The sequence below is a fragment of the Salmo trutta genome, chromosome 36 (assembly GCF_901001165.1).
Source record: "Salmo trutta chromosome 36, fSalTru1.1, whole genome shotgun sequence".
NCBI lineage: Eukaryota > Metazoa > Chordata > Actinopteri > Salmoniformes > Salmonidae > Salmo > Salmo trutta.
The window spans coordinates 39,190,741-39,254,075 of NC_042992.1; the positions used below are offsets into that span (position 1 = coordinate 39,190,741).

General features: G+C 42.6%; 1 protein-coding gene across 1 annotated transcript; it reads right to left on the reverse strand.

Annotated features, from left to right (window-relative positions):
- Positions 1–2,977: 2,977 nt before the first annotated feature.
- On the reverse strand, positions 2,978–47,255 carry snx27a (sorting nexin 27a). Its single transcript, XM_029735834.1, has 13 exons — positions 46,841–47,255; positions 37,221–37,452; positions 31,435–31,627; positions 30,793–30,857; positions 30,603–30,707; positions 21,180–21,258; positions 20,728–20,891; positions 18,264–18,353; positions 11,270–11,419; positions 10,977–11,105; positions 8,626–8,685; positions 7,423–7,471; positions 2,978–6,801 (listed from the first exon to the last, which is right to left on the reverse strand). Exons 1-13 carry the CDS (start codon positions 47,149–47,151, stop codon positions 6,734–6,736), a joined length of 1,695 nt encoding a protein of 564 aa, XP_029591694.1. The 5' UTR covers positions 47,152–47,255; the 3' UTR covers positions 2,978–6,733.
- Positions 47,256–63,335: the final 16,080 nt, after the last annotated feature.

Sequence of the window (63,335 nt, forward strand, 5' to 3'; positions counted from 1 at the left end):
ATTGTCCAGTTGGAATATTACTGAAGATTTATGTTAAAAACGTCCTAAAGATTGATGCTATACATCGTTTGACATATTTCTCCGAACGTAAATAGAACTTTTTTTGACTTTTCGTCGTGACATTTTGCGCGCGCTAACTGCATTTGGAGTAGTGGACTGAACGCGCGAACAAAAAGGAGGTATTTGGACATAGATTATGGACTTTATCGAACAAAACAAACATTTATTCTGGAACTGGGATTCCTGGGAGTGCATTCTGATGAAGATCATGAAAGGTAAGTGAATATTTATAATGTAATTTTTGTCATTTCTGTATGGCTTGTTAGTGCTGTACTCAGATTATTGCAAAATTTGCTTTCGCCGTAAAGCTTTTTTGAAATCTGACACAGCAGTTGCATTAAGGAGAAGTGTATCTATAATTCTTTAAATAACGGCTGAATATTTTATCAACGTTTATGTGTATTTCTGTAAATTGATGTGCTCATTCACCGGATGTTTTGGGAGGCAAAACATTTCTGAACATTACACGCAAATGTAAAAATGTTTTTTTTGTTGATATAAATATGAACTTTATCGAGCAAAACATACATGTATTGTGTAACATGAAGACCTATGAGTGCCATCTGATGAAGATCAAAGGTTAGTGATTACTTTTAGCTGTATTTCTGGTTTTTGTGACGCCTCTCCTTGCTTGAAAATGGCTGTGTGGTTTTTCTTGTTTAGATGCTGTCCTAACATAATCTAATGTTATGCTTCACCGTAAAGCCTTTCTGAAATCAGACAATGTGGTTGGATTAACGAGAAGTGTATCTTTAAAATGGGATATAATAGTTGTATGTTTGAGAAATTTGAATGATGATATTTTTGTTGTTTTGAATTTGCCGCCCTGCTATTTCACTGGCTGTTGAATAGTGTGTCCCGCAGGTGGGACGCTAGCATCCCACATACCCCAGAGAGGTAAGTCCGGAACATTATTCTTTAGGTAGAAATGGACATGAAGATGGAGAGAGAGGCACCTGGAACAGCTAGGATGGTCAGGGTTCAAAGTGCACGTGGTTGAATTAAATTGTAGCTCAGACTTCCATGATCAATGGGGGAAAAAAAGAGAATCAATTAATATTAGTTCATGAACAATGTTGAACTCAGACTGAAGACAAAAGTACCTTTATCACTAGTGCGATTAACTGACACTCATTATTAAATAAGTAATTGATGTCTGTTCAATTATTTGAATTCCATTTATTTTTCTGTGCACATTGCGTAGTTTCTCTAGAGATTAATCAGATCAAGCCCGAACGGTGTGATGTAGTAGGGAGTTGTAGTTTGCAACAGGCCGATATTCTACATAGTTTAGCGTAGAAACCGTGGTTATTAACTACAATGACCATAATCCATTGCGAGCCTACGTGTTGTCTGTTTCTTTGCTACTACTACATAAGAGACAGAAGTGATAGTGAGCAGTTGCTTTGTGAGGTATCTCTAGGTGAAAATTCATGATCTAAGTGATAGTTGGTATTCAGCAGTCATAAAAGTATGCCTTATTTACTTTGAAGAACTACTAAAGTTGTAATTTTGCCAGACATAGGCAGGTCTAGAGAGATTAGATGATAATATACACAACTTAAATATTTAATCAAAGTAACGTGAATAAATGGTCATAAGTAAATGAGAAGACACTACCATCATGGGACTTGTATTAATTGTTTTATTCTGTGTTACAGCATTCAACCCACGATGCATAATGATTTTTTAAATAATTGTTTATACCGACATCAAAAAGCACTAATCGCTCAGCACTATTATACACTGCTAACCTAAAAATGTACTAATCAGGTAAATGGTAGCTATGTAATTCTCGTCAAAAGTAGTGCAAAATGACTGTTTAGACACGCAACCCAATTGAGCTTTTGCCCAATTCTGGCCAGTCTGTGTAAACACAGCCCATGTAGGGAATAGGGTGCCATTTGGGACTCAGCCGGGGACTTTATTGGGGCCCATTACCACTGGGGTGCCAGGTTTGACATACAGCTGCAGCCTCTCGAAGATTAGAGCAGTCAGCAGTGCAGCTCTAATCGATTGGCCCCTGAGCCCTATATAAATTTACCTGAACAAACCAAATTCCTCTACCATAATGAGAAATCTAAATAAGCCATTTGCTAAGGCTAAGGGGGAGCGAGCGATTAAGGATCACATGAGCAATTCTGGATAATTTGTGTAACTGTTTTTTTTTTAGTAAGACTCCATTTCATCTGTGCTTGTGCTAGGCCTAACAAGCTGCCTTATGTCATAGTGCCATCACAGAAACATGGTAATGTATGACTGACTGACAGCACAATGACAGTATAATAAAGACCTTTGCAGGGAGTGCCCATCGAAACTTTTACTTTTGTCAGTGTTCCCTACTACAGGTTTTTTAGGGCACTATTCTGACAGGCTTTACAAATCTGACTTTTTGAAAGAGCGATCAACAGTCAGAAAAGTTTCTCTTCACCCCAGCAGCAGGGATAGACTGGGACCAGAAATCAGCCCAGGCATTTCCAACACACCAGCCCATTTTTTCCCTTTGAGGCCCCCACACCAGCCCCCAAAACAAGCAAAATAATTACAATTTTGCCCAAAATAAACTAATAAAATAAATATATAAGGCCTACTGGGCTAAAGATGGACCAGCCCATCTGGCATTTTCCAGAATTGCCCTTTGGCCAGTCCATCCCTGCCCAGGAGGGTAATGAAGACTTCACAGGAGCAGAACCCAGACATCAGTGATATCCCTGTGGAGAATAACAATCCATGCATTGATAAGCACCACCTGAGTTCTTTATCAAAATGACAGTAGGAGGTAATGAGTTGTTCCAACAACAAATTGAGCTAATTACTAACTTCACATTCAGCATGCAAGTGTGTGTGACCACAAACAATTATAGTCTGTGCCCTAGGGATGAACAGGAAAAAAGTACAGTAAAAATATTGAACACAATTTTTCTTCAATATATCATTTTATTTAAAATAATGTTACAATGTTTCTCTACATGACATTTCCAAACCTGTAATATTTTTTTCCTTTTTATATTGGTTATTAAACCTTCATATATTTTAAGATATAAAAAAACTTTCCATTTTGTGTTACAGTATCAGTTGTTTATTCATGTTTTTAGTTTTGATGAGTAAATCCAACACTGCTTAACTTCCAAAACTTGACTCAATGTATATTTTAGTTAGGTCTTGCTTCCCCAAATACCCTACAGTAGTACTAGGACACTACACTATGATTTCCCACAGCTTTAATAATTTGCTGAAATAAATTAAAGTTTTCAATTGAGAGAGAGTGCATTTTTATCCAAAGGACATTTTTAGGAATCATTTACAAGTTATGCTGAAGACAAAATATAAACATGTCTAGGTTTTAATGTTGCCTACTGTACTTGACATGGAACAAAAGCCCTGTTCATGTGAAACGTAAAGAACAGAAATCCATGTTTTACCTACACAAAGAAGGCTAACAGTCGGAAAACAGCATTTACACCTCCATGTTAGTTAGTCGTTTAGAATGCCTAGCTCAAGTGTTAAGAAGCGTGTGCTATCCTTTAATGCCAGGGTGGTTTCAACAGGGCAAAACATTTTGGAACGTTCAGATATAAAAACACAGTATGTAGAACAAACACCCCTTCCGACATTTTTTTCAGTCTTATGTTAATGTAGTGGTGGCTGAATCTACAACCACAGTGTCAAGCTGCTATCAGAGGACACTGACCTTTTAATAATACTGCAAACAAAAAGGTAGGGGTGAAAGATCTTTTGAAATACATTCGATCGGGGAGACATGATCACTCTCTTACAACTGACATTATAGAGATGCAGCAAAGTAAGCACAGGTGACTAGCGTTATTATAGCTCGGAACAAATGAGTCACAAAGACAACATCTTAGCATCCCCGGCATCTCACTGGCTCCTACCCCCTGTAACCATGACGATGGACCACTGACAACCCACTCCACATACAAGTGTGTGCACCTGTGTATGTGAATTTGTATGCATGCGCCCCTGTACTTCCAGGGTATGAGAGCCAACAGACAGCACCTGCTACAGCCTAGGGACGTAGACCAAAGTCTGTCAAAGGCTTTTTTCCCCCACAAGAACAGATACCATTGCGACGACATCAAACATTAAAGAACATTAACATGAATACGTTATAAGGGTGAGTGAGTCAGTTTTGTTATGCGGTCTGGGGCGAGACTGGGCATGCTCACACAGCGTAGTGCTGCTAAGGCAACCACATCTAGTCTGATGGCAGACCAACCTGGAGTGGAAGAACGGAACACTGGCACGCAGAACGGACACACACACACCTGCTCGTTGTCCCTCTCCCCCCTCTCAAAAATCACACACACACGTTCTGGTACAGCATCTGCTATCTTTATGTCATCCATCTCTAAACTGGCTGTCAAAACGAACAGGCAGCACCTCAATTGCACATCTTTAGCATTTCTTTCAGAATGCAGCTGTGGTGTTTATAGCGGAAATGCTAGTGTAGCGTTTGTCATTGGTTATTCTCCTTTTGGAAGGCAAGCAGTGCAGAACCATTCAATTAAGAATGGTAAAATGTTACACCTGTCAAACTTCAGTAATATCCTTTATTTAAACAGTTTCTGCTACAGAGAGGGACAGGAGAGAGAGGGGCTGAGGCATGGAAGAGGTGTGAGCTAACCTTACACAGCTTGAAAAGGCTGCGCTCACTAGGGGAAATGCCTCCCATCCATCTATCTGCACAGCTGTCACCCTGCACAACCCTCTCTGTGTTCTGTCCCAAGTGGCACCGTACTGCCTATGTAGTGCACTACTTTTTGACCAGAGCCATCAAGAGGTGCACTATATCAGGAATATGGTGCGATTTGGGACTCCGCCCTGGTCTTTATCTGCTGCCTCAAAACCTAAACCCCCATATATCCCATCCTAATCATGCCTACTGCCTTAACAATACTGAGGGTAACACTGGGGTCTAATCATTACGGAGACCATTTCCAAACCAAAACAGAGAAAGTATATAGATCTCTATCCACCAAATTCAGGTAGGTCCCTCCCAGTTTCATTCCGTTTAAGACAGGTTTTGCAACAGAATCGGCGTAATGAATATGCCCCTGGAGACGCATGCTCACGCCACCTTAATACTGTGACCGTTTGGTTAGACAAGGTGCAATGAGGGGCAGAGAGACAACGTGCATCATAACTGTGGCCATGGTCCCACTTATACACAGACACACACGGGTAATGGTCAAACTGTAGAGCAGTACTTAGTGGTTGATTTACAGAGCCCAACGGAGCAATCTCTGTCATGTCTGCTGAATACTGACTCAGTAGTACATAGTACTTTAGTAGTACTCTACCGCTCTCTGCTGGCTGCGATAGGCACTGCACCCAACACACTACTTCCATCCCTGTCTGTTTGCTGACCAATACTCAGAGTGGGGGAAATAATAGCTGGTTTCTAGTTTCTCTGAACGTTTAGTTCACAAGGTCAAACCCCGACTTCCTTCAATAGACGGCAACACCACTTTGATGAAAAACACAACTTTACCTCCGAACTTGGAGTTTCTGCTGAATCACCACAAACATTTTAAGGTGATAAAATGTTCACTCTTTTGGTGGTGAACTGCCAACAGACATCAGTCTAGACTAGAGTGTGTTAGAAAGGTTAGAAAATGTGAAAAATAGAGCAAGAATGAGAAGCCAAGAAGGAAGTTTTTCACACGGTTAGAATAAGGAATTAGTTGAGCTCTTATATTAATATATCACTTTAGCAGGTTTTTCTAAAGCATAGCTGTATTGTTTTTATGAACAAAACACAATAACCCCTTGCATCTCCAGTCAGTTACTTTTTTGTTTCCTATGCTTTTGAAAAGCATAAGCTGGTGCCCAAAAAGTTAGAAGATGTGCTGACTAACGGCGAGTAAACTATAGGCTATAAAAATAGAGTTGCACACACACATATAGATAAGCTGCCATTAATTTGTTAAGTTAACCACACAACTAATTACTGGGAGCTTATATTGTGCAACAACTGTTTTTATAGCCTGCAGCTTTTGACAGATAACCTTTTGTTTCTTATCCCCCCTTATCCAGAAAACCTAATCCATCTGATAATGTCCAGCACCAGGGAAAACCATTGCCAGTGACAATGGTGTCCCGCCCGCCCACCCTCCATTTTGTTTCCCAGCATGTCAGCTTGTAGTTCAGTAGACCAGAGGCACATTGAAAGCATTGGCCCGGACCAAACGTGCAGCAGAGCTGGCCGTCACAATCACGTCGCAGATGTCGGCTGGCTTCCTCGCTGGCGTTTCATCGGTTGATCGCATTAAGGAGTTCCCTTCGTCCAATGGTGCCGCAGACTGTTGTGAACATTGACCAATCGAACTGTACTGTTCTGTTTCCTCAACCAGTGGGGTGGCAGAACTCAGCTAGTGTCCCGCCCCATGTCGGAGGGGTGATGCATGGAGGAAAAAGTATATGCTATTCTATGAACATCTAGTAATGACATTAATGTTTTTTTTCCTTCATTGCTCGTCATCTATCTGAGAATTCCTGGGTTTGTGTGATTTTAAAATCAGTTTCCAGTTGTCATTTGGGGAGTGGATCGCCTAAGTACTCTTAGTTTTTTTTGTTACTTTTGCAGATGTCAATCTCGGTTGTGGCTGTGATGGCGTGAGTGGACCGATTCTGGTTCTGGTGGTGGGAGTATTTAGGATGTAGCGATCTCGCCCCCTAGATGGCGCCATCCCTTCTGTGTCTCCAGAGCAGGGAGATATTCTAGAATAGAGAGAAGGTTCAACTCAACCAGGTTCAACTCAACCACCTTCCCTTCCTAACAATGAAGCTGCAGATGTTATAAACAGAGCAGACATAGTGTCCAGTGTCCACTCTACAATTCTGCTTTTGCTGGTTACTTGCTGCCCTTTACCTTTCCTGTTCATTTGCTGCTCACTTTCTTTTGCTATTCACATACCTTTGCTGTTCACTTTGTCTTTACTGGTCACTTTGCATTTGCCATTCATATTACTTTGCTGTTCATTTGCCTTTGCTATATGACAGTCGCCACAGGGTAAATACCTGTCAGTCTGGGTTTATTCAACTTTGTGCCTGGGAAGGAAGTGACCTTGATATGGACCACATGTCTGATGTTCTTTTATGCTCATAAGCATACACCTGTATATGTGCTCCTGTACACCTCGCCTAAGGAGACGACCAACTTTGCTCTGTTCTCACTCATTCTTACCTACTGGGAATATTGGACGGGGGTGCTTTAAGCTTTCATGTCACTGAGTATAGTGGACTGTTAAAACTCGGGAAATAAGTATCCTCTTATCAGCAGCATTGTGAACGGTTGATGTGGTTTATGTTGGACAACAAGGCTTTCCAGAGCACACTTACCGTTGTTACTGCAGTTCTGGTTGTCTTTGTCAGAGGCCTCCTCTTCAACCTAACATGTGGAGAGGGAAAGGAGAATGAGTTTTGGAAAATAACTATTGGCGGAGAGAGAGGGAAATGGACATTTAGAGTGCCTAATGTTGTAAAATCCATTGTCTAAAACTCTTACAACGGTGAGGGCGGTAGGTAGCCTAGCAGTTAGAGCGTTGGGCCAGTAACTATGGTTGCTGGTTCGAATACCTGAGCTGACAAGGTTAAAAATCTGTCAATGTCGCCTTGTGCAAGGCACTTAACCCTAATTTGCTCCAGGGGCGCCATACTACTATGACTGACCCTGTAAAACAACGCATTTCAATTCACCTATCTGGTGTGACAATAAAACATGTATTTTTTTGTTTAAACAACATTGTAAGACAATGGAATTGTTCTGCCATTGTAATCTTTGGGTGGGTCGCTTAAGTCGAAACAGTAAAAAAATAACAATAAAAAAGATAATGTAGAAAAGATAATGGACCAATATATTTTTTTTATACTACAATCTTTAAGAACTAATAATCACCAACAAAAAAGCTAGACAGTCAGGGAGAAGACTTGAGCAGTATTAACTTTGTTGTTATGTTTGATCAAAAGAACACTGCATTAGCCATGGCAAAATGCATAGAATTGCAGGAAACTAGCTTTAAAACTAGGGATGTTAATGGTTGACCGGTCATGCTCATCAGTCTATAGGTACATTTGCATAATTTAGTGGAATTAAATTGCTTATCACCTGTTAGCCAGCGTGAGAGCACCTCAAAAAGATGGTAGTGAAACACGCTTTTATAATTTCCTTTTTTTAGTTAACCTTTATTTAACTAGGCAAGTCAGTTAAAAACAAATTCTTATTTACAATGACGGCCTAGGAACAGTGGGTTAACTGCCTTGTTCAGGGGCAGAATGACAGATTTGTACCTTGTCAGCTCGGAGATTCGATCCAGCAACCTTTCGTTTACTGGCCCAACGCTCTAACCACTAGGCTACCTGCCGCCCGATTCGATAAATTTTCAGTTGGTCACATTATTTTACTGTTTGGATAAAATGTAACCGTTTGTTGACCGGTTAATGGGGCCCTTGTCCAATGTAGTGCACTATAAAGAGAATAAGGTGCCATTTGGGATACAGACAATTAGTTGTGTATTGGAGGAGAAGGAAGGGTGTGACTCGTACCCGTTTCCTCCACTTGAGCTCACAGAAGACCCTCTCGAAGCACTCATGCATGTAGTTGAACTGGGGAGACGACAAACACACTTTGTTAGAATGAACTGTTCTACATACACTTAACAAAAATATAAAAACATTTACATTTTAGTAATTTAGCAGACGCTCTTATCCAGAGCGACTTACAGTAGTGAATGCATACATTTCATACAATTAATTAATAAAACATTTTTTTTTAATTGTACTGGCACTCCGTGGGAATCGAACCCACAACCCTGACGTTGCACACACCATGCTGGCGTTGCAAACACCATGCTCTACCAACTGAGCCACAGGGAAGACAAAAAAATTCAAGTTACACCATGCCCAAACCGTGCATCCACGTGCGCCAATTGATTTTTGTTCCCCCACACCAAACACGATCTCGACACGCATGTTGAAATATCAAAACAAACTCTGAACCAATTATATTCATTTGGGGACATCTCGAAAAGCATTAAACATTTATGGCAATTTAGCTAGCTAGCTTGTAGTTGCTAGCTAATTTGTCCTATTTAGCTAGCTTGCCGTTGCTAACTAATTTATCATGGGATAAATACATTGTGTTGTTATTTTACCTGAAATACACAAGGTCCTCTACTCCGATAATTAATCCACACATAAAATGGTCAACCGAATCGTTTCTAGTCATCTCTCCTCCTTCCAGGCTTTTTCTTCTTTGGACTTTATATGACGATTGGCATCTAACTTTCATAATAAGGTGTATTACCACAACGAACCGACCTCAGTTCATCTTTCAATCACCTATGTGGGTATAACCAAAGAGGAGATGGCACGCGGGTAATATGCTTCTATAAACCAACGAGAAGATGGGAGAGGCAGGACTTGCACTGCGTTCAGCGTCACAAATAGAACTGACTTCTATTTTAGTGCTTGGAAACGCAGACGCTCATTGGCGCGCATGAGCAGTGTGGGTGCAATGATTGAATAATATGTATGTGTACATTTATTTTTCAATGCTTGCGCACCTTGACGCAAGCAGTGTGGTCAGCATGTTACAGTTCATAGAAGGAAATCAGTCAATTTAAATAAATAAATAAATTAGACCCTTATCTATTAATTTCACATTACTGGGAATACAGATATGTATCTGTTGGTCACAGATAACTTAAAAACAATGTTGGGGTGTGTATCAGAAAACCAGTCAGTGTCTGGTGTGACCACTATTTGCCTCATGCAGCGCGACACATCTCCTTCGCATAGAGGGGATCAGGCTGTTGATTGGAATGTTGTCCCACTCCTCTTCAATGGCTGTGCGAAGTTTCTGGATATTGGCAGGAACTGGAACACGCTGTTGTACAGGTCGATCCAGAGCATCCCAAACATGCTCAATGGGTGACATGTCTGGCGTGTATTAAGGCCATGAAAGAACTGGGACATTGAGCTTCCAGGAATTTCATACAGATCCTTGCGACATGGGGAGGTGCTTTATGCTGAAACGAGGTGATGGCGGCGGAAGAATGGCACGACAATGGGCCTCAGGATCTCGTCACGTATCTCTGTGCATTAAAATTGCCATCGATAAAATGCAATCGTGTTTGTTGTCCATAGCTTATGCCTGCTCAAACCATAACCCCACCATCGAGCACTCTGTTCACAACGTTGACATCACACTTCTCCAGCGTGCCAGTGGCCATCGAAGGTGAGCATTTGCCCGCTAAAGTCGGTTACGACGTCGAACTGCAGCCAGGTCAAGACCCTGGTGAGGACGACGAGCATGCAGATGAGCTTCCCTGAGATGGTTTCTGACAGTTTGTGCAGAAATACTTTGTTTGTTCAAACCCACAGTTTCATCAGCTGTCTGGGTGGCTAGATTGTCTAGCCGTCTGGCTGGCTGGTCTCAGACGATCCAGCAGGTGAAGAAGCCGGATATGGAAATCCTGGGCTGGTGTGGTTACACATGGTCTGCGGTTCTGATGTCGGTTGGACATACTGACAAATTCTCTAAAACATCGGAGGCGACTTATGGTAGATAAGTGAACATTTCATTATCTCGCAACAGCTCTGGTGAACATTCCTTCAGTAAGCATGCTAACTGCATTCTCGCTCAAAACTTGAGACAAATGTAGCATTATGTTGTGTGACAAAACTGCACATTTTAGAGTGGCCTTTTATTGTCCCCAGCACAAGGTGCACCTGTGTAACGATCATGCCGTTTAATCAGCTTCTTGATATGCCACTCCTGTCAGGTGGATGGATTATCTTGGCAAAGGAGAATTGCTCATTGATGGCTGAACATATTAAAGCAGTGATTTATGGGAGATGTCCTTGTGTATTTTGTCTGTTTATTGTAAACTCACGTATGGTGTGAAGATCTTGACCCAGCGAGGTTTCTTCTCCCCCCTGGCGTACTCAAAGCAGAATGCCATGCCCTCCTCGTCAGTGTCCCAGCGCTGCATCTCCACCCACTCAAACGCTATCACCTGGTTCTGATGGGGCGGGAGAGAGAATGGTAAGTACATACACAGAGTATGAGCCAGAGTATACACAGACATACACTCAAATGTTTTTCCCTTTTGTTCTGTATGTGAGAGAAGCACGGCACACACAATAGAAGTCAATGTATACACACACGCACTCCAATCTCACTCACCTCAAGCGTGCCATCCTCTGTGCAGGCGTGCAGTTTGAAGTGGTGCATGCTGATGGCCGTGATGACATGGCCCTTCCTCCGGGAGTCACAGGCGCAGTGGGGGAACATGACCTCGTTGTAGCCCTCACAGGAGCGCAGCAGACTCAGGTACTGACAGACAAGATAAACCGCCATCAACCACACAGGTAGGCACCAAACAGACATGTACGCATTCAATATACACATTCATTTATTTATTCCTTATTTTACCAGGTAAATTGACTGAGAATAGCCCTCTGTGCCAGACATCACCTTCTACTATGAAGGAGATGTGAAGTCAATGATCAGAGAGCCTGAGCCCTTCAGCTTAAGAGCATCTCGGCAGGGGCGGTTCTGGGGGAGGGGCCAAGGGGGGCCGGTGCCCCTGTGACAACAATTTTGGACCCCCTTGTGGCCCCCCTAAATGTGGAGTATGACATTTTTTTTTACATAACTAATTTTTGCTATCGTTCTTTTTTTACATCCGTTATTAGACAGTAGCAACGCGGAACACTAATGATTATGAACATGGTCTTTTGCCTGCAATGCAGTGAAGAAAACAATATGATAACAATAACGTCTAATGTAACTGGACCCTCTAACAGTAGCAGTTTTATAATGGCGCCGGAGGAGATGGCCGCCGTTTTACGGTCTCCTAACCAATACGGCAGAAAATTGCTTCTAGATATCAGGACAGCGATTACTCACCTCGGATTAGACGAAGAGTTTTTCCAACAACAACAGCAGCAAGCAGGACTCACACGATATTCTCCAAACACCCCACAGGGCAGACATCCCAACTATTCGCAAAAGGAAGCGACGCAGAGGAAGAAGAGCCGGATGCCTCGTCCGGACCCGCAGAAGGCAACTTGGAATGCTGCCATTACCGTCAACATTACTCGCCAACGTGCAATCATTGGACAATAAACTAGATAAGGTACAATCACAAATATCCTACCAACGGAACATCAAAAACTGTAATATCCTATGTTTCACAGAATCGTGGCTGAAAGATGACATGGATATTCAGCTAGCGGGATACACGCTGCACCGGCAAGATAGAACAGCACACTCCGGTAAGACGAGGGGGGCAGTCTGAATATTTGTAAACAACAGCTGGTGCACGGAATCTAAGGAAGTCTCTAGATTTTGCTTGCCTGAAGTAGAGTACATTGTGATAAATTGCAGGCCACACTACTTGCCTAGAGAGTTCTCAGCTATACTTTTCGTGGCTGTTTATTTACCACCACAGACAGATGCTGGCACTAAGACCGCACTCAGTCAGCTGTATAAGGAAATATGCAAACCGGAAACCACTCACCCAGAGGCGGCGCTCCTAGTGGCCGGAGACTTTAATGCAGGGAAACATAAATCAGTTGTACCAAATCTCTATCAACATGTTAAATGTGCAACCAGAGGGAAAAAAATTCTAGATCCCCTGTACTCCACACACAGAGACGCGTACAAAGCTCTCCCTCACCCTCCATTTGGTAAATCCGACCACAACTCTATCCTCCCGATTCCTGCTTACAAGCAAAAATTAGAGCAGGAAGCACCAGTGACTCGGTCTATAAAGAAATGGTCAGATGAAGCAGATTCTAAACTACAGGACTGTTTTGCTATCACAGACCGGAACATGTCATCGGAAGAATCCCGGAACATTGAGGAATACACCACATCAGTCACTGGCTTTATCAATAAGTGCATTGAGAACGTCGTCCCCACAGTGACTGTACGTACACACCCCAACCATCAGCCATGGATTACAGGCAACATTCGCACTGAACTAAAGGGTAGAGCTGCCGCTTTCAAGGTGCGGGACTCTAACCCAGAAGCTTACAAGAAATCCCGCTATGCCCTGCGGCGAACCATCAAACAGGGCTAAGATTGAATCATACTACACCGGCTCCGACGCTTGTCGGATGTGGCAGGGCTTGCAAACTATTACAGACTACAAAAGGGAAGCACAGCCGCGAGCTGCCCAGTGACACGAGCCTACCAGATGAGCTAAATCACTTCTATGCTCGCTTCGAGGCAAGCAACACTGAGGCATGCATGAGAGCATCAGCTGTTCCGGACGACTGTGTGATCACGCTCTCCGTAGCCGATGTGAGTAAGACCTTTAAACAGGTCAACATTCACAAGGCTGCGGGGCCAGATAAATTACCAGGACGTGTGCGCCGGGCATGTGCTGACCAACTGGCAGGTGTCTTCACTGACATTTTCAACATGTCCCTGATTGAGTCTCTAATACCAACATGCTTCAAGCAGACCACCATAGTCCCTGTGCCCAAGAACACAAAGGTAACCTGCCTAAATGACTACAGACCCATAGCACTCACGTCCGTAGCCATGAAGTGCTTTGAAAGGCTGGTAATGGCTCACATCAACACCATTATCCCAGAAACCCTAGACCCACTCCAACTTGCATACCGCCCAAACAGATCCACAGATGATGCAATCTCTATTGCACTCCACATTGCCCTTTCCCACCTGGACGAAAGGAACACCTATGTGAGAATGTTATTAATTGACTACAGCTCAGCGTTCAACACCATAGTACCCTCAAAGCTCATCACCAAGCTAAGGAACCTGGGACTAAACACCTCCTTCTGCAACTGGATCCTGGAATTCCTACGGGCCGCCCCCAGGTGGTGAGGGTAGGTAGCAACACATCTGCCACGCTGATCCTCAACACTGGAGCTCCCCAGGCGTGCATGCTCAGTCCCCTCCTGTACTCCCTGTTCACCCACGACTGCAAGGCCAGGCACGACTCCAACACCATCATTAAGTTTGCTGACGACACAACAGTGGTAGGCCTGATCACCGACAACGACAAGACAGCCTATAGGGAGGAGGTCAGAGACCTGGCCGGGTGGTGCCAGAATAACAACCTATCCCTCAACGTAACCAAGACTAAGGAGATGATTGTGGACTACAGGAAAAGGAGCACCGAGCACGTCCCCATTCTCATCGATGGGGCTGTAGTGGAGCAGGTTGAGAGCTTCAAATTCCTTGGTGTCCACATGAACTAGAATGTTCCAAACACACCAAGACAGTCATGAAGAGGGCACGACAAAGCCTATTCCCCCTCAGGAAACTAAAACTATTTGGCATGGGTCCTGAGATCCTCAAAAGGTTCTACAGCTGCAACATCGAGAGCATCCTGACTGGTTGCATCACTGCCTGGTACGGCAATTACTCGGCCTCCGACCGCATGGCACTTCAGAGGGTAGTGTGTACGACCCAGTACATCACTGGGGCAAAGCTGCCTGCCATCCAGGACCTCTACACCAGGCGGTGTCAGAGGAAGGCCCTGAAAATTGTCAAAGACCCCAGCCACCCCAGTCAGACTGTTCTATCTACTACCGCATGGCAAGCAGTACCAGAGTGCCAAGTCTAGGACAAAAAGGCTTCTCAACAGTTTTTACCCCCAAGCCATAAGACTCCTGAACAGGTAACCAAATGGTTACCCGGACTATTTGCATTGTGTGCCACCCCCCCAACCCCTCTTTTACGCTGCTGCTACTACTCTCTGTTTATCTTATATGCATAGTCACTTTAACTATACCCACATGTACATAGTACCTCATTAAGCCTGCCTAACCGGTGTCTGTCTTTTTACTGTTGTTTTATTTCTTTACTTACCCACACACACACACACACACACACACACACTTTTTTTCCTTCGCACTATTGGTTAGAGCCTGTAAGTAAGCATTTCACTGTTGTATTCGGTGCACGTGACAAATAAACTTTGATTTGAACTGGCCCCAGCTTGACCCCCCCCAGTTGAAATGGTCTACCGCAAGGCAAGCGGTACCTGAGCTCCAAGTCTAGGTCCAAAAGGCTTCTTAACAGCTTCTACCCCCAAGCCATAAGACTCCTGAACATCTAATCAAATGGCTACCCAGACTACTTGCACCACCCCACACCTCTCTTTTACACTGCTGCTACTCTCTGTTTACTATGCATAGTCACTTCAACTCTACCTACATGTACATATTACCTCAATTACCTCGACTAACCTGTGCCTCCGCACATTGACTCTGTACCGGTGCCATCCGTATAAAGCCTCGCTACTGTTATTTAAATTACAATTCAATTATGTTATTGTTTAAACAAGGGTCAGCTGAGGGTCAGCTGAGTCTATACGAAAAAAAAAATGCATTTCTGTAAAATGTTATATGGTTTTCCTTTTTTTTAACAGAAGTTGTAGACCAGGGCTGCCCAACCCTCTTCCTGGAGATCTACCGTCCTGTGGGTTTTCAGTCCAACCCTAATTTAACACACTGGATTCTACTAACTAGCTGCTCAACAAGACATTAACTAGCTGAACCAGATACGCTATATTAGCGTTGGACTGAAAACCTACAGGACAGTAGATCTCCAGAAATAGGATTGGGCAGCCCTGTTGTAGACAGTCATTCAAAATGAGGGGTCATCCAGTCATAAGTGGATTTTAATTGTATTTTTTATTATACTGCGACTTATAAAACTTAATGTCAAATAATGTTGAATACTTCTTTACATTAAATAAGTCATATTTTTTTTTGAAGGTCAATTTAACAAATCACATGAAAAAAAAACACGTTTTTAACAACAATTTTTTGCAACAAATCCTGAAGGTGCATAGGGAACATAAAGTGTTTCAAATTAAATAGTTTCCCCTTTTCAAATGTTTTCACTTTTGAAAACCTTATACATCAGGTATTCCCAAACTGGGCACTGCGCAATGCCGTTAGGGGTACGCCAAATAAAAATGTGATTCACATTTTTTATAATCTTTACATTTTCAAACAGTCCATTTATATTTTCCAACGGAGCTATACATTTGGGTGAGGTTTTTCCTCTCGAGCCAGAATAGCTTCGTTTCACTGCTAAAAATAAAATTAAACCACCTAGTGTTCAGCAAAATAACAACAATGTCAAATACAGGTAGCCTAGTAAAATAATTAACATCCAATCACATTAAGCGTTACGCTCTCGCGGGAATTCCACTAACGGTCCTTATGTAGCCAAACATAGGTGCTGCTCATTCCGTTTGCTCGAAAATGGATAAATGGTTAAAAAAAAAGTAAGGCCCGTGTCCATAGAGACACATACCAGCTCTACTGGTAATACTGCTACTACCAGCAGTACTACACCTGCACCTGTCGACGACAAGTTGTTCTGCTTCCACGAGCACATACTAGCATCAGTAATTCTACATGTTGTTAGCCCAGCTAGCATGGACACTGACAGTTGTGAATCTGTTGCAGCCGAAGAGCTACTGCCCCCTTACCCAGGAAAGCACCGAACAACAGACAGGAACGTTGGACCATCGAAGAGGAGCAAATATGATGAGAACTACATTGATTTGGGGTTCACTTATATTGGGAGTAGTGCCTTTCCTCAGCCACAGTGTGTTATATGTGCAAAAGTACTCTCACAACTCGATGAAACCACTCTTGCACAGACATTTAGAAACAAAACATGGCAATTTGAAAAATAAGCCGTGGGAGTTTTTTGAGCGAGAATTAAGACATGTATAAAAGCAACAGATACCATTAATACGAAGGGTCTAGAAGCGTCTTATATGGTGAGCTACCGAGTGGCTAGGACAGGCAAGCCCCATACTATTGCGGAGGACTTAATTCTTCCTGCTGCCGCAGATCTGGCTGGGACAATGCTGGGTGAAAAGGCCCAAAAAAACTATACAGACAATGCCTTAAATCAAACTACCCTGTTTCACGACGCATCAGTGACATAGCAGATGTTTTGAAACAATTACTGCTTTGCATATAAGCCAGTAAATTCTATGCGTTACAGCTGGATGAGTCAACAGACGTGGCGGGCCTGGTACAGCTCCTGGTATATGTCTGTTACGCTTATGGGGGGTCAATTAAGGAACACATCCTTTTCTGCAAACCAGAAGAGGATATTTTGTAAGTACTGGACAGCTTTGTGACATCAAATGGACTTTGGTGGTCAAGATGTATTGGTACTGATGGCGTAAAAGCCATGACAGGGAGACATAGTGGAGTGGTAACGCGCGTGGAAGCAGTTGCTTCCCGACGCCACTTGGGTACACTGCAGCATCCACCGAGAGGCTCTTGCTGCCAAGGGAATGCCTGACAGCTTGAAAGATGTTTTGAACACTACAGTGAAAATGGTTAACTTTGTTAAAGCAAAGCCCCTGAACTCTTGTGTATTTTCTGCACTATGCAATGATATGGGTGATAGAATAATTTGTATGTTTAAGATAATGACTTAGGTATTCCACCCTGAAACCATATAACTGTATGAAATGTGTTAGAGTCATAATTCAATAATGTGTGTGACTAGGACATTGTGTTACTATTTCGCAATATGAGCTGAGTATAGTTGAGACATTCAAGGCCAACTGAACTGTCGACTTGTGATAACTCTGAAACCAATAACAGGAAAGAGGCCTCCCCAACCTAGGTAGGGGAGTAACTGTTAGAAATGGCTAGTCTTGCAGAAGATAATGAGAAACTGTGTGTTAGAGAGGTGGAGTTTCTACTGATGTGAGTTAATTTGTGTGTGTGTGTGTATGTTATAAATGGATTGTGTTCTCATTTTGAAGTCAGAATGCTCTCTGAACAAAAGTATTGATCTATTGCAGAATCTGAGACTTTGTCTAATTCTTTATTAAACCGGAGATTTACGACCTCTGGGGAAATAGACAAAGCTTGAGTGATAGTTGAGTTCAACCATTGGGAAAAAAATTCTCGTGACAATGGGCCGTGACCATGTAACGCTTTTACAACATACAGAAAGAAGTGCGCTGGTTATCAAGGGGCTTTAATCGAAAACGACTTAGTCATGCATGCATACATTTTACGTACGTGTGGTACCAGGAATCAAACCCACTATCCTGGCGTTGCAAGTGCCATGCTCTACCGACTGAGCTACAGAGGACCACTGGCAATGGGAAGAGAATAGAAACGAGAGACTAGAAAAAGGGACTAACCATGGCCATCTTGCGCTGCTCTGCCAGTTTCGTCAGCTGGTAAGAAGTGTCTTCTGTTTTGATGAATCCCTTCTTCACGTCATCCAATGCCTTAGCAGACAGAGAGACAGAGGGAGAGAGCGAGAAAGGGGCTTTGTTAGAGACCACATTTAATCTAATCTAGCACTGACCTCAGAGCAGTGGCACTGGGAAGCAGTAGTGGGCGGTAATATCATTGAAACTGAGCACGGATCAGTATTATACAGTAGCCTAACACTGACTCAGGACCAGTAATACAGCAGAGCATAAAATTAACATTTGCCACCTGCCAAATGGGGATAGATTCAGGTATGAATGTTTTTCACCAGCCACGTGGAGGGTAGTACACTTGAAGGCTCTTTACATTCGCACAACAAATACAAATAAAGTCAAAAGTCAAGTATGTGTACATGTGCGAGTTGAGATTTTCTAGCAAGAAAATGCTGCAGTAAATGTTTAAAAAGTAATTCTGCTGTTTTGTTTCATACTGTAGCTGCTAATCGCACAAAGAAATACAAATCCTATATTCCACCTCACGCAGCAACACTGCCTGGCTGGGTAACTGTGCACACAGTGAAGTGCTGATCGATTCATTTTTGGAGGCGCTGCACACAGGCATAAAAGTTGATCTAACTTACTGGAAAGTCAAGTCAAGTACAACCGAGCTTGTGAACAATGTTAGTTTGAGTCTGCTGCTTCAGCCTAGTCAGATCCCAAATCTCAGACACACTTGACAACTTCATCGGCCCGTTATCACGGGAACCTCCCGCCCTTAAAAGGGGCAGCTGAATATTTTGTCTCAACTGACAGTTTGGTTAAAAGTATTTTGGCTGGTAAAAAAAATCTGAGTGGCTGGTAGATTTTTTTTATCCATCTACCTGCAACAGTTAAAAATAAAAACGTACATTTTAGGCCCTGAGTACAGTAACCCAGATAACAATAATAATAATAATAATAATAATAATAATATACAGTACCAGTCGAAAGTTTGGACACACCTACTCATTCAAGGGTTTCTTTATTTTTACTATTTTCTACATTGTAGAATAATAGTGAAGACATTAAAACTATTAAATAACATGGAATCATGTAGTAACCCAAAAAAGTTTTAAACAAATCAAAATGTATTTCAGGTTTTAAATTCTTCAAAGTAGCCACCCTTTGCCTTGATGACAGCTTTGTACACTCTTGGCATTCTCTCAACCAGCTTCACCTGGAATGCTTTTCAGTCTTGAAGGAGTTCCTACATATGCTGAGCACTTGTTGGCTGCTTTTTCTTCACTCTGCGGTCCAACTGATCCCAAACCATCTCAAATTGTGGTGGCCAGGTCATCTGATGCAGCACTCCATCGCTCTCCTTCTCGGTCAAATAGCCCATACACAGGCTGGAGGTGTGTTGAGTCATTGTCCTGTTGAAAACCAAATGATATCCCATCTGGTTTGGGCTTAGTGGGACTGGCGTATTGCAGAATGCTGTGGTAGACATGCTGGTAAAGTGTGCCTTGACATGCGGAGATCATCCGTTCACGTACTCTGCGTCTCACAAAAACACGGCGGTTGGAACCAAAAATGTCAGACCAAAGGACAGATTTCTACTGGTCTAATGTCCATTGGTCGTGTTTCTTGGCCCAAGCAAGTCTCTTCTTCTAATTGGTGTCCTTTAACAGTGGTTTCTTTGCAGCAATTCGACCATGAAGGCCTGATTCACACAGTCCCCCCTGATCAGTTTATGTTGAGATGTCTGTTACTTGAACTCTATGAAGCATTTATTTGGTAACTCTAATGAATTTATCCTCTGCAGCAGAGGTAACTCTGGGTCTTCGTTTCCTGTGGCAGTCCTCATGAGAGCCAGTTTCATCATAGCGCCTGATGGTTTATGCGGCTGCACTTGAAGAAACTTTCAAAGTTCTTAATTTTCCGCATTGACTAACCTTCATGTCTTAAAGTAATGGACTGTCATTTCTCTTTGCTTATTTGAGCTGTTCTTGCCATAATATTGACTTTGTCTTTTACCAAATAGGGCCATCTTCTGTATACCACCCTTACCTTGTCAAAACAGAACTGATTGGCTCAAACGCATTGAGGAAAGAAATTCCACTAATTAACTTTTAACAAGGCACACCTGTTAATTGAAATGCATTCCAGGTGGTGGTTGAGAGAATGCCAAATGTGTGCAAAGCTGTCATCAAGGCAAAGGGAGGTTACTTTAAAGAATATTATTTGTTTAAAACACTTTTTTGATTACTACATGATTCCATGTGTTATTTCATAATTTTCTACAATGTAAAAATATAGTACAAATAAAGAATAACCCTTGAATGAGTAGGTGTGTCCAAACTTTTGACTGGGGATATATATATATATATATATATATATATATATATATATATATATATATATATATATATATATATATATATATAAAAAATCAAGAGGGAGCCCTTACCTGGTGGAAGCAATAGTGGATGGCCAGCGGGTTGTCCCTGAGAAGTTCCTCCTCCTGAGAGGTGAAAAGCCACTTGCGGAGGGCCAGACAGGTGCCCGGCACGGCTGACGTGTAGTTCTGCACGTACAGCTTGTGGGGAAACTCGTTGGGGGCCAGTTTTCGCACTAGGGAAAGATGGAGAGGGGCAGCCTATTTATTTCCATACCCTTAAAACAATATAGTTTTCTACAAACTGACTGGAGGGTGCATCTCAATAGACTAGAGAGGTTTCGCTTACTCGTCTCCTTCCCGTCGTTTCAGATCGGTGCAGTTGAATGGAAGGAAGCCACTTTAGACTACTGAGATGCAACTGTACTGATCAGAAGAGTAAAGGTGAAAGGTAAAGGGGTCGGTACATGGAGTAGCTGTGGACTCCAAAAAAATGAATGAATAAAACAGATGAATGGTCTTACCAAAGGAGTGGTTGATGACTTCAAAGAGGGCAAAGTAGCTGGCCATGATGCTGTCCATACCAACCTTCATCACTAAAGCCTGGGGAATAGAGAGAGGGAAAGTACAGTAGCGGCCTATCAATTATTGATATTTAAGCACCATTCAGTCGCATAAGAGCCATGTATTGATATTGATCTAGTGTTATACACTCTGGTCCTGGGAGTGCAAGCCTTTGTCCCAGCCCAGCATTAACCCACCTGATACTTCAACTAACTAGGGTCTTGATGATTTGATGAATATCTCCATGGTTAATCTATCCTGTTTAGTGTACTTTTATATACTTATTTTAATATGTGATTTTGTTTTTTATCCTGCTGATTTCATGGTGTATGTAAAGTGACTTTGGGCATCTTGAAAAGCTCTTAAAAAAGATGCAGGTATTGCAGCGCTGGGCTGTGACAAAAGCCAGCACACACTGTTGCCCTCTATGCAGCGCTCTTAAATTTAAAAAAAATCATTGGAATCACTGGTGTTATAAAATATAAATATAAAATAAAGGAGCACCAGAAAAAAAATATTTTTAATTGATTGACATATATATTGGAACTATATAAATTCTAGCTACTTTTGAAGCACATGCACCCCAGAAACTATTATGTAACCCTGTAAAGATTTGTTTATTACAAAGCTAAATTGATACAAAAAACGGTAATTGGGTTTCTACATTGTGTAAAATCTCTATTTATCTACTGAGAAGCCTTACATTGAAAATTGTCTCTTTAAAAGGGTGTATAAGAACGGTTTGTAAAGTACTGTAGCATATTAAGGTCTTTCTATAAAGAAAATGGGGCCAATGTGTGACATTGTGATCAAAATGTCAAAATGGTTTGAAATAAAAAATAAAATGTAAAGGATTTTCATGCAGTTCGACATTTGTACATGCAATTCCAATGTGCAAATTGGCCCACCTATTCAACATACAGTGCATTCGGAAAGTATTCAGACCCCTCAAACTTTTCCACATTTTGTTACAGTACAGCCTTATTCTAAAATTGAGTTTTTTTCCCCCCCCCTCCTCAATTTACACACAATACCCCATAACAACAAAGCAAAAAAACCAACATATTTTGTTTATAATTTAAAAAATAAACAAACTGAAATATCACATTTACATAAGTACTCAGACCCTTTACTCAGTACTTTGTTGAAGCACCTTTGGCAGCGATTACAGCCTTGAGTCTTCTTGGATACGACGCTACAAACTTGGAACACTTGTATTTGGGGAGTTTCTCCCATTCTTTTCCAACCTGACAGATCCTCTCAAGCTCTGTCAAGTTGGATGGGGAGCGTCACTGCACAACAATTTTCAGCTCTCTCCAGAGATGTTCGATCGGGTTCAAGTCAAGGACATTCAGAGACTTGTCCCAAAGCCACCCCTGTGTGTTGTCTTGGCTGTATGCTTAGGGTTGTTGTCCTGTTGGAAGGTGAACCTTCGCCCCAGTTTGAGGTCCTGAGCGCTCTGGAGCAGATTGTCATCAAGGATCTCTGTATTTTGCTCCGTTAACCTTTTTGGGATAGGGGGCAGTATTGAGAATTTTGGAAAAAATATGTGCCCATTTTTAACTGCCTCCTACACCAACTCAGAAGCTAGAATATGCATATTATTGTTCAGGTTTGGATAGAAAACACTCTGAATTTTCTAAAACTGTTTGAATGGTGTCTGTGAGTATAACAGAACTCCTATGGCAGGCAAAAACCTGACAAGATTTCAAGCAGGAAGTACCCTGTCTGACAAGGAGTCGTGCGTCTTGCATCTGTTTATTGAAAAGTAAGGATCTTAGCTGTAACGTGACAATTCCCAGGGCTCCGATAGGCTCTCAGAACCCGGGAAATAACTGAAGGTTAACGAGGCAGCCTCAGGCTGAAACACATTATCGGCTTTGGCAAGTGGCGGCTCAGAGGACCTTTGAATGAGGCGCGTGCACGATTCGCTCCTGAGGAGAAATTTTATTCGGCTGTTTAGGCTCAATGCATATTCCGGTCGGAATATTATCACTTTTCTACGAGGTAAATGGCATAAAAATTGGTTTTAAACAGCGGTTGACATGCTTCGAAGTACGGTAATGGAATATTTAGACATTTTTTGTCACGCCAATGCGCCATGCGCGACACCGTGATGAAGCATTCTGATAGTGTCTAGAACTCACGAACAAAACGTCGCTGTTTGGATATAACGATGGATTATTTGGGACCAAACCAACATTTGTTATTGAAGTAGAAGTCCTGGCAGTGTATTCTGACGAAGAACAAGCAAGGTAAGAACATTTTTCTTATAGGAAATGTGATTTTGGTGGAGGCTGACCTGGGTGTGTGTCTAAATAGCTAGCCCTGTGATGCCGGGCTATGTACTTAGATTATTGCAAAATGTGCTTCGTCCGAAAAGCTATTTTAAAAAAATCGGACATATCGAGTGCATAGAGGAGTAATGTATCTATAATTCTTAAAATAATTGTTATGCTTTTTGTGAACGTTTATCGTGAGTAATTTAGCAAACTGTTAGTAAATTCCCCGGAAGTTTGCGGGGGTTATGCTTTTTCTGAACGTCACATGCTAATGTAAAAAGCTGTTTTTTGATATAAATATGAACTTGATTGAACAGACATGCATGTATTGTATAACACAATGTCCTAGGTGTGTCATCTGATGAAGATCATAAAAGGTTAGTGCTACATTTAGCTGTGGTTTGGGTTTATGTGACATGATATGCTAGCTTGAAAAATGGGTGTCTGATTATTTCTGGCTGGGCACTCTGCTGACATAATCTAATGTTTTTTTTTCGTTGTAAAGCCTTTTTGAAATCGGACAGTGGGGTTAGATTAACGAGATTCTTGTCTTTAAATAGCTGTAAAATAGTCATATGTTTGAGAAATTGAAGTAATAGTATTTCTAACGATTCAAAAATCGCGCCACTGGATTTCAGTGGCTGTTACGTAGGTGGGACGAGTTCGTCCCACATGCGCCAGAGAGGTTAACCTAGCCAACGTTAGCCAGTTAGAACGGCAGTCAAGCACCCAAGCTGAGGTCAGAATGCTTGGACCAACCCTACTCCTCGGCCAGAGCATCCAGTGTGCGCTCTGAACGCTCCGAGCGCAAAACGCTCTGAATTTACGAACGGACAATCTCACAACGCTCTGAATTTACAAATGCCCAGAGCACACTCTGGTACTCCAGATTGGAATAACAAAAACACCTTAAATAGATTGGATGCATGCATGGTGATTTTTGTAGCCTACCGTAAATTCCGGACTATAAGCCGCAACTTTTTTCCCACGCTTTGAACCTCGCGGCTTAAACAATGACGCGGCTAATATATGGATTTTTCCCACTTTAAATTATTATTAAAAAAAACAACAAAAAAAAACATTCTGTGACGTGCTCAGTTTTTTGGCGGCATGAAGCTTTCATTAGACCAATGAAATTGCCAAAAGGGTTAAGGTCAAACAACTTTTTTGTTTACTGTTTAGATTAAATCGAGCTTCTCAAACTTCCCATCATTCTGATTACGGTAGTCATTTTGTCACCCTCATCATGGCAAAGACACGGAGAAATGCATATGATGCAGCTTTCAAGTTGAAGGCGATTGATCTGGCTGTTGGAAAAGGAAATAGAGCTGCTGCACGGGAGCTTGGTCTTAATGAGTCGATGATAAGACGTTGGAAACAGCAGCGTGAGGAATTGACTCAGTGCAAAAAGACAACTAAAGCTTACTGCTAATTTTAATTTTTTTTACAATCCGTGTTTCGTTAAAGCCTATTTATTTTTGTTACAATCCGTGTTTCGTTAAAGCCTGTGTAAAAGTTAATTTGTTTCAATATACCGGTAGGCACCTGCGGCTTATAGACATATGCGGCTTATTTATGTTCAAAATAATACTTTTTTTTTTTTAATTCAGTGGGTGCGGCTTATATTCAGGTGTGCTTAATAGTCCGGAAATTACGGTATGTGGCCAAAGCAGGCACACATAATAAAGCCATGAATAGCTGTAATCTTACCATTTGAATCTCACCATCGCTGTTTTTATAATGAGAAAGTGATAAAAAAAAAAGGTTCCTTTTTAATGGAAGGATTTGTATGGAAAGCCAAGATGAGACCAACAGATGTTGTCATCCTCAATAACCACAAGTGATTTTACCACAAGAGTAGTGCAACAGCCTTCAATTGAAGTGGCGGGAAAACAAACAAAAGGGAGCAGGAAAACGTATAACTTGTCACCAAATTGAGAACATTTTCAAGGTAGGCCAATTACAGTACAGTAATTTCTGAGCTCCAAATTCAAGTAGGCTACTTCAAGCCCCTTGTATTGTTTAAAATTGCAGGTGTAACATGGAAAACAAAATGTATTGGTCATGTTATTTCATTACCAGATTATATTATGAATGAGCCCACTAGGCTATGTCATTTGTCATCATTATATCTAGAATATTTAATATGAATAGCGTTGGGTTGTGCGCAATAGTCTATCCTATACAATTGAGGCACAAAAACATGAACTCATTACCTTGATGCTTTCTCTGTTAAATCTATCGAGACCCTGCTGTAAATCAAGCAGACAACAACAGATGATCAAAACTGTCTTCAACTAATGAGACACCAAAATATTCTGGACATTCCTTGCGAACACTTTTTTTCCAGCACTTGGGCTGTTCTTGCACCGCATGCGCCATCATAACAGCTGTTTGCCACTTAACAGTCATTCAGATGATGTGTGAAAATATCCCGGCGCAACTAATCAGATGGACATCAAATGCGCATCCAACAAGAACTCTGCATAATTATTGAAGAACCACAATGACAGCATAGTTTTAGGTTTTAATTATCAAGGTAAGGTGACTCAGAAGCATTCGATTTTGCAATGAATACATTATTTTGGATTTGTGTGCCAATGAAAACTGTTTTCACACCGTGACATAAGGTGACACGAAATGTTACGTAGTTACTAGGGCTGCACTACACTGACATTTTTGGCCGATACTGATGTCTGATATTTTCCTTGCCAAAAAACCTGATACCAATGCCATGACAGAGGGTATCACGTCTGCTGCAGACGCAGTGGATGAGCTTATTTCCCAGTCAGTTGTTCGAATGGAGCTAGGAATGTGTTCATGTTTCCAAGTTTCAAACATGTTCTCAAATGCCATTGAAATGGCAGCAGCGGTATTAGAACCAGCACATTCTTGACCAACGCAATACGGCTTTCCTCAGTACGAAATCCTTGTCGACCCACTGTACTGCCAGACTCAGCATGCTCATGGGGCTGACATCGCTGGTCCAAACGTCAGTTGTGAAGCTAATAGCAGTGACGCCCATAGCAAGTAGCTCATGGATGTGCGTTTCAACAATACTGTATCTCCGGTAGGGCAACACCTGAAAAATAGCGCCTACTTGGTAGTGTGTACCGGGGCTCGAGGTGCTCGACCAATCGGCGAAAGCTAACATAATCCACGACAGAGAACGGTTGATTGTCAAGGGCAATGAATTCTATTATCTTGGCGTCAATGGATTGTCTCGCTGAAATTGTCTTCTTCTTTCAAATGACTGCTCGACTTGAACTTGTTGGAAGTGTATGCCAAATTTTGTTCTGCTTTTGTTCTAAGTAGTGGCTGAAAGTCTGGGGGTGATGCACTTTCAAATGAGTAATTACATTTCTGGTATTGAAAATGATCACTTTCTCCACTCCTCGGGAAATAATAGCAGCACAAATTTTGCATATGACCTTCTTGTTATCTTCCTTTGAAACTTCAAAATAGATCCACACAGCAGACATTGTGGGCTAGGTTAGGAATGCTGTGTTACACGTGTAGCGCAGTATTTGTGTGGCGTCATTACTTCATCTACGTACGTTATATAGGTATGCACATCAGCTTTGACATCGGTTTTGCATATCAGGCCGATGCCGACATTGGCATTTTTAGCTAATATGCTTACCGATACATTGTGCATCCCTAGTAGTTCCACTACACCTAATAGTTATACTATACAAAAAAAGTTTTTAAAAGAAAGGAAAAAAGTTTGACAGCTACAGTGCCTTCGATAAGTATTCAGACCCCTTGACTAAACATTTTTTTTAACGTTATAGCCTTATTCTCAAATTGATTAAATAAAATCCTCAGCAATCTACACAATACCTCATAACAACAAACTGAAAACAGGTTTTTAAATACAGAAATGCCTTACCTACATAAGTATTCAGACCCTTTGTTATGAGACTTGAAATTGAGCTCAGGTGCATCCTGTTTCCATTGATCATCCTTGAGATGTTTCTACAACTTGGTGTCCACCTGTGGTAAATTCAATTGATTGGACATGTTTTGGAAAGGCACACATACATTTCTATATAAGGTCCCACAGTTGACAGTGCATGTCAGAGCAAAAACCAAGCCATGAGGTCGAAGGAATTGTCTGTTGAGCACCGAGACAGGATTGTTTGAGGCACAAATCTGGGGAAGGGTACCAAAAAAAAATGGCTGCAGCATTGAATGTCCAAGAACACAGTGGTCTCCATCAATCTTAAATTGAAGAAGTTTGTAAACACCAAGAATCTTCCTAGAGCTGGCTGCCTGGCCAAACTGAGCAAATGGGGGAGAAAAGCCTTGGCTAGGGAGGTGACCAAGAACCCGATGGTCACTCAGAGAGCTCTAGAGTTCCTCTGTGAAGATGGGAGAACCATCTCTGCCGCACTCCACCAATCAGGCGTTTATGGTAAGCCACTCCTCAGTAAAAAGACACGACAGCCCGCTTGGAGTTCGCCAAAAGGCACCTAAAGACTCTCAGACCATGAGAAACAATATTCTTTAACAAACTACAGTTTTGGCAAGTCGGTTAGGACATCTACTTTGTGCATGAAACAAGTAATTCTTCCAACAATTGTTTACAGATTAGGGGCGTGATTGTACAGTCATGGCCAAAAGTTGAGAATGACACAAATATTAATTTTCAAAGTCTGCTGCCTCAGTTTGTATGATGGCAATTTGCATATACTCCAGAATGTTATGAAGAGTGTTCAGATAAATTGCAAAGTCCCTATTTGCCATGCAAATGAACTGAATGCCCAAAAAACATTTCCACTGCATTTCAGCCCTGCCACAAAAGGACCAGCTGACATCATGTCAGTGATTCTCTCATTAACACAGGTGTGAGTGTTGACGAGGACAAGGCTAGAGATCACTCTGTCAAGCTGATTGAGTTTGAATAACAGACTGGAAGCTTCAAAAGGAGGTTGGTGCTTGGAATCATTGTTCTTCCTCTGTCAACCATGGTTTCCTGCAAGGAAACACGTGCGTCATCATTGCTTTGCACAAAAAGGGCTTCACAGGCAAGGATATTGCTGCCAGTAAGATTGCAGCTAAATCAACCATTTATCGGATCATCAAGAACTTCAAGGAGAGCGGTTCAATTGTTGTGAAGAAGGCTTCAGGGCTCCCAAGAAAGTCCAGCAAGCGCCAGGACCGTCTGCTAAAGTTGATTCAGCTGCGGGATCGGGGAACCACCAGTACAGAGCTTGCTCAGGAATGGCAGCAGGCAGGTGTGAGTGCATCTGCACGCACAGTGAGGCGAAGACTTTTGGAGGATGGTCTGGTGTCAAGAAGGGCAGCAAAGAAGCCACTTCTCTCCAGGAAAAACATCAGGGACAGACTGATATTCTGCAAAAGGTACAGGGATTGGACTGCTGACTGGGGTAAAGTCATTTTCTCTGAATCCCCTTTCCGATTGTTTGGGGCATTCGGAAAAAAGCTTGTTCGGAGAAGACAAGGTGAGCGCTACCATCAGTCCTGTGTCAGTCCAACAGTAAAGCATCCTGAGACCATTCATTACATTTGAGTCATTTAGCAGACGCTCTTATCCAGAGCGACTTACAGTAGTGAATACATACATTTTAATTTCATGCATTTAAAAAAAAAAAAAAATTGTACTGGCCCCCCGTGGGAATCGAACCCACAACCCTGGCATTGCACACACCATGCTGGCGTTGCAAACACCATGCTCTACCAACTGAGCCACAGGGAAGGCGTGTTTGAAATTCAATGATCAACTGAGGGACCTGACAGATAATTGTATGTGTGGGGTACAGAGACGAGGTAGTCATTAAAAAAAATTAGTCCATGCAACTTGTGACTTGTTAATCAAAAGTTTACTCCTGAACCTAGTTAGGCTTGCCATAACAAAGGGGTTGAATACTTATGGACAAAAAAATTGGAAAAACATAATTCCACTTATGGGGTATTGTGTGTAGGCCAGTGATACAAAATGTCGAATTAATCAATTTTAAATTCAGGCTGTAACAACAAAATGTGGAAAAAGTCAAGGGGTGTGAATACTTTCTAAAGGCACTGTAGCTATTCATTACAGTAGCTAGCTAAACTAATTATTGCTTTAACTTTATTAGCAGTGTGTTTTGAGAGGTGGAAAATGCCAGCGCCATAGCACCGGTGTCCAGTGGTACCATCGGGGGCTGCCAACTCCTCTCCCTCTCGACCTTGTTCGTGCTTTGGGCTGTCCCTCTAATAATGACTTGAATAAAAGGCTAGTTCGAGCAGTTTTCTAGGCAGAAACCAATTTCTCTGGGGCACTCGGTAACAACGGTACAGCGAAGCAGAATCATTACAACAAATATCTGGGCAAATTTTTTTTTTGTTGGCGCACTGGTGCTCCCAAAATAAAATTTCAGGTCGCACAGCACAATATTTAGGAGCATATGCAACCAAAAATGGTTACACATGCTGACCACACCGCTCGCGTCGCAAAATAAATGTACACATACATGTTATTCAGTCATTGCACCCGCACTGCTTGCGAGCGTCTGCGTGGCCAGGTGCTAAAATAGAAATAGGTTATATTTGTGACACTCAACGCGCTGTAAGTCCGGCCTCTCCCATCTTCTCATTGGTTTTTAAGTGCATATACCCACGTGCCATCCCCTCATTGGTGTTTAGGAGCATATACCCACGTGGGTGATTGAAAGATGAACTGACATCCGCACTCCAGTCGGTTGTAGTAACGCCCCGAATAGTTGGTTGCCAACCGCCAAAGAAGTAAAAAAGAAGCCTGAGGAAGGAGGAGAGATGACGAGAGAGGAATTCGGTTTACCGTTTTATCTGTGTCGGAGTAGAGGACGTTTCAGGTAAAATAACAACCCAATGTTTATATCCCAGGACAAATTAGCTAGCAACAGCAAGCTAGCTAGCTAAATTGCCATAAATGTTTAATGCTTTTCAGCCTGTCCCCAAATGAATATAATTGGTTCAGTTTGTTTTGATATTTCAACCTGGGTGTCCTGATCGTGTCTGGTGTGGGTGGACAAAAATCAACATGCGCACGCCCGGTTTGGTCAGCATATATCTAACTACATGTGAGGAACTAAAAAAAAAAAAAAAACGGTTCTATACCTGGTAGACTTGGTCAGTTGTGCTGTTCTTGCGCACCCTGACAGAGATGATGGTCTTGTCTGGCAGGGCTATCCGCAGCTCCACGTCTGAAACGCCATTGTAATTCTGACAGAGAAAGAAACGGTGAGTATCAGTGTGCGTGTTTTAAGATGCTCTCCTGGAGCTACGGAAACTGTCTGCACAAACGTACCTCATCTGATTCAGAAAGGAATTCCTGCATGATGTCACTCTCACCAATCACCCGTACTGAACAAACTACAGAAGGAGAAAATAAGAGAAAGAGCAAAAGGTAATCTTACCATATTGCATTCATGTGCACACTTGAAGTTGGACACAATGTGCACTGCAGTTATATCACCGGTACATTCACATTCCAGGGCATTCCACAAGTATTGCAATGATTTGCCATCTGTCTGCAGGAGATATAGAGCCATCTTGGAGTTCGACACACGGCATTATAGCATACGTGGTTTCTCACTTCTCCAAAAACTCAGATTTCTGTGCTACTTGTTCCTCCAATTAACTCACAAAGGCGTTCCAAAAATAAAGCACGTGCTGTTTTTCATCTCTCCTCAACTGATCTCCAGCACTGACATGTGGAAGTGGTGTAATACCACAGAATGAAATAGAGATGTGTATATATAACTATTATTACGTTCTATGTGTAATATGATACCTGTGGTGTTGGCGCTGTAGGCACTATCTGCATGTCAGCATTACACATCATTGAAGGGAATTAAGTTGCCATCCTTAAGACTTTTTCCTTAACTCTCATCAGTTCTCTACAGGTACACGCTACCTCTTTCTCTACCTTTGCTTCCTTCTCTCTCACCTCTCTCCAGGTACTCCTCCAGGCCCCTGCGGCGTGCGTCCAGCTGCTGCTCAGACAGGGAGAAGGGCCACTTCCCTGGGATCTTGGGGAAGGTGTAACTGGCAAACTCCCTCCTCAGGTTCTGGTTCAGGATAGCAAACTCCCGGTAGCGCTTGGAACACAGCTGCCTGCCCGACATGTACACGTTGTACACCTGTAGGGAACAGACCGAGGTGAGCGGTAAGGTGGCATATGACAGAACACAGGGGAAATGATGCACAGTATTCACTTGTAAAAGATGAGACATGTACACAGGGCTCTAAAGTGCGACCGTTTTGGTTGCATATGCTTCTAAATATTTTGTTGTGTGACCTGGACCTAATTTGGGAACACCAGTGTGCCTAGAAAAACATTTGTAGTAATGATAAGGCTTCACTGTACAGTTTTAAAAAATGTTTTAGGTGGTAGATCAGCTTTAATATTGCAGACAGATTGTAGCTTCCATCAATATAATTGTCTGCATCATTTCCAATCCTATAACACACACACACGTCAAAAGTTGTACACCACCAACTACCTACTTCATCTCCATATTTGTTTTTCCTGCTCTTTTGTACACCAGTATTTCTACTTGCACATCATCTGCACATATCACTCCAGTGTAAATTGCTAAATTGTAATTACTTCACCATTATTGGCCTATTTATTGCCTTACCTCCTTTGCACACACAGTATACAGATTGTTCTATTGTGTTATTGACTGTATGTTTGTTTATCCCATGTGTAACTGTGTTGTTTTTGTCGCACTGCTTTGCTTTATCTTGGCCAGGTCCCAGTTGTAAATGAGAACTTGTTCTCAACTGGCCTACCTGGTTAAATAAAAAAAATAAGTTTGGACACACCTACTCATTCCAGGGATTTTCTTTATTTTGACTATTTTCTACATTGTAGAATAATAGTGAAGACATCAAAAACTATGAAATAACATGGAATCATACAGTAATGAAAAAGTGTGAAACAAATCAAAATATATTTCATTTTTGGGATTCATCAAAGTAGCCACCCTTTGCCAAGAGTGTGCAAAGCTGTCATTCTCTCAACCAGCTTCATGAGGTAGTCACCTGGAATGCATTTGAATTAACAGGTTTGCCTTGTTAAAAAGTACATTTGTGGAATTTCTTTCCTTAATGGGTTTGAGCCAATCAGTTGCGTTGTGACAAGGTAGGGTTGGTAAACAGAAGATAGCCCTATTTGGTAAAAGACCAAGTCCATATTATGGCAAGAACAGCTCAAATAAACAAAGAGAAACAACAGTCCGTTACTTTAAAGACATGAAGGTCAGTCAATCCAGAAAATTTCTCAAGTGCAGTCACAACAACCATCAAGCGCTGATGAAGAAACTAGCTCTCATGAGGACCGCCGCAGGAAAGGAAGACCCAGAGTTACCTCTGCTGCAGAGAAGTTCATTAGAGTTACCAGCCTCAGAAATTGCAGCCCAAATAAATGCTTCAGAGTTCAAGTAAGAGACACATCAACATAAACTGGGCAGAAGAGACTGCGTGAAATCAGGCCTTCATGGTTGAATTGCTGCAAAGAAACCACTACTAAAAGACACCAATAAGAAGAGACTTGCTTGGTCCAAGAAACATGAGCAATGGACATTAGACCGGTGGAAATCTGTCCTTTGGTCTGATGAGTCCAAATTTGAGATTTTTGGTTCCAACCGCCGTGTCTTTTTAAGACACAGAGTAGGTGAACAGATGATCTCTGCATGTGTGGTTCCCACCGTGAAGCATGAAGGAAGTGTGTTGGTGTGGGGGTGCTTTGCTGGTGACACTGTCAGTGATTTATTTAGAATTCATGGCACACTTAACCAGCATGGCTACCACAGCATTCTGCAGTGATACGCCATCCTTTATGGTTTGGGCTTAGTGGGACTATCCTTTGTTTTTCAACAGGACAATGACCCAACACACCTCCAGGATGTTTAAGGGCTATTTGACCAAGAAGTAGAGTGATGGAGTGACTGCATCAGATGACCTGGCCTCCACAATCACCCGACCTCAAACCAATTGAGATGGTTTGGGATGAGTTGGACACCAGAGTGAAGGAAAAGCAGCCAACAAGTGCTCAGCATATGTGGGAACTCCAAGACTGTTGGAAAAGTATTCCAGGTGACTACCTCATGAAGCTGGTTGAGAGAATGCCAAGTGTGCAAAGCTGTCATCAAGGCAAAGGGTGGCTACTTTGAAGAATCCAAAAAATGAAATATTTTTTAATTTGTTTAACACTTTTTTGGTTACTACATGATTCCATATGTGTTAATTATTCCATAGTTTTTATGTATTCACTATTGTTCTACAATGTAAAACATATTCAAAGAAAGAAAAAAACACTTGAATGAGTAGGTGTCCAAACATTTGACTGGTACTGCACTCTTGGCATTCTCTCAACCAGCTTCACCTGGAATGCTTTTCCAACAGTCTTGCTATGGGGCTCTAAATTGAACTCAGGTGCATCCTGTTTCCATTGATCACCATTGAGAAATGTCTATACAACTTGGAGTCCACCTGTGGTAAATTCAATTGATTGGACATGATTTGGAAAGGCACACACACACCTGTCTAGATAAGGCCCCACAGTTGACAGTGCATGTCAGCGCAAAAACAAAGCCATGAGGTCTAAGGAATTGTCTGTAGAGCTTTGAGACAGGATTGTGTCGAGGCACAGATCTGGGGAAGGGTACCAAAATAATTCTGCAGCATTGAAGGTCCCCAAGAACAGTGGCCTCCATTCTTAAATGGAACAGGTTTGGAACCACCAAGACTCTTCCTGGAGCTGGCCGCCCGGCCAAACTGAGCTATCGGGGGAGAAGGGCCTTGGTCAGGGAGGTGACCAAGAGCCTGATGGTCACTGATACAGCTCTAGAGTTCCTCTGTGGAGATGGGAGAATCTTCCAGAAGGACAACCAACTCTGCAGCACTCATCCAAATCTGGCCTTTATGGTTATGGTAGTGGCCAGAAGGAAGCCACACCTCAGTAAAAGACACATGACAGCCCGCTTGAAGATTTCCAAAAGGATCCTAAAGTACTCTGGCCATATAGAAACAAGATTCTCTGGTCTGATGAAACCAAGATTGAACACTTTGGCCTGAATGCCAAGTGTCACGTCTGGAGGAAACCTGGCACGATCTCTACGGTGAAGCATGGTGATGGCAGCATCATGCTGTGGGGATGTTTTTCAGAGGCAGGGGCTGAGAGACTAGTCAGGATCGAGTGAAAGATGAACGGAGCAAAGTACAGAGAGAGATCTTTGATGAAAACTTGCTCCAGAGCGCTCACAACCTCAGACTGGGGCGAAGGTTCACCTTCCAACAGGACAATGCCCTAAGCACACAGCCAAGACAACACAGGAGAGGCTTCAGGGACAAGTCTCTGAATGTCCTTGAGTGGCCCGGCTCTCTAATGTGTTCCAGGGGTCCTAGGCCTATAAGCTACGTTTTGAGTTAATTGGCTACTTTAGTTGTGATACGCACCTTATCAAAACATATAAGACTATGGGCTAGGCTACATAAGCGACTGGCAGTTAGAAAGTTTGGTAGGCTACTAATGACCATCAGCAGCATCAAAGCCCAGTTTTGGAGAAGCCTAGTTACCGTGACTAAACAGTCACGTGGAATTTGACTCGTGACCGCTGGTGTGGCGGTAATACTGTTACCGTAACAGCCTTAGTCCACAGGAACCTGCACAGTCATGAAGAGAGCATGGCTGCGCCCCCCCCCCCCCATTATTTTTTGGGGCCTCATTCCATGTTCAATAATAGTGGTTAACATGATTTTTCAATGAATACCTCATCTCTGTACCCCACACATACAGATAATTGTAAGGACCCTCAGTCGAGGCGTGCATTTCAAAACACAGATTCAACAACAAAGACCAGGGAGGTTTTCCAACGCCTCGCAAAGGGCACCTATTGGTAGATTGGTAAAAAAAAAAAAAAAAAAGATATCCCTTTGAGCATGGTGAAGTTATCAATACACCAGTTACTACAAAGATACAGGCGTCCTTCCTAACTCAGTTGCCAGAAAGGAAACGGCTCAAGAATTGGTGACTTTAAAACAATGGCTGTGATAGGAGAAAACGGAGGATGAATCAACAACATTGTAGTCACTCCACAATACTAACCTAAATGACAGCATAAAAAAATGACAGCCTGTACAATAAAAATTATCCAAAACATGCATCCTGTTTGCAATAAGGCACTGAAGTAAAACTGCAAAGAAATGAACTTTATGTCCTGAATACAAAGCGTTATTTTTGGGGCAAAACAAACATCAGAGTACCACTCTTCATATTTCTAAGCATGGTGGTGGCTGCATCATGTTATGGGTATGCTTGTCATTGGCAAGGACTAGGGATTTTTGGGGGGGATAAAAAGAAACAATAGAACTAAGCACAGGCAAAATCCTAGAGGAAAACCTGATTCAGTCTGTTTTCCAACAGACACTAGGAGACAATTCACCTTTCAGTAGGACAATAACCTAAAACACAAGGCCAAATATACACTGGAGTTGCTTACCAAGACAACATTGCATTTTCCTGAGTGGCCTAGTTAGTTTTGACTTAAATTGGATTGAAAATAAGACTTGAAAATGGCAGTCTAACAATGATCAACAACCAACTTGACAGAGCTTGAATAATTGTTTTAAGAATATTGTGCAAATATTGTACAATCTCTTAGAGACTTACCCAGAAAGACTTACGGCTGTATTCGTTGCCAAACATGATTCTAACACTCAGGGGTGTGAATTAGATATTTCTATATTTAATTTTCAATAAATTAGCAAACATTTCTAAAAACACGTTTTAGCTTTGGCATTCTAGGGTATTGTGTGTAGATGGGTGAGAAAATACATATATTTAAAAAAAAATCAATTCATGCTGTAACACAACAAAATGTGGAATAAGGGGTATGAATTGACACTCCCACACACATTCACCACACCATTTGCTGCTGCTACTCTGTTCTTTATTTTACACTTATCCATCCTGATGCCTAGTAACTTTACCCTGCCTTCATGTACATATCTACCTCAAATACCTTATACCCCTGCACATTGATCTGGTGCTGGTACTCCCTGTAAACAAAACAAAAAACACCTGCTCTTTCCATGACAGACTGACCAGGTGAATCCAGACGGAAGCTAATGATCATTTGTTAAATCCACTTTAAATCAGTGTAGATAAAGCGGAGGAGAGGTTAAAATATGGATTTTTAAGCCTTGAGACAACAGATACATGGATTGTGTGTTTGCCATTCAGACGGTGAAGGGGAAAGACCAAAAATGTCAGTGTATTTGAACAGGGTATGATAATTGACAGGCGCACTGGTTTGTGTCAAGAACTGCAACGCTGCTGGGTTTCACGCTTAACAGTCTCCCATGTCTGTCAAGAATGATCCACCACCCAAAGGACATCCAGCCAACTTGGCAACTATGGGAAGCATTGGAGTCAACATTCCTGTGGAATGCTTTCGACACCTTGTAGAGTCCATTCCCCGACAAATTGAGGAGGTTCTGGGGGCAAAAGGGGGGGGTGCAACTTAATATTAGGAAGGTGTTCCTAATGTTTTGTATACTCAGTGTAGGTCGCATTCTATACGTGATTACTGACAAAGGCCTACACATTTTGGCATGGCCGAACTCTGCACTGCGAAAGACACATTGGGCTTTTAGAAAAGTTTAGTCATTCTCTAGTAAACAAGGCCAGCCAGAAACCTCACTACAAACTATGTATTTTTTACTCACCACAAACCTCTCGGCGTGCTGCTCCACGTGCTTGAAGGTGGGGATGGAAATGGGCACGGCCTGCTTGTCGCTGTAGTCATAGCTGAGCTGGGCGGCGCTCTCATCCCCGGCCTCAAGACCATCTGCCTCCTGGGGCGGCACAGACAGCACAGAAAGCACCAGCTCCCTCTCCCCGGCCCGGATCAGATCCACCACCTGCTTGTGGGTGGCCCCCTCCACGCTCACACCATTACTGTGGGACGCAGAGTGAGAGATGGTGGGACGGGATCAGTCGGTGCTCATGTTATGCCCGTTAATGGTGGTAGTGTTTGGTTAGACCAATCCTCCAACACCTTCTCCGAAATTATACACGTTTGCCTTATTCTGTCTAGTGAGTGACTAGTAACAACGCTCCTTGGTATAGCTCTGTAACCGGCTAAACTTTTACAACTGATATACATCTATTTCCACTGTTGGTTGAGCGGTGAGTCTCTCGCTATCGAATCCCTATCGCTACAAAAAATAAAATTAAAATAAATACAAAAATCACACAAAAGTTTGAACACCTACTCATTAAATGTTTTTTTCTTTATTTTTACTATTTTCTACATTGTAAAATAATAGTGAAGACATCAAAAACTATGAAATAACACATATGGAATCATGTAGTAACCAAAAAGAAGTGTTAAATCAAAAATATATTTTATATGAAAAACTTCAAAGTAGCCACCCTTTGCCTTGACAGCTTTGCACACTCTTGCCTTTTCTCAACCAGCTTCACCTGGAATGCTTTTTGAATAGTCTTGAAGGAGTTCTCACACATGATGAGCACTTGTTGGCTGCTTTACCTTCACTCCGCGGTCCAACTGATCCAAAACCATCTCAAGTTGATGTTGAGATGTGTCTGTTACTTGGCCTCCATAATCACCCGACCTCAACCCAATTGGTTTGGGATGAGTTGGACCGCAGAGTGAAGGAAAAGCAGCCAACAAGTGCTCAGCATGTGTGGGAACTCCTTCAAGACTGTTGGAGAAGCATTCCAGGTGAAGCTGGTTGAAAGAATACCAAGAGTGTGCAAAGCTGTCATCAAGGCAAAGGGTGGCTACTTTGAAGAATCCTAAATATATTTGGATTTCTTTAACACAATTTAATACTTTTGATGTCTTCACTATTATTCTACAATGTAGGAAAATAAACTAAAAATCCTTGAATGAGTAGGTGTGTCCAAACTTTTGACTGGTACTGTATATAGACAGTGCATTCGGAAAGTATTCAGACCCCTTCACTTTTTCCACATTGTTACATTACAGCCTTATTTTAAAATTGATCAAATACATGCTTTTCCTCATCAATCTACACACAATACTCCATAATGACAAAGCAAAAAGTTTAAATTGTTTGCACATTTATTAAGGTATTTCTGTTTTATTTTACACAAGTATGCTTAAAAATTGAGCTCAGGTACATCCTGTTCCCATTGATCATCCTTGAGATGTTTCTACAACGTGATTGGAGTCCACCTGTGGTAAATTCAATTGATTGGACATGATTTGGAAAAGCACACACCTGTCTATATAAGGTCCTACAGTTGACTGTGCATGTCAGGGCAAAAACCAAGCCATGAGGTTGAAGGAATTGTCTGTAGAGCTCCGAGAAAGGATTGTGTCGAGGCACAGATCTGGGGAAGGGTACCAAAAAATGTCTGCAGCATTGAAGGTCCCCAATACCATCCCGATGGTGAAACATGGTGGTGGCAGCATCATACTGTGGGGATATTTTTCAGCAGCAGGGACTGGGAGACTAGTAAGATCAAGGGAAAGATGAACAGAGTAATGTACAGAGAAATCCATGATGAAAACCTAATCCAGAGCGCTCAGGACCTCAGACTGGGGCGAAGGTTCACCTTCCAACAGGACAACGACTCTAAGCACACAGCCATGACAACGCAGGAGTGGCTTCGGGACAAGTCTCAATGTCCTTGAGTGGCCCAGCCAGAGCCCGGACTTGAACTCGATCAAACATCTCTGGAAAGACCTGAAAATAGCTGTGCAGCAACGCTCCACATCCAACCGGACAGGGTTTGAGAGGATCTGAGAGAATGGAGAAACTCCAAATACAGGTGTGCTAAGCTTGTAGCGTCATACTCCAGAAGACTCGTGGCTGTAAACGCTGCCCAAAGTGCTTCAACAAAGTACTGAGTAAAAGGTCTAAATACTTATGTAACCTCTTACATCTAGGGGGCAGTAATTTCACGGCTGGATAAAAAACGTACCCGATTTAATCTGATTATTAGTCCTGCCCAGAAACTGGAATATGCATATAATTATTAGCTTTGGAGAGAAAACACTCCAAAGTTTCTGAAACTGTTTGAATGGTGTCTGTGAGTATAACAGAACTCCTATGGCAGGCAAAAACCTGAGATGCTTCTGTTCAGGAAGTACCCTGTCTGAACATTTCTTGCCCTTCTTGATTATCTCTATCGTTTACAAAGGATCTCTGCTCTTACGTGACACTTCTCACGTCAACAATGGAGTCTCACAGCCCGGGAAAAACAGGAATGATGTAATTCAAAGCCCTGGCTGAAGCACACGAGAGCAAAAGCTGAGTGGTCAGTCAATGGACTAAGCCTTAGGCGCGTGACACGCCCCGCCCCCGGCTTTCGGTTTTTTCCTCAGTTTACAGACAGGCAGATTCCCGGTCGGAATATTATCGCTTCTCTACGAGATAAATTGCATAAATATTGGTTTTAAACAGCGGTTGACATGCTTCGAAGTACGGTAATGGAATATTTAGAAATTTTTTGTCATATTTTGCGTCATGCTCGTGGCCGAGATTTAGCGTTGGGATAGTGTCTAGAACGCACGAACAAAACGTCGCTGTTTGGATATAACGATGGATTATTTGGGACCAAACCTACATTTGTTATTGAAGTAGAAGTCCTGGCAGTGTATTCTGATGAAGAACAAGCAAGGTAAGAACATTTTTCTTATAGGAAATGTGATTTTGGTGAAGGCTAAACTTGCAGGGTGTCTAAATAGCTAGCCCTGTAACGCCGGGCTATGTACTTACATTATTGCAAAATGTGCTTCATCCGAAAAGCTATTTTAAAATCGGACATATCGAGTGCATAGAGGAGTTCTGTATCTATAATTCTTAAAATAATTGTTATGCTTTTTGTGAACGTTTATCGTGAGTAATTTAGTAAAATCACCGGAAGTGTTCGGTGGGAATGCTAGTTCTGAACGTCACATGCTAATGTAAAAAGCTGGTTTTTGATATAAATATGAACTTGATTGAACAGACATGCATGTATTGTATAACACAATGTCCTAGGTGTGTCATCTGATGAAGATCATCAAAGGTTAGTGCTGCATTTAGATATGGTTTGGGTTTATGTGACATGATATGCTAGCTTGAAAAATGGCTGTGTGATTATTCCTGGCTGGGTACTCTGCTGACATAATCTAATGTTTTGCTTTCGCTGTAAAGCCTTTTTGAAATCGGACAGTTTGGTTAGATAAAGGAGAGTCTTGTCTTTAAATAGCTGTAAAATAGTCATATGTTTGAAAAGTGTAAGTTTTCGGATTTAGAGGAGTTTGAATTTCGCGCCCCGCCCATCATTGGATATTGGAGCAGACGTTCCGCTAGCGGAACGTGTAGATGTAAGAGGACAGGGTTTGAGAGGATCTGAGAGAATGGAGAAACTCCAAATACAGGTGTGCTAAGCTTGTAGCGTCATACTCCAGAAGACTCGTGGCTGTAAACGCTGCCCAAAGTGCTTCAACAAAGTACTGAGTAAAAGGTCTAAATACTTATGTAAATGTGATAAAAAAAAAAAAAAGTTTTATATATATATTAGCAATAATCTCTGAACCTGTTTATGCTGTCGTTATGGGGTAGTGTGTAGACTAATGAGTGGATTTTTGTTTAAATCCAATTTAGAATAAGGCTGTAACGTAACAAAATGTGGAAAAAGCCAGGGGGTCTGAATACTTTCCGAATGCACTGCATGTTTTGCCGTCACACACCGGATAAGTGCAGTGAAAATGTTTTTTTTTTACAGGGTCAGCAATAGTAGTACAGCGCCCCTGGAGCAAATTAGGGTTAAGTGCCTTGCTCAAGGGCACAGACACATTTTTCACCACGTCGGCTCGAGTATTCTAACCAGTGACCTTTCGGTTACTGGACTAGCGCGCTACCTGCCGCCCTACAAGTTTACCATGTGGTGACATGCCTCCCTCCTTAACTCACGATGCTGAGGCCCGATGGCAGCAGCATCAGGTGTCTCGGCTAATCTGCCTCTGAGTACCAAGGGGGTTGAGGGAGGGAGGGCAGGGGAGCGCCTGCCTGCCACACACTGTTTCCATCATTACTTATTCATTTTAGTAACCTTTGACACCCCTGACCTATAAGATCAGGACTATTTTCTATGTAAGAGAACATTAAACTTTTAACATCTCCTCGAGATTAAAGTTTTACTGCAAGATATGAAATTGTCACAATGTTTGTTCTTCAAATTATGTATTTTATCAAGACAAATGAAATATCCCAAATAATCTCTCGAAAAATGTAAGGTTTTGTTTTTCTAGGTTTCCGCTTTTCACAGGTTTTTGCTCTTAAAAAAAGAAAAAAAATCACACGTCCACAACAACGCTTAAAACTGAGAAATGTTGACTTTTAGGTGTAGTTACCCTTTATTTAAAGTGCTCCCATAGCAAGAGGCTGTTCAGCTGTGTTTTTGTAGTGCACATATGATAGTGTTTGCAAAACAAATACCCACTGGATTGATAAATGATCATGATATCATTCTGACAGGTAAGCATAGGCTACTTTGTAGTTAACATTTAATTGAGAAGGTTTTTTGGGAAACCTTTCCATCTACCAGAAGTCTTTTCATTAGCATCCTCGCTAACAGCTACACAAAGTATTAGACGCGCACGGGCCGGGCTTATCAGCACACTCCGCTCCTTATTCTCTAGGACCATAGCCTGAGAGTCTAGGGAGTACCCTAAACCTGCTTCTCAAACTCTCTGACCTGGGTGACGTGTGCCCTGATAGGTTGCTGGGAGGTTACTAAGGGGTCGGAAATCTGCCCATCCTCTTGACTCTGCAAGTCATACAGGGCACTTTCCATACTGCCTACCTGCAGTCTAGTGGAGTAAGGCTCCGGGGTATACAGTGGACTAATACCATGTGGATTATACCCCTTCTATGGAGCCTATGGGAGGGAAGTACAGGAAGAACATATGGTTCGTATGGAGCAGAATATATCTTTGCATCTTGGAATAGCAGACCAGATCCCAGGCTTCCTCCGGTCAGGGGAGCCCTCTGCAACAGGGGAAGACTTGGGATAGTCGTATGGAGTTCAGCAGTATGACGCCGCTTCTCCAACCCCAGCAACATTACCGGCTACGACTGTGACTTTACTATGCTGCCTCTTTGGCAGCACGGCGAAGTCTGGGGGAACCCTCTTCCTGGCTCGGCCAGCATCGCCACGCGGTAGTAAACCTATTGCTGACCGGACCCTATTCCTCACCGCCTGTCCCTGCACTATGGAATCCTGCAGAAGCACAGGACCTGTCTGCTGCTACCGCCGATGACTGTTCCAGCCCTGACCTGGGCCCATGGAGAGACCCAGCCACACCACTGTCACCAGTTACTGACACAACAGCTTCACCTAACCCAGCCATAGCCCTGGTCCCATTCGGTATGTCCAGGATGCACCTGCCCAGCGTGCAACACCTGATCCAGGTCCAGTCCTGCTGCCTCTGGACTCAACCCCAGATGTGACGGTGGGGGACACACCAGACCTCACTGGGGTCGACCACTCAGACTTCACCCCCCCACCCACCCCCCGTGTCCTGTCCCAGGGGCACTACCTATTCCTGCTTCTGGTGTCTGAGCTGATCCACCATCTGCCCTGGGCTCACTAGTACTGCCGCCTGATCTGGCCTCGAGTTTACCGTTGGGGCCTGCTCTGGCTCCTGCACGGGGGGGCTTTCCTGCCTCAGTTGGGGAACCGCCGCTGCTCCTTGCCTACCTCTGATGGGGGGGGGCTGGACCTACCTTGGGACCAATAGGCTCTAGACTGACATTCGAGCATGGAATTACTTATTTTGTACGCTGCTCATATTTAGGGGTGGCTGTTATGAATTCCCTGCCGGTTACTTATCAGCATCTCACAACCCTGAGCTGCACACTCCACTTCCCATTCCCCACGACCAGAGCCTGAGAATCTAGGGAGTACCATAAACATGCCTCTCAAACTCTGATGTGTGTGACCTGTGCCTCGATAGGTTGCTAGGGAGGTTACTAGGGGCTGGACAGCTGCCCATCGTCTTGACTCTGCAGGTCACACAATACTTCAAGCAGTCAGAGAACAGCAAGCTCATCTCTGTCCTGCACAACAACAGCTGCTCATTCATATCTGGACTTGTGGGATGGTGTGCGTGCCCAAAGTGAGTTGTGTGACATTTGTATATTGTTCTTCATAGTTAGTTACTACTATTGCATGTTTCCCCTCTGCGTTTACTGTGTAATACTCTGCAGGTAGCATATGCAATCTATACAGTCCTTTGCATCTGTGCCCTGGTGTATTCATTACCTCTGTTCCTGTCCATTTCAGAACCACTACCATCCATGTTCATCTTTATCTGTGTGTTTAAATAAAGTTTGCGTATGTGTGAACTCTTGGGCTGCTTTATTCCCATTCTAACCGGGGCAGTGTCGTTGGGTCACAAATCACTAAAATACGTAGAGCCGGGTACCTCTCAATTATGCACTCCTTGACCCATCATTCCTGCAATGATGATTCACCATCGTTATCAATTCTTTTCATAATTTATCTGCAGATAATTGCCAAAAAGCCTAAGTCTACCAGTAGCCTGTGCAAATTAGGGAGCCAAATGAAAGGCTCTCCCACCGATGCAATTCAGGAGCTTACACTGAATGACGAGAGTCACTTACTTCAGCGTCACTGTCTGGCAAGCCCAGACATCCTAGGAAAGGAAACTTAAGAAATCCTTTGGTATACTAGTCCCGATATGATACCATGGACATAACAACATTGCATGATTCATGAATGGCAAAAGGACATAGGAGATCGACTTTATTCAGTCAGTTCACCTTTTATAAACTAGTCAACACTTGCTGTTCAGTTGTTAGACCACAGTAAATAGCCTACTATGCTCCACGACGCTGCGTAGCTAAGTTGTGGATTTTGACTCATCGTTACCAATTACATTGCATGGGACATGCAAATTCACAAGCATCATGCCCTCTCCCCTCCGTGTAAAGAAATTTGACTGCTTCTAGAGATCTGTATATAAATGATATGCTCAAGTCTCCGCCCTAACAATGGGAGTCGTTGTCCCAAAGGCGGGAAGGCAGGAGACAAGCTTAGGTCCAGAATATGCACATAGAAATGCTTCACCTCTTCCTCTCTGCTGTGTTTCCCTGTCATCACTCGCTTTGTGACTGACAGACGCCTATCCTACCAATAGATCGCTATAAGACGTATGTCGCTCATTCTAGCAGGAGAGGGCTCGACGGACTAGCAAATTGAAACTTTTAAATAAAAAGTACCCTATTTAATATGAAGTGGAAAACGTAGCCGGCTGAAAACGAGTCTGTATTGGGAACTTTCCTCAAGCTTATTCAGAGGGACAAAGAATGGGAAACAAACAACAACAAAAAAGGATAGAGGGAGATGTAGGCTAACCCCTCTCCACATCACAGCTTTGATGTAGCCGTGATCCTTCTATGAATCAGAAAAATAGTTCTCTGTAGCATCTGCCAAATTAATCTCATGAATACCATATACAGAAACGTGAAGGTAGGTTAATTGAATGGGAATAAAGTCAAAATAAAACAGGGACAGTACCAAGAGAGTTGGCCAACCTCTGGCTACTACATGAGAATTTTTCACTCATTGACAAGGGTGAATCTAAATCATTTAAATCACAAAATAAAATGTTGCAGAACTTTTAGGTTTCCCTCAATCAATAAGTAGGGATTGACAACAGCCTAAAGCCACCTAGTAAAACAGCAAGTGTGCATGCGTAAACAAACAAACTAGCCTTCAAGCCTGATCCGCTGATGTGAGCTAGAGGTGTAGGCACTGGGGGAATAACTTGACTACACACCAAGATTATTTCCAATTGCTGGGGAAGCAGCAGTGGCTGATTAATGTGTCACATGAACACTACTTATCATACGATATACCGTTAGGAAGGCAAAGGTTTACGTCCCAATATCACCCTATTCCTTATATAGTGCACTCTTTTTGACCAGGGCCCATAGTGCACTACATAGGGAATAGGGTGCCATTTGGAAGTAGAAATACCCTTTTGATGCCTCAGCAAGTTGTCTACCATGTTCCTCATTGACCGAGAAAAGTTTGGTATCGTTTCCATTTTCTTGTTCCTCAAGAGTAAGGCAAACTAATACTCAAAAGAAAAATCTGTGCCCTGAACAGACTGTACTGCTTCTGCAATTACATAAACTGAGTAATGTAGTGTAGGAAGACCATTTCCTTTGCAACTTTTTTTTTTAGGAAGGTTGAGGTGCTGGCCTTGCCCCAAAATGTTTTCAAAACGAGGGTCCAGCTTTGCCGTATCAACTCCACCCAGACACACCGACTTGCACACAAACACTCAGAAATGGGGCAAACAAACACTTCAAAGCATGATTGACTGGCTACATAACCAGGTTAATCCCCCCCACTATGGTAGACTGTCAGACTGAGTAAAAAACCCATTTCACACACAGTTGAGTTGGTGAACTGTCTGTATACAGTTGGTTGAGTGCCAATAACTGACCTACTCACTGTCATTATCCTGTCAGTCATGAGGACGCTAGACTGGGAGATAGGGCTATCTCCCATTTCAAAAAATTATAAAAAAGTTAAAGAAACCAATGACAACTCTGACATTCTACACTCATGAGCACAGTGTTAAAATCACTCACTGACTGCGCAAACGTACTCTCCCAAATTAGCTAGCAAAGATCATATTTTTGGTTGTGGTGGTGCGATGACTTGAATACAAACTACTCACAAATTTGTGCAATGATTGTCGGTCTGGATTTGTTTATTAAAATGCTTGCTAGCTAATTAGCATGGGTGCTAGCTAGCTAAAGTGTACTAGCGAGCTACAGATAACGTTTCAGTCAATTACTGCAGTGAGGTTAACTAGCTAGCAACTTGCTAGCTAACGTTAGCCACTTTGCTAAATACCTAGTTATTGCAACGTTCAAAACAACTTGGAACTCTCCGACTTCCATGTGTTCAAACCAACTGGGAAATTGGAAGAAATTCGATTTGAAAGGTCATACAACTCGAAATTGCAACTCGGGAACTAGGGCCTCTTTCTATAGCTCCGAATTCCCGATCTGAAGACCACTGACGTCATGATTTGAACTCGTTTTTTCCGAGTTCTCAGTTGTTTGAACACGCGCATGATGCGGATTCCCGAGTTGGATGACCGTTCAAATAGATTTTTCCCAGTCGGAGCTCCTTTTTTCCGACTTTCCCAGTCGGAGATTTGAGTTCACAGTTGTTTTGAACGCGGCATCAGTCCTCCCCAGAGGTAGCTAGCTAGCTAGCTAACGGCCGCTATTATGGGTAAAGAAAGCTGACTTACACCTCCAGAATCCTGTCACCCTTTGATATGCCAGCTCGGTCCGCTGCCCCTCCAGGCAAAACAGCACTGACATGCTGAAGAGGTGCGTACAATTCCCCATTGATGCTTCGCAGTTGTCCTCCTTCGCTAACTTGTCCACGAACGTTGAATCCATATCCTGATTCCGACTTTACAATTCTAACCATTCGTGGACCTGACGTCACTTGGGTAGCATTTTGGACTCCGGTACCGACTACCGAACCTGCAGCGGGTCCATTACGGGAAGCCGAAGGGAGAGCCGACTTAATTTCATCGCCTTCAACATCCGCCATCTTCTACTCAATGCCTCCGGTCGGTGTTTAACGGTTTCAAAACAACAAGTAGAAATACGCTCAGACTAGCTCCTCGAGACCGACTCAGAGGGAGTTCTATTAACCTGAACCACGGTGCACCGGTCTATGGCCCGTGACATGAACGGGTGAAGAAGGAGCGCCCTTCTCAAATCCAACAGTAATGCGCTGCTCAGTCATGTTGTCAACAAGACAGCATGGTGCATCTTCCAGAAACATGCAACATTTATTTTCCACCAAATTTATGTTAGCATTTTCTAAGTAGTTTTGATTGTTAAGGCAGATCAAGCGTTTTTATCTAAAGCAATCACTTTTGCATTGGCAGAGTGGTGCCAGGAAGTTAATCTCTCCCTCAACGTCAACAAAACGAAGGAGCTGATCGTGGACTTCAGAAGACAGAGGGAGCAAACCCCCATCCACACCAATGGGGCCGCAGTGGAGAAGGTGAAAAGCTTAAAGTTCCTCAGCGTACACATCACTGACAATCTCAAATGGTCCACCTACACAGACAGTGTGGTGTAGACGGCACTAGAGCATCTCTTCAAACTCAGCAGGCTGAAGAAATTTGGCTTGGCCCCTAAGACCCTCACAAACTTTTACAGATGCAAAATTGAGAGCATCCTGTCGGGCTGTATCACTGCCTGGTACGGCAACTGCACCACCCGCAACCGCAGGGCTCTCCAGAGTGTGGTGCGGTCTGCCCAACGCATCACCGGGGGCACACTGCCTGCCTTCCAGGACACCTACAGCACCTGATGACACAGGAAGGCCAAAAAGATCATCAAGGACCACCCGACTGTTAAATAGCCATCACTAGCCGGCCTCCACCCTGTACCCTGCCCTGAACTTAGTCATTGCCACTAGCCGGCTACCACCCGGTTACTCAACCCTGCACCGTAGAGGCTGCTGCCCTATGTACAGTTGAAGTCAGAAGTTTACATACACTTAGGTTGGAGTCATTAAAACTCGTTTTACAACCACTCCACAAATTTCTTGTTAACAAACTATAGTTTTGGCAAGTCAGTTAGGACATCTACATTGTGCATGACACAAGTAATTTTTCCAACAATTGTTTACAGACAGATTATTTCACTTATAATTCACTGTATCACAATTCCAGTGGGTCAGAAGTTTACATACACTAAGTTGACTGAGTTGCCTTTAAACAGCTTGGAAAATCCCAGAAAATGATGTCACGGCTTTAGAAGCTTCTGATAGGCTAATTGACATCATTTGAGTCAATTGGAGGTGTACCTGTGGATGTATTTCAAGGCCTACCTTCAAACTCAGTGCCTCTTTGCTTGACAACATGGGAAAATCAAAAGAAACAGCCAAGACCTCAGAAAAAAATTTGCAGACCTCCACAAGTCTGCTTCATCCTTGGGAGCAATTTCCAAACGCCTGAAGGTACCACATTCATCTGTACAAACAATAGTACGCAAGTATAAACACCATGGGACCACGCAGCCGTCATACCACTCAGGAAGGAGACACGTTCTGTCTCCTAGAGATGAACGTACTTTGGTGTGCGAAAAGTGCAAACCAATCCCAGAACAACAGCAAAGGACCTTGTGAAGTAGCTGGAGGAAACAGGTACAAAAGTTTCTATATCCACAGTAAAACGAGTCCTATATCGACATAACCTGAAAGGCCGCTCAGCAAGGAAGAAGCCACTGCTCCAAAACCGCCATATGAAAGCCAGCTGCACATGGGGACAAAGATTGTCGTTTTTGGAGAAATGTCCTCTGGTCTGATTAAACAAAAATATAACTATTTGGCAATATTGACCATCGTTATGTTTGGAGGAAAAAGGGGAAGCTTACAAGCTGAAGAACAACATCCCAACCGGGAAGCACTTGGTTGGCAGCATCATGCTGTGGGGGTGCTTTGCTGCAGGAGGGACTGGTGCACTTCACAAAATAGATGGCATCATGAGGGAGGAAAATTATGTGGATATATTGAAGCAACATCTCAAGACATCAGTCAGGAAGTTAAAGCTTGGTCGCAAATGGGTCTTCCAAATGGACAATGACCCCAAGCATACTTCCTAAGTTGTAGCAAAATTGCTTAAGGACAACAAAGTCGAAGTATTTGAGTGGCCATCACAAAGCTCTGACCTCAATCCTTTAGAATATTTGTGGCCAGAACTGAAAAAAGCGTGTGCGAGCAAGGAGGCCTGCAAACCTGACTCAGTTACACCAGCTCTGTCAGGGGGAATGGGCCAAAATTCACCCAATTTATTGTGGGAAGCTTGTGGAAGGCTACCCAAAACGTTTGACCCAAGTTACACAATTTAAAGACAATGCTACCAAATATGAATTGAGCGTATGTAAACTTCTGACCCACTGGGAATGTGATGAAAGAAATAAAAGCTGAAATAAATCATTCTCTACTATTATTCTGACATTTCACATTATTAAAATAAAGTGGTGATCCTAACTGACCTAAGACAGGGCATCTTTAGTTGGATTAAATGTCAGGAATTGTGAAAAACGGTTTAAATGTATTTGGCTAAGGTGATGTAAACTTCTGACTTCAACTATATATACTGTAGACATGGAATCACTGGTCACTTTAATAATGGAACACTGGTCATTTTAAGAATGTTTACATACTGTTTTATTAATTTCATTTATATATACTGTATTCTTGTCAATGCCATCCTATTCAACTATTGCTGTTTATATACTATTATATCCTACAGATATACTAAATATTCTATCCACATACTGTCCATAATGTCTATACATCCCATCACACACATTTTAAATATGTGTATGCGACCAATACAATTTAATTTGATTACACCACATGCTTAATCTAGCCTAGGCTACTTTTTTTGAGTAGACTTTGCCGCCGTGTGCTTTGAATGGGGCACCTGGCTCATGCCTTCACCGCGATATCCCGGGCCAGATAATCAAATCCCCTCAGTCAGCCCGCCCCTTGATCGCATCACGAGACCCGCTTTTCACTTTCCCCACTCACGCAACGCGGGATCTGAGATCTGTCAGCGTATGCAGATGCTTTCTGTTTATTGTATTCCGGTTTAACCTACACAAGCATAAGTTTATCACCCCCACATGAGGCTGCTGAGGGGAGGACCACACCTAACAATGGCTGGAATGGAGTTCATGGAATGGTATCAAACACATGGAAACCATGTGTTTGATATCATTCCGTACAGTCGTTCCAGCCATTGACCCTGTCCTCCCCAATTAAGGTGCCACCAACCTCCTGTGTCACCACCCTATTATGTAAATGGTGCATAACCTGCTGATGTTGATCTACTGTACATATAATAGGTGCAGTCTGGAGTAGCCCTCCAGTCAAAATGTCTAGTTTACATTTTGTGTGAATCTTGATAATATAAAATTACAGGAGGCCACAATCAAAGGCTAAAGTGTACCCACATGAGGTTATGCTCGTTGAATGCTCTTCCTACACATAAGTAGGCCAGTAGCTGCTTCAAGTTGGGGACTGCCTCACACAATGAGCTTTTCCTTATGCATTTTTGTACTGAGGTTTTATTATTTGGTTTGCAGAAAATTAAATGTGTCCTTTTAATGCAAATGTTTTTGCAATGACATGTTATTTGAATTAAACGATTTTTGAATGAAAGTTGACCTACAGCAGTGATTCCCAACTTTTTTCGGTTACTGTACCCCCAAATGAATTTTGCTCTTATGTGCATTGTGTGCATTGTACCAGTAGGCCTATGGCCACTAACCTACAGCATATTCAACAGATAATATTGTTATGAGAATACATGGTACATTGAGTGTACAATGTTAACGTTCTCTAAAATGGCTTTGGATGCATTGTTTCCCCATGGGCATCAGTTGACCCAGACTTAGTGCAGTAATTCATTCATCTCATATTTGTTTACTCAATAGGCAGTGTGTGTATTGACTTGCTGTGTGTTATGATTATGGAATTGAAAAATAAATAAAAATCAAATGGCCATATACACTGAGTATACCAAACATTAGGAATAGCCCACACCACACACACACACACACACACACACACAAAACACAACAAAGTGCCAATGCAAAGCTCTCCATCTGTCACTCAGAAACTTATTATAGTGTCTCTCTGCCTGCCAGCTGAAAATCATTGCCAGTGTGTTTAGGCTACCTGCCCCTCCCCCTCCAAAGCATAGGATACTGTAGCAGTAGCCTACTGAAGTTACAAGAGATTTTTAATTAGAGACGTGGATTCACTTTGGGGATTTTTGGACAACTTGGGATGATGCACACCGTGTTTAGCCAACTGTGTGCAACATCCAAAATTGTCCTAAAATCAGAAAATGGCGGTGGAAAATTGTGTCTCCTAGATTATAATATTATGTTTTATCAAATCATTTGTCACGCAGTGACCTTAGAGAGCCGTTTTATTTCTCTATCTGGTTAGGTCAGGGTTTGATGAGGGGTGGGCATTCTATGTTATCTATTTCTTTGTTTTGGCCGATTAGGGTTCCCAATCAGTTGTCTCTGATTGGGAATCATACTTAGGCAGCCTTTTCCCACCTGTGTTTGTGGGTAGTTGTTTTCTGTTTTGCATTCTGTACCTGACAGAACTGGGCGCTTTTCGTTTATTGTTATTTTTGTTCGACTGTTTCATTGAATAATAAAAATCATGAACACTTACCACGCTGCGCTTTGGTCCACTCCTTCAACTTCCGACGACAACCGTTACAGAACTACCCACCACCAAAGGACCAAGCAGCGTACTCAGGACCAATGGACCTGGGAGGAAATCCTGGACAGGAAAGGACCCTGGAGGCAGGCCGGGGAGTATTGCCGTCCGAAGGAGGAGATTGAAGCAGCGAGAGCAGAACGGCGATGATACGAGGAATTAGCACGGCAACGACGAAAGCACGAGAGGCAGCCCCCCCAAGATTTTCAGGGGGGGCACACTGGGAGATTGGCAGAGTCAGGGTTGAGACCTGAGCCAGCTTACCGTGGGGAGCATGTGACCAGTCGGGCACCATGTTATGCAGTGATGCGCACTGTATCTCCAGTGCGCATTCACAGCCCGGTGTGCTCGTTGCCGGCTCCCCGCATTTGCCGGGCTAAAGTGAGCATTCAGCCAGGACGTATTGTGCCGGCTCAGCGCTCCTGGTCTCCAGTGCGTCTCCTCAGTCCAGGATATTCTGCACCAGCTCTACGAACTGTGTCGCCAGTGCGCCTTCACAGCCCAGTGCATCCTGTGCCAGCACCCCGCACGTGCCGGGCTAAAGTGAACATTCAGCCAGGACCGGTTGTGCCAGCTCTATGCTCCAGACCTCCAGTGCGCCTTCACGGTCCAGTATATCCTGCACCGGTTCTACGCACCAGGTCTCCAGTGTGCCTCCACAGCCCAGTACGTCCTGTGCCTGCTCCTCGCACTCGCCCTGAAGTGCGTGTCACCAGTCTGGTGCCACCTGTCCCGGCTCCACGCACTAGGCCTCCAGTGCGCCTGCCCAGTCCGGTGTGTCCTGTTCCTGCTCTCCGCACTCGCCCTGATGTGCGTGTTACCAGTCTGGCGCCGCCTGTGCCAGCCCCACGCATCAGGCCTCCAGTGCGCCTTTCCGTTCCAGAGCTTCCGGCGACAGTGCCCAGTCCAGAGCTTCCGGCGACAGTTCCCAGTCCAGAGCTTCCGGCGACAGTTCCCAGTCCAGAGCTTCCGGCGATAGTTCCCAGTCCAGAGCTTCCAGCGACAGTTCCCAGTCCGGAACCTCCTGAGACGTCCTGCAGCCTGGAACCTCCTGAGACGGCCTGCAGCCCGGAACCTCCTGAGACGGCCTGCAGCCCGGAACCTCCTGTGACGGCCTGCAGCCCGGAGTCTCCAGCGGGGGTTCCCAGTTCGGAGCCTCCGGCGTTGATCCACGGTCCGTTTCCTCCGGCGACGATCCACGGTCCGGTGACACAAAAGCAGAGGGATCAGAGGGCGGAGCGGGGGCTATGCCCCGAACCGGAGCCACCACCAAGGGTAGATACCCACCCGGACCCTCCCCTATAGGTTCAGGTTTGCGGCCGGGAGTCCGCACCTTTGGGGGGGGGGGGGTACTGTCACGCCCTGACCTTAGAGAGCCATTTTATTTCTCTATTTGGTTAGGTCAGGGTGTGATGAGGGGTGGGCATTCTATGTTATCTATTTCTTTGTTTTGGCTGAGTAGGGTTCCCAATCAGAGGCAGCTGTCTATCATTGTCTCTGATTGGGAATCATACTTGGGCAGCCTTTTCTCACCTGTGTTGTGGGTAGTTGTTTTGTATTCTGTACCTGACAGAACTGTGCGCTTTTCGTTTATTGTTATTTTTGTTCGAGTGTTTCATTGAATAATAAAAATCATGAACACTTACCACGCTGCGCTTTGGTCCACTCCTTCAACTTCCAACAACAACCGTTACATCATTTTTGTATATTTTTTTGTTATACCTAAAGGGGTCCTAAAATTCAAAATCAAATAGCTAAATGATCCATAGTATGACCATCTTAAAACCTTTCCATATGTCAGCTTAGCATCTAAAGAATTAACAAGCTGCTTGTGTCTACAATAATCAACCTGTCCTCAACGATTCCCACCCTGTTGCATTAACACCTGTCATAATGAAAAGTTTTGAGCACCTGGTTCTCTCCCACATACAAAACAAGATTTGAGACATTGTAGACCCCCTTCAATTCGCTTACAAGCAACAGAGAGGAGGGGACGATAGTCTTCTGTGCTTACTACACAGTCCCATCTTGAGAAGCCTCAGTCCTATGCCCGGATGGTATTCGTGGACTTTTCCAGTGCTTTTAACACAATACAGCCACATCTAATAGGTCAGAAACTTTTGAATATGAACCTAAGTCCAAACCTCATTCTGTGGATTTGATCTTATTTTGTCAAATAGACCACGCTGGGTGAGATTCAATGGTGAGTGCAGCACAAGGAAACCATCTCAAATGGATCACCACAGGGCTCAGTCATCTCTCCTGTCTTATTTACACTCTACATGTCAGTCCAGACTGTACTTCGTACGTAAACTTAGAAGTCTGAATGTCAATTAATCTGTTTTACAGTCCTTTTACAGATGTTTTATTGAACCTGTCTTAACCTTTAGTGTAGTTGCCTGGTTTGTCTCCCTCACATGGGCAAGTTAGAATACCCAGGAGAGAGTTGTTCAGGTCAGTGGTAAGCTTGGAGGGAGAAAGAAAAAAGCTCTCCGAAACATTTACAAAGAGCGCACACGTAAGAGGGGTAAATAAATTATTTTGGATCTTACACATCGACTGAATAGCCAGTACTGCCATCAAGGCTAATACTCAGGTCTTTACCTATTGAAACCAAGAGCGCTACTAACAGTACGGCTTTTAAGTGAAAATTGATTTGTGTGACTTACATTTGTCTTGTATAGCACAGCTTTTTAATGAAATTGATTGTTGTGACTTACAAATGCTTACAAGGTATATACAAAATAAATGTATCTGTCATGTGAATGTTGCTGTTTATATACTTACTTTATGTTTACAGTTTATTAGGTACACCACCCTTTTCACAAAAATGGTTCGCTTCTACAGAGTGAGTCACATGGCCGTGGCTTGCTATATAAAGCAGGCAGACAGGCATCGAGGAATTCAGTTACTGTTCGATTGAACGTTAGAATGGGCAAAACGAGGGACCTAAGCAACTTTGAGTGCGGTATGATAGTAGGTGCCAGGGGCGCCAGTTCCAGCGTCTCAGAAACGGCCGGCCTCCTGGGCTTTTCACGCACGGCAGTGTCAAGGGTTTACTGAGAATGGTGAGACAAACAAAAAACATCCAGTCATCAGCAGTCCTGTGGGGCGAAAACAGCTTGTCGAATGAGAATTGCAAGAATCGTGCAAGCTAACAGGCGGGCCACAAACAGGCAAATAACGCACAACTCGTCGGTCCTTGTCACGTATGGGCTATTGCAGCAGACAACCACACTGGGTTCCACTCCTTCAGATAAAAACAGGAAGAAGTGGCTCCAGTGGACACGAGGTCACCAACACTGGACAATTGAGGAGTGGATAAACATCGCCTAGCCCGACGAATCCCGTTTCCTGTTGCATCAATGGTTGTAAAGATTTTTGTCCAGTCATATGGCCAAGTGCTGCAAAGAAAGACCTGGTTAAGCTTCAGCTGGCCCAGAACAGAGTGGCACGTCTTGCTCTTCATCGTAATCTGAGTGTTAATATTAATACTATGCATTCCAGTCTTTTTTGGCTGAGTGTTGAGGAAAGATTGACACCGTCACTTCTTGTTTTTACATTAATGCGTTGGAAATTCCAAATTGTTTGCATAGTCAACTTACACTTAAGTGATAATGCCTGAGAATCCGGTGTTTGGAGGATATATTGGCATGGGTGTTGTTAGGCTCTAGACGTAACCGAGGGCCGGCAAACCGTGCCAGTATATCCTCCAAACACCGGCTTTGTGGGCATTATCACTTTTATACAACCAACAAGCTGACAAGGTACAAATCTGTCGTTCTGCCCCTGAGCAAGGCAAGGCACTGTTCCTAGGCCGTCATTGAAAATAAGTATTTGTTCTTAACTGACTTGCCTAGTTAAATAAAGGTAAAATAAAAAAATAAATATTCAAATAATGCTAGACAAGATATAGTCCTGACAAAAATCTGGGGTTGCTATCCAAACCGGCTGGTCATTCGTCTTTTTGTTCTGTATCTATGGACGCGACCCAATCATTCGTAAATGTTCCTTTGCCATACTGGCTGGCAACGTTCTTATCGCTTGCTTGCTAGCTAGCCAACTACGGCTAACTTACAGTCACATCAAACAGTGCTGCCAGAATAACAACAGAGTAGGTGCATTTTAATTTGTTTAAGCTGTTTTATGGTGACATTTATTTGGATACATCCATAACAATTAGCTAATGAGGCATAGAAAATGGGTTCTCTCGTCAGGACACTGTTGTTCAGAGGAGCTAGCCAACAGCACAGCTAACGCAATCACTTCAAACTGAAGCTAGAAAGACTGCAAACTAACTCTTCGTTTCGTTTGACCTTTTTTCAATTTACATTTATTTGTATATATCCATAAAAATGAAACCAGCTGATTGTCGTGACTTTACTTTCATTATTCTAGTGACTGTTATTTATCTAATCAACTAACTATGTTTAATTGCTACCCAATTAAATTAATCATGTAACAATTAACACATTAGGAATTTGGGGCGAATTAAACTCTAAAGGTCTTTACCTATTACATCCATAAACAGTCAACTCATGAATCCTAATCTTGTATCATATCATCATTCTGAACAGTCGTAACCTCCTGCATCTGCAAAAACCCCAGCCTTATTTATGATTCAGTACTACACAAATTGGTTTAATTATTTATTTACTAGCTAACTAAATGATAACACAGGGTAAACATACACACTTAATACATTAGAAACAGATACCTAGAGGACTGACACAGAGATGGAGAGGGAGGGAGAGAGAGCGAGCGAGAGAAAGAGACACTTTAGAAACTACTCTCCCAGTAATCATATACTTTGCACACAAACTGCCACCCGTTTGGATTAAGAAATCATGAAACTTGGTTCGCCAAGTATTGCTGTCAGAAACAGGCCTTCTTAGAAAGGGTGTTGGGCCTTTCCGTGGCACGCTTGCAAGGCTCTGAATGTCCAAAAGGGGTCCCCACTCATCTTCTACTGTTGTACTCTGCCGTCGTCCTGTATCCGGTAACTTGTCGTGTAGTCCTGAACAGAACTACGTAGTTTATTCTACTTTCCATTCGCTCCTGAAGCTGCCTCTTTGAAGAAGGTGTCGATGGTTCCCATTGGAGTGATGATAGCTGGTTCCACTGGTCCCACTTAAATTCGTTTTTCTAGATACTTTACTTAGGACAGCTAATCAGCCGTACCAGTGATTGTCCAGGAGGTGACTATTGCCTCTACCTCGTGTTGAGATTTAAGAGTTCAAAACATTTTTAATGACATAACAAAATAACAACTGAAATTACATAATTATTTTAGATCTCCACTGACCATTCCCCACATTTATTTTTTCTTTAATCAACATCAATATTACAATAATGCAACATCCATGTAAATGTGCCAGGGTTAGCCAAAAGCTAATTTGCACCCATAGTCCCAGGGCAGCTAAGGACAATTACACAACCACAATATAAATACTCACCGAAACAATACAATACATTACATCCAGTAATAAATCATTCTAACAACAACAACACCATCATCAACTGTCGTCTTACATACGAGGAACCACAGATAACTCATGTGTACAGGTTTGGATAGATTTGAGCCATTTTTCAATTCAAATTTAAAAGTACAATAATCAGTGCAGCTTCTCAAGTCCATGGGCATTGCATTCCAGTATATTGTAGCTCTAACAGAGAAGGCCGATTGACCGATTTTACTGTGTCGAAAAGGGACAACGTAAACCCCTCTAGTTACTGCCCTTGTTACCTTGGAGGTGCTTTCCTTGAGCAATATATGCCGGCATAGGGGTGGAGGGGTATGACCATGCAGGATCTTAAAGACAAGGCTTGCATCTACATCCTGCTTAAAGGTGGTATGTAACTGTTTGTTTTGTTATCATAAATCTTAAGTGTTTGTAGAGGGATTCAGTTGGTTTCAGAATAGTAGTTCCTGCTTGTGACCAGCATGTGAGGCAATATCTCAAATGTGATAAGATCATAGTATGAATATGTAGTTTGGCGGCCTCCAGAGGAAGGAAAGGTCTTATAAACCTAAAGTTGGATCATCCAAACTTAACTGTGTTAACCACCTTCTTCACATGTTTCTTAAATGTCAAGTTGGAGTCCAAAATGACACCAAGATACCTGAAGTTAGACACAACTTTCAGATTCTCCCCATTAACAAGAACAGCTCGTTGGGAAGAATCAATGAATTTCTTAGAGAAGTGCATACAAACAGTCTAGTCGAAATTTAAAAGCAGGCAAGAATTAGTCATCCATTTAGAAACATGTACCATAGCTTCAGTTAACATGTTCACAACCAACTGTCTATTTTTTTAGTGTACATAGAGAACTGTATCGTCTGCATACTTCTGCAAGTTAACTTGTGGGAAAGCAAATGGGAGATCATTTAAATAAATGGTAAACAGAAGGAGGGGGCTAATATTGACCCTTGTGGGACCCCAATGTTATAGTAAAGAGAGTCCGACTGAGTGTCCCCCAAATGAACCCTTTGACTTCTGTTTGTCAGATAGGAATACATCAAACTAATAACTTCAGTGGACACATTAAGGAAGGATAGTTTGGATAGGAGGACCTCATGGTTCACAGTATCAAAGGCCTTTTTAAGATTCAAAAAGACTGCACCGACTTCACTACCTATGTCCAGTTTAGATTTAATGCATTCCAGAAAATAGCAATTGGCTGTTTCGGTAGAATAGTTCGTTCTAAATCCAAATTGCATGTGATGTATGGAATTGCCCTGAATGAGGTGATCAGTCAGATGATCAGCCACCTGTCTTTCAGCTACTTTTCATACCACTGGAAGAATGCTTATAGGTTGGTAATTTTTCACCAGTGTTGGGTCACCAGATTTTTAAAACATGTATCACTGCAGCAGACTTCCAAGCATTGGGGAAGAACCCATATTTGATGGACAGATTGACTAGATGTACAATAGGGGCAATCAGAGAATATTTGTGTCTCTTCAGGAATACAGTGTCTAGACCAAATACATATTTTGTTCTAGAGCTCCTGAAGAAGCTAATAATACTGTCCACTGCTGACGCTGAGATTTCAGGAATTCTGAATATTGGTTTATTATTATACAGTTGAAGTCGGAAGTTTACATACACCTTAGCCAAATACATTTAAACTCAGTTTTTCACAATTCCTGACATTTAATCCTAGTAAAAATTCCCTGTCTTAGTTAGGATCACCACTTTATTTTAAGAATGTGAATTGTCAGAATAATAGTAGAGAGAATGATTTATTTCAGCTTTTATTTCTTTCATCACATTCCCAGTGGGTCTGAAGTTTACATACACTCAATTAGTATTTAAAAGCATTGCCTTTAAATTGTTTAACTTGGGTGAAATCTTTCGGGTAGCCTTCCACAAGCCTCCCACAATAAGTTGGGTGAATTTTGGCCCATTCCTCCTGACAGAGCTGGTGTAACTGAGTCAGGTTTGTAGGCCTCCTTGCTCGCATACGCTTTTTCAGTTCTGCCCACACATTTTCTATAGGTTTGAGGTCTGGGCTTTGTGATGGCCACTCCAATACCTTGACTTTGTTGTCCTTAAGCCATTTTGCCAAAACTTTGGAAGTATGCTTGGGGTCATTGTCCATTTGGAAGACCCATTTGCGACCAAGCTTTAACTTCCTGACTGATGTCTTGAGATGGTGCTTCACTATATCCACATAATTTTCCTCCCTCATGATGCCATCTATTTTGTGAAGTGCACCAGTCCTTCCTGCAGCAAAGCACCCCCACAACATGATGCTGCCACCCCCGTGCTTCACGGTTGGGATGGTGTTCTTTGGCTTGCAAGCCTCCCCCTTTTTCCTCCAAACATAATGATGGTCATTATGGCCAAACCGTTCTATTTTTGTTTCATCAGACCAGAGAACAGTTCTCCAAAAAGTACGATCTTTGTCCCCATGTGCAGTTGCAAACCGTAGTCTGTCTTTTTTATTGCGGTTTTGGAGCAGTGTCTCCTTCCTTGCTGAGTGGCCTTTCAGGTTATGTCGATATAGGACTCGTTTTTCTGTGGATATAGATACTTTTGTACCTGTTTCCTCCAGCATCTTCACAAGATCCTTTGCTGTTGTTCTGGGATTGATTTGCACTTTTCGCACCAAAGTACGTTCACCTCTAGGAGACAGAACGCGTCTCCTTCCTGAGCGGTATGACGGCTGCGTGTTCCCATGGTGTTTATACTTGCGAACTATTGTTTGTACAGATGAATGTGGTACCTTCAGGCGTTTGGAAATTGCTCCCAAGGATGAACCAGACTTGTGGAGGTCTACAGTTTTTTTCTGAGGTCTTGGCTGATTTATTTTGATTTTCCCATGATGTCAAGCAAAGAGGCACAGAGTTTGAAGGTAGGCCTTGAAATACATCCACAGGTACACCTCCAATTGACTCAAATGATGTCAATTAGCCTATCAGAAGCTTCTAAAGCCATGACATCATTTTCTGGGATTTTCCAAGCTGTTTAAAGGCACAGTCAACTTAGTGTATGTAAACTTCTGACCCACTGGAATTGTGATACAGTGAATTATAAATGAAATAATCTGTCTGTAAACAATTGTTGGAAAAATTACTTTTGTCATGCACAAAGTAGATGTCGTAACCGACTTGCCAAAACTATAGATTGTTAACAAGAAATTAGTGGAGTCGTTGAAAAACGAGTTTTAATGACTCCAACCTAAGTGTATGTAAACTTCTGACTTCAACTGCATATGGGGGTGAGAACTATGGTCTTGGATGAAAATCTTTGAGCCAGTTCCCTGACAGAGTCAACAAAAAAATGGTTATAGGTGGTGGATATGAAATCGGAGTCTTGAATTAGAATCCCATTAACTTTTAATTCAGGAAATATTTTGGCCTTTTCAGCTCCTCCCTGTTAGTTTGTTGAGCTTTTCCCAAATTACTTTGCCATTTCCTTTCGCTTCATTGATCACTCTAAGAAAGAACTCTGCTTTTGCTTTTTTTTAAATATTCCTAACCACCTTATTTCTCAGTGCTGTAAATACACATCTGTCATCATTCTTACCAGACATTAGTGCTTTTTTCAAGGAAAGATCCCGTTCTCTCATCTGCCTCCAGAGGTCCTTGTTGAGCCATGGCAGAGAAGTTTTCCATCTTGGCTTACATTGAAATTTCCTAGTAAAAGAGGTATCCACTTTGTCAAAAGCTGACAGAAATGTTCTGTATCCAGACTCTGGGTCTTCATTGCTTAACAGATCAGAGCAGCCAATTTGACTTAGAACTGCATCGTAGTTACTCTGCTCACTTTTCTGGATTTTTTAAAATTATACTGTTGCACATTAATATGGTTCTTAAATCTCTTTTTAGTGAGCTTTCTAACCACCAATGTAACATTGTGGTCAGATATGCCAGTTAGTAAGTTACTGAACTTAGTTATTCGATCAGGTCTGTTAGTAAACACCAGATCAATTTGAGTCTGGGATGACTGTGTTACTCTGGTTGGACCTTGTATTATTTGAGTCAGGTTGAAATAATCTGTGATCTTATTGAGTTTTTTACTGCAAGTTTTGTTTTCCCAGTTTATATTGAAATTGCCCATGAAGATGATCTCTTTCTTATGATCACATTCTTTAAGCATGGCATTTACATGGTCGAAAAACAAGATATCAGATGTTGGTGGTCGATATAATCCAATAATAGTGAGAGACATATGAGGGGAGAGGAAGACATCAGCCCCATACATTCAAGGTCATTGGCATGTTTCCATATGATATGATTGCATTTAAATGTACATAAGCAATCCACCCCCTCTACCCTATCCCTCCTGAATATGGAATATCCAGGGACATTAAAGGAAGAAATAAGGGAAGATTTCTTCAGCCATGACTCAGAGAAACAGAAAAAAATCTAAGAATAATGCTACGAATATTCAGATGACCTCCCAATATTCCTCTAGTTTTGGAACGAGGATCCCAGAGCATTTTAGTCTGATTAATGGTTTGAAAAAGTTTCATGGCACAATGTTTTCTAATACCTGTGTTAAGGCAACTGGGTTTCTGACTCAAAGGCGGGTTTTGTTTGGGACATGTATCAAGAGTTGGCATTAAAATGAAATTATCAGCAGATTGCTCATTCTCTTGAAAAGCCATGTTAGCGACAGAATTTACACAGAATATCCTTCTCTGAACCAGATCATTTAGATTACTCAGATATAGATTATTTCAATCCTTCATCAATGATTTTGGTCTGGATGGCTAATTAGGGGGACTTTTCTCCACTTTTCCCAGAATTACATCCTCCATATCAGCAGGTGACCTAACTCTGATGAGGAGCTTGGTACCCTGGGCCGCTTGGGTGTTTGTTGATTCCGGATTGTTTGAATGAAGCCCAGCGTTGATGTTTGGCTGCCTTCTTTTGTATTCCCCAGAGTTTCACCACCTTCGGGGTCCCTTATTAACCTCAACAGTTTTAGCATTTTCCCTCTTATTCTTATTCTTTTTCTTGGAATGAGAGGTCACTGTTGTAGACTCTGGCTCACCAGGTACCAACTCCAATGTTTCATTCACTCCGTCTTTGTCCTTGGGAGCCGAGAAATTATCCTCTTTAACTTCAGTCTCACGTTCTGTCATTTCAGCTGAGATATGTGATATGTCTGCCCTACTCATAGGGACAGGATTGTTGTCCTGCACATAGTGTGAAAAGGTTTCCTATGTTAGAAATATTGTTCCAGTACTTTAGAACGTGTTAGAGTTTTGGCGGGAAAACGTCTGTGAAACAGGCACATTGAATTTGGAGAGGGAGACAGCAAGGTTTCTCCGCTGTTGAAAACTAAATGTTAGTCTAAAATAAATGTGAGATAATGTCTAGATGCTTTTTCTAGTGGAGATCAAGCGTATAAATTGCCTGTTTGGGCTGATGAGACAGTGGATTGCGCAGTCAGATGGAACAGAGTAAATAGGCATTTTAACATCATAGATTTAGGTTTTAACCAATCAGCATTCAGGATTAGACCGAGCCATTGTATAAACAGCACTGACATACACACTTACCCCACCAGACATGCCACCAGGGGTCTTTTCACAGTCCCCAGGTCCAGAACAAATTCAAGGAAATGTACAGTATTATACAGAGCCATGAATGAATGCATGGAACACCCTTTCATCTTACATAGCGCAAGTGAACAGCAAACCTGGTTTCAAAAAACAAATAAAGCAACACCTCACGGCACAACACGCCTCCCCCATGTGACCTACTTGTTGTGTGTATGTACTGATATATGTATGTGTAACTGATAGATGCACACACAGTACATGTTAATGTTTTAAATGTATATAAATTGGAAAGTGTTTTTTTTGTCTGTAATGTGTTTTTCGTTATGTGTCACACCTCAGTAGGACTAGCTGTCGCCATTGGCGTCGGCCAGTAGGGATCCTAATAAATCAAGTCATGCTGATGGCAGAGTCAGGAAAAACGTAAGCAGCATGAGTCCATGGCCCCA

What these genes read in the sequence shown, in the direction of transcription:
- snx27a (XM_029735834.1), bottom strand. Translation starts at nt 47,151, where the DNA reads ATGGCGGATGTTGAAGGCGATGAAATTAAGTCGGCTCTCCCTTCGGCT. An exon ending in GGAGGAGTACCTGGAGAGAG is followed by an intron (nt 30,858 to 31,434) that starts GTGAGAGAGAAG and finishes CTCCTTCTGTAG; the next exon opens with TTTGTTCAGTACGGGTGATT. An exon ending in TCCTTTCTGAATCAGATGAG is followed by an intron (nt 30,708 to 30,792) that starts GTACGTTTGTGC and finishes TTTCTCTGTCAG; the next exon opens with AATTACAATGGCGTTTCAGA.